The 72089-nt window shown below is 37.5% G+C and overlaps 3 protein-coding genes and 1 long non-coding RNA gene across 4 annotated transcripts; 2 read left to right on the forward strand and 2 right to left on the reverse strand.

The window, feature by feature from the left end:
- Window positions 1-3107: 3107 nt before the first annotated feature.
- LOC139127205 (uncharacterized) lies at window positions 3108-23529 on the forward strand. The gene is made up of 26 exons (XM_070693121.1): window positions 3108-3357; window positions 3913-4080; window positions 4898-5107; window positions 5374-5601; window positions 6288-6380; window positions 6603-6820; window positions 7818-7934; window positions 8498-8633; window positions 9682-9891; window positions 10962-11174; window positions 11668-11856; window positions 12146-12376; window positions 12651-12670; window positions 13381-13584; window positions 14125-14193; window positions 16308-16422; window positions 16811-16927; window positions 17714-17898; window positions 18740-18789; window positions 19167-19296; window positions 19611-19708; window positions 20422-20521; window positions 22056-22206; window positions 22328-22394; window positions 22826-22896; window positions 23477-23529. Exons 1-26 carry the CDS (start codon window positions 3108-3110, stop codon window positions 23527-23529), a joined length of 3693 nt encoding a protein of 1230 aa, XP_070549222.1.
- A 618-nt stretch (window positions 23530-24147) lies between these two features.
- LOC139129495 (uncharacterized) lies at window positions 24148-26329 on the forward strand. The gene is made up of 4 exons (XR_011551597.1): window positions 24148-24234; window positions 24948-25074; window positions 25910-25951; window positions 26185-26329. It is a non-coding gene; the product is annotated as an uncharacterized lncRNA (long non-coding RNA).
- Window positions 26330-29762: 3433 nt separating this feature from the next.
- On the reverse strand, window positions 29763-34786 carry LOC139129496 (uncharacterized). The gene is made up of 4 exons (XM_070695129.1): window positions 34118-34786; window positions 33004-33195; window positions 32410-32553; window positions 29763-32005 (listed from the first exon to the last, which is right to left on the reverse strand). Exons 1-4 carry the CDS (start codon window positions 34512-34514, stop codon window positions 31983-31985), a joined length of 756 nt encoding a protein of 251 aa, XP_070551230.1. The 5' UTR covers window positions 34515-34786; the 3' UTR covers window positions 29763-31982.
- Window positions 34787-37479: 2693 nt separating this feature from the next.
- Window positions 37480-40723, reverse strand: LOC139127218 (uncharacterized). The gene is made up of 3 exons (XM_070693128.1): window positions 40338-40723; window positions 38537-39781; window positions 37480-37838 (listed from the first exon to the last, which is right to left on the reverse strand). Exons 1-3 carry the CDS (start codon window positions 40447-40449, stop codon window positions 37480-37482), a joined length of 1716 nt encoding a protein of 571 aa, XP_070549229.1. The 5' UTR covers window positions 40450-40723.
- Window positions 40724-72089: the final 31366 nt, after the last annotated feature.

Below are 72089 nucleotides of genomic sequence, written 5' to 3' on the forward strand. Positions count from 1 at the left end.
TATGTATGTATGTATGTATGTATGTATGTATGTATGTATGTATGTATGTATGTATGTATGTATGTATGTATGTATGTATGTATGTATGTATGTATGTATGTATGTATGTATGTATGTATGTATGTATGTATGAACAGACAGACAGCAGATAGACAGACGGACGGATAGATGGATGTAAGGTACATGTTCATGCAAAACAAGTACAAAACCATATAATGAAACTATTTCAAACAGACATGTACCTATATATTTATGCAATATATCACGGCATATCGTAACGCATTTTATCTCAAGATAGAACTGAGTATGGTAAAAGGTCATGTGTACTTTGTTAAGTGCATGACTTTAATTTGAATACTTATTTGTACACAACATATATAAACATATACGATGCCCCTATGCTGGTCGTCATGGAAACGTAATTTGTCTCTTACGTCGATGTTTTTATTTGCAGAGAAATCACTGGAAATGACAATTCCCTCACACGCCTCGGGGCTTATTACTTCTAGTTTCTTTCCTCCCTCTTGACGTATCCCAAGTGCAATCAAAGTGTCAGTTTAAAACCGCTCGTGAATAAATAACACAGCGCAGGCCCATCGGGGACCAATTTGGACCCAACATGTATGCAAAATTGAACGCCTATGGACGTATGGGATATTGGTGTTGTGGTTTATTAAAATCAGCCATGCGTGGGCGTAGCCACACTCCCCGTGAATGTCAGTCGATTACTTGCTGTGTTTAATCTACGGCAGTTTAGTATGGGTCGTTAGGCCGTCAACTCGCCGGAGGATACGGTTATCGCGTACGCTGTGGTTAGCATTATTTTTTTTCATCGTACTGAACGCGCATACCAAATATCTGCTGACATTTTCCTTCTTTTACTAACAGTATTGTTTGGGAGAGGTCTAGAGTAGCATTGTGTTGTGGCGATGTGTGTATGAACTGCGTGGGCTAAATACGACACAGTACAGTTCACCGATAAGGGAAAGCAACGCAACAAATTGTTCCTTTCAATTGTGACTCGGCAAACTATAATAGCATGCCTGGTAGTTGGGCAGAGATTATATCCTTGCCTTTTCCATAAGTATTTCTGACAGGTGCATTTTACTTGTGACGAGCTCTAATTTTGTTATTGGAGAAGTGGAGAAACACACGTCCTGCCACGTGTAATGTATTTCTTCACTGAAAACATTTCGTTCACCTTGCTTAAGGTACATCGCGCCCCGGGGCCGGGACATATTTATGGACTCTCAAACTTCTGTAATTCTTTTCTGATCTACAACTTGTGGAAGTTCATTTAAAAGCTTTTGGAGAAAGAAAAACTTCCACCCTCTTAGTTTTGCGATAAACAATTTTTTTTGTTTACCCATAGTAAAGTTAATACAAGGATGGCGGCCATTTTGAGTTTCAAATATCGCAAAATGTTTGGTAATTTGTTTCGCTTGTTCCAAACTTTCACGGTGACCCCTGATTTCTACTGTTGATTTCGTAAGAGAATGGTAGACAGTTTCATCGAGGAAAGTTTGAGAAAAAAGTTTAAGTCTTTCACTTTCGAGGCGCATACTACATTAAATCAAGAGAAAAAATAGCGCCGAATGAAAAGAAAGTGCGTTTCCGGCGACCCGGCCGACCATTCAATTTTTTTCGCATTTTAGAACAAATTCGAGTACATTACCTAATATTATAATATTTTACAGGTCTCAGTCAACAAACTGAAATACTTTTGTTTAAATATCCTACCTACCCAATTTCCGAAAGCATTTTACCGAAAAAACACATATATTTTGGTCTATATAATATTATCACGCGTTTTCCCCTTGAGACGGACAAATACACACGGAAATTTGAATTCATGCACTTCACCGGTGACGTTTGTGTAGGTTAGAAGTCAACGGTAAAGGTATTTCTTGGTTTTCACGAGACAGAGAACGTGAACGCTCAATTTGATTTTCCAGTTACAAAAACGATTTCATAAATGATGGATATGGCAAAGTAGCAAAAAATAGTAAATGTTTTTACAAAATACCTCGCCGCAGTGCAGGAAAGTTAACGCGTCAAAAATGCAGTTCACTGAAGCGAACAGTGCAATATTTTACTTTGCAAAAGCGTCTTCTTTCGGGCTTCTTGACCATGTGTGCTAGTGCATCAGTTTTCGCAAATCGGGGTACGGGCACTATGATTGTCATTTTGCGGAAGAGAACGAGTTGTTTCTGCGTCGACGTCGATTCTCTACGACGTGCGTGAAGTACACTCAGTGTACATAAATCCAGATTATTGATGATCTTTTCCATAGTTGTACCATGCACAGTTGACCTTTCCTAGCTTTATTTATGGACCTGGTTGGCACATTCTTGCAATATTGACCACCAGAGTAAATAATTAGTGTTGGAGTGTGCAAAAGCTATCGTTTAATGACTTCTTCGACACACCATTTCCGTTCCCGCTCTCCTTCCGCTTCACAATAAACACAAGCGATATAATTATTTTAAAATTACACACACGGTCAGGTCATAAATTGTGTGAGCAGGACCCAAAACCATCATTTTTCTCGTTTTTTTTTCTTATGGCAGCGGTGTCAAGAGAGACGTTCAAGGAACAATCGTATTTTCCCTTCCATGATTTTATAATACACGCCTTATCACCACCAGCAAATATCGCGAGAGAGGAATGCAAATTAATTTTTTCCTTCCAACTAACCTAATAACTCATGACGAAGCATCAAGCGCGTTTTTTTCTAAATAATGCCTGGGGACTTTAAAAAGATATTCACTTGCAAAAAATGTCTTCCTTTACCTGAAAGACTCTCATTTATCTCTAATATCTGTGTGATGGATGGATGGATGGATGGATGGATTAAGATGTGGTTTTAAAGTTGGATCCCCGGAAGGTTAGATGGCCAGAAAAAAAAAGTATTTTTGCAGCCTGTGTAGATGATTATAATATTACAGAAGCTGCCATCTTTATATTGTTATTGCTCTCATGTAATTAATCATAATTTACTATATCTGAAAGCAAATATCGACATCCATATGTACATGGTTACTTTGTATAAACTATATTCGCGGTATTCATATGATTACACGTTTCTTTTACCTTTCTGTGGATAGATGGCGGCCAGTATTCTGGACAAGTTTGTAGAAAGGGATAACTCAATGCTGGACCCCGCCATGGTGGATGTAGAACTCGATTATGTGAGCAAAGAGGAGTGCGCCTATGCATGCCTTCAGCGCGATTCGCTGCCTTGCGCGTCGTTCAGTTACGTTGACGACGGGCTGTGCCGACTTTACGAAGTGCTGGCGGAAGACGACGAAGTCTCACTGCAGGTCAACGAGCAGTCGACACACTACGACCGAAAAGGTATCAGAGTTTTGCTCCTTAAGTATTTGAACTTATTCATTTTATCATAATTTTTTTCAAACGGATCGCATAGGACGGTTTAACTTAATGTTGTAGTGAAAAAATGTCCTTACGTACCTGATAATGCTTTTCATTGAAAGGATGCGATCATTATTGGACCAGTATTGATGTCATAGTCGCAGCTGTCTAAACATCGGCGATAGATTCAATAATGTGCAAGTCACGGACTGCATGCAGATGTGGGTCACCAGCTGTAATTACGTTTTAGCTCGAAATGAAAGCATTCCGTTCTCTATAGGCATGCAAACTCGAAAGTCTTCGAGGTTCTGCATACAATCATCACGTACGGTCTGGGCAAGTTTTTTTGTAACGAGGGTAGAAAAATCAATTCGAAAAAAAAATCAATTCGAAAATGTTTCAATATGCATTGAGACATCTGAAAAAGAATGAGCATTTGAAAAGATGACGAAAACAAAAGACTCGATAAAGACGACTTTCTTCATTGATCAATAAACTAGAATGACACCCAATTCATATCTTTCCAAAATGTTACAGTTGACTGCACTGGTGGTATTCGAAGAGGAGCAAAGTGCTACTTCGTCTTGTCACGTGGCATGCCGAAATTAGATGCCGAGGTGGCTTGTCTCCAAGACTACGACGCAGAGCTTGTTAACCTCCACGAAGTAGAAGAGTTTGACTGGCTGGCCACCCAGCTCGATGGTGGTAAGTCTAGCACGCAGTTCTGGGGCTTATCATCGTTTCAATCGTATTCAAGGCCATTTACTTGGTGTGACTTTGAAAATCGAGCGTCAATGTCAACACCCCTGAGACAAGTTCACACATTAAGTGGCCACCACAACATGCGATCGATGTTACCTGGGATGTTATCGTGGCATCTACGTCACTGAATAAAGTTCAAGGGCTTCCGTTGTAAGCATAACTATAGCACTAGATTTGCTCTTCTTGAAAAGGGTCGAAGGGTTTATTTAGAGTCGAAGGCCTTTAATGAGATCGACTCGATCACTTCTAGTACGTATATGTTTTAGAAACCATAAAATTCAACCATTATAAAATATTTATTATATTGAGAGAGAGGGGGGGTGTGTGTGTGTGTGTCTGTGTTTGTATCCTTGTCTGTGTACAGAATATGTATGCTTTATAATGATGAATGCCAGTAGCCAGTAGCTGCAGGTGTATTTGCCGGACTTTTGGATCCAATATTAAACGCCAAAGGATATTATCCACCTATATCCGTCAAAATTTATCTATTATGCCTGGACAGTAAAAAATCGATAGCATATGCAATACTCTCGATATAATTTAATAATCATCAAGTTCCCATGATGATTTCTCTCATCGCAGGACAGAAACAAAGGCTATTAAGAAGGTTCTTATAAAAATCTTAGAAGTTTAAGCACATCAACTTGTCATGCGTTAAAATATTGAAATCTTTGCAAAACAAGTCTCTCATTTCATGCAATCGTCTCTAAATTATTATATCGGCTGTAATGCGCTAAACGTATTTTGATTATTCTTGTAGATAAGAAGTACTGGGTTGCACTTAAAGACACGTCAGGTCGAGGCAAATATTTCTGGGCAGACATGGAACCTTTAAGTTATACCGACAGATGGACTCCCGGTGACCCGGATGCACAAACCGGAAACTGTGTCACTCTAGCCTCGTCCACGAGCAAGCTGACCAGTGAGGACTGCAGTGCAAGCTATGGCGCTGTTTGCGAGCGAATAGAACGTAAGTAGACGATACGAAGCAGCATTGGTTTTATACCCTTTCTTTTTTTCTATCTAAATGATATGCACTCTTCTTTCTGAAAGAAAGGTCACATTTTTGTATTAAATTCAGGGTACTTAAAGCAATACCCGAGGTGCAACTAACTTTAGAGGTTCCATCGAACGCACAAAATACTTCCTTTTGGAGATCTAAATCATCTTGCAGGATAATCCATTATAATAGATAAAATAAGAAGACAATGTATTTTCTTGCTTTTTGCTCAACAGATGTTGAAGCGCCATTTACTACGACGCAAAATACTTACATCGAATTCACCGCTGACGTCACTCATTTTGTCGGCACTGAAGAGGAATGTAGGCCTCGCTGTCTGAACGAAGTCAGCTTCTTCTGTAGATCGTTTCTCTTCGACGGAAATATTTGTGAACTCTCAAACTTGACAGCAGTAACGTCAACACCGAGTTTCCATTTCAAGAAAACCTACAGTGAGAGGATAGGTGAGTCATCCATGCCATCCAACCCCTCTCTGTGTCTCTCTGTGTCTGTGTCTCTCCCTATGTTACTGTCCTCTCCACGTCCAACCCCCCTTCTCTCTCTCTCTCTCTCTCTCTCTCTCTCTCTCTCTCTCTCTCTCTCTCTCTCTCTCTCTCTCTCAAAGTATCCTGTCACGTGTAACTAAATAGTAATCCATGTACTGTTTGCGTGCAGCCATAAATGCCTCTCAACTCGAGATGGGGCTATGGAGTTCTGAACATGCAAAAGAAAAGAAGAAATTGTTTGAAATGGTAAGAAACAGAAACTGGTGTCGATAAAGTGAACTGCTGGTATAGCTTATCCATCCCCCCCCCCAACCATCGATACTTTAGATTTTGAAACACACACATTCTATATTACTCTGGCCAGCTGACCGAAGTTGCTAAGTGGGGAAACTCTTGTCTGTCTGTGCTAGAGGTATAAAACATTGTGATCTCAATGCCTTATTTATTGTCGCAGGGTTTCTTAGGGTACAAGAAAGCTGGTTAGGGAAGGCGTAATCAATTTGTTAACTTGTGTGAAATATTAACAAAGATGTATATAAAAGAATCCTATACACTGCAAAATTTTGTTGTATTAGGCCAGACAAAACCTACCGGCCTTGCTTCCATTATCATAACTTGACTGTCGATTTTCTTGTTGCCTTCAGTGTGCCCGATGTCGTGCTCCAACGGTGGTACCATGGACCTGTTGTCTTGCCGATGTTTGTGTCCTGTTGGATGGGGCGGAGTAACCTGCGAAAGTAAGCACATTTTGTTGCTAAAATGCATGAAAAGAGTCAAATTCCGAATGAAATCTATGCCTAGGGCGAAACACAAGACGTTACAGTTACATGAGCGCCTGAGATCTCCAAATGTAAGGGGCATTAATGAGGTCAATTAAATGTGGAGCGGAGAGAGGAAGCTACACACTGTCAAAATAAAAAGGTAAATCCCGCAAAATTTGTGGTAATACTTCCAAACAGGGAGCAATGCGTGTTTCTCACCACTTGGGATGGAAAACCATGGCATACCCGACGGACGCATCACTCAGTCTTCAATTGCCGACGGCAACGCCGAGAACCAAGGACAATATGGCCGCCTGAATGACCGAAGGACGCCCTCCGAGGGCTGGCTTGGCGACCAGGCCGAGAATTCGACATGGCTGCAAGTTGACCTTGGTGAACTGTCTGTTGTTACTGGCGTAAGTTGTATTTCAGTTCATGTAATATGATTGTTCGGTGATCTCGCATACTCTGCATGGGATTCATTCAGATGGACGAGATGAGGTTACAGGGCATTTTCAAATATTTGATTTTGCAAGACATGTACACATCAAAATATATAATCAGCTAGTTCCACAAATATTTTACAGGTAGTTGCGCTGAGCCAATGACCGAGATCATTTACAAACAGATTTACCCTTGTCGGTGATTCGACAAAACCATCTAGCTTAATGATCAACAAAGTGTTTAGAAAATGAACGAACATTCCGTTGAATCGATACTTTTGTGCCATTTTCCAAGACTACGTGATTGTGTTGGCATGTCTTCCACAGTCTCGGTAAACTACAGAGAGTACTTTGTTTAACGTTTCAGCGACACCATCATGTGGGCCATAGTTATTGATCTGATGCAGTTGTCAGGGTCTCGACAAAAGATTATGGCCGGTTCTTAACAGTATTTGTACACCATACCGCAATGAAAGCAAGGGATAGGGAACAATAAATTTGTTGAATGAATCGCTACTGAATTTAAGGCTCTATAACTCTTTCTCAATCAAATATTACATATGGGACTCGTTATAGGAGCAATCTTACATTACATACGGGTACTGTCAAAAGAGCATATGTCTAACATATTGTCCCGCTCTAAAAACTAAATAATAAATTTCACAATTTTACGTTTTCGAATCACTGGTTGTTCAACGTTTTTGGCTGGTAATTATTTCCAGCTATTCGATACCACGACGGACGTATTATTGAAGTATCTTGTTATAGGACTACGTGTGTGGCATACACTATAAGTGTTCACGTCCTTGAAAAATGCAGAGCGACGTATTTGATTAATTGATGAACAAAACTTTCACCAACAAAACCGAGACGCAGAATTTATAAAACAAAAAGTCTTCGGCTCAGGATGTGCTGCTTTTGTCTGTGATTTGATGTCTGGAGAACTTTGAATTTTTGTCGTTCTTACCAGATTGGCACACAAAGCAGAGGCGATACCTCGACCGAGAAACGTAGCACGTCATACCAAGTCCAATACAGCTACGATGGAAGTAATTTTATCACATATGCCGAAGATGGGTCAGAAATGGTAAGATATTTGATAACGTTTCCTGCATCCTAGTTTTTAATTCGAAAATTTGCAAGCTGCAGTATTCCCCTTAATTCAGACGGTATCTCTACGACGCTACAACGAGCTTTTTGTTTGAGATAATTTTACCCGTGGTATGGAAAGAACAAAGACACGTTGCATTTGAATGTTAAATGCCGCACACCGCGAAATGGTCCTAACTATAGTCCGGAGTTGTGTCCATGGAAAAGTCACTAAGGTAAATTATAATGTCTGATATCTTATAAACCATATCACAATGATCTATACGGCGCTGTGACATTAATACGAAAAGGCAGGAAATTATGTCTTATTTTACAGGCGTACAATGTACCATTCATGATCGACATTTTGTAAGCATTGCTTACAAGCAAAACAACAATTCAATTCGTTTTATATCTGTGGTGTCAGGGTACACACCGTTAAGTAAAATATGAAATAATTGTACAAAGTTGAAAGGCTAACTATTATTCAAGTATTCGAAAGTTTTGCATCCATTTTACCATACGACGTATGTTAAATAAATATCATTTTATTTTAATCAGGAGTTCATAGGCAACTATGCAGACAACATCCTGGTCGTTCACGAACTCTCCACAGTATTCGTTTCTCGCTTCGTGCGGATAGTTATTACCGGTGGTGACCCAGCATTGCGATTGGAAATATACGGCTGTCCATCAAGTAAGTATTGAGTAGTATACTGTAAAACGTTGCAAGTTGTAATAAGATCCCAATGCTAAAAACGAAATTGAATTAGTTGTATTTGATCATGAATGCGACTCAGATATATCCAACGAGAACATGTCAACCGAAGTATACTGTGATGGGGTTTGTTTGACAATTAATGGATCTTCAAATAATTTGTATTCACCCTTTTTATTGAGATATGAATTCACCGAACGTAAAATTTTCTAATGTCTTACAATGAATCAAACAATAAAAAACAATAATCAAAACAATCAAAATGTTCCAATTTGCCACATGTTTTTAAACAAACTTTATTGGTCTAAACTTGCGGTATAATTTCTGTCGTTTGGCGTTTACTCAGCCAAAACTACAAACTGGCTAGAGGAAGACGTCGCAAGTACGAAATGCTTGTGGAATGTAAAATAATTGCAAATCTGCCTCTTGCACATATCGGTTCCAGTGCTTCATATACAAAATTAAACTACCCATTTTGACACTTTATTGCTAACCTATTTCAATTCAAGTTACCCAGATAATTGCTTCGAATGTGACTTGCATTATCACTGTCAAGTGAAGTCGGTAAAATTCAGCATGTTTTTCAACGTCTTTGCGATACGTGCAAGTAAAGATCTTGTTTACGTGTCGTTTCGGGGTCGACGTATGGTCAAGGATATTTAATTACGTCGTGTTACACATGCTTTGGGGCTTTACTGTATTAGATCAACTTGATTGCGATGGATGTTTCTAGCGAGAAAAGGGTAAATCCTAAAATAGCTAGCGCTTAAGTTAGCAAGAACATCTTTATCTACGATTTGTTTTACTTAATGATTGCTTACCGTAATAAATGAAAATCTCCCGTGAAAAAATAGATCTGTCACCGCATCACCCTTAATCCTACCTGACAATTCTAAATCCAACGGATCACTTTCAATGGTATTGATCATCATAGATGAAAATTTAAATATTGCCTTGATTGTTATAAAGTATTTCGTAGAATGAGGTCCGAACTGTATTTATTCGCTATATTTTTCATCGTTGGCAGATAATCTAGCGAAGGGTAAATCTGCTACTCAGTCCGCCGGATCTAACGCTGCTGGGATCGCATCGAAAGCCGTTGACGATGCACTGCCTTTCAGTGGTTTGTCCGATGTCTGTGCGACGACGGGAACCGACGCAAACCCTTGGTGGATCGTTGATATTGGAGAACGGTACGAGCTGATAGCAGTGGCCGTCGTCAAATCGTTAGATCTAGGTATTAAAGACATCTATAAATTTGATATATGTAGCTACATCATCCGTCATCTGTTTAAACGTAACTATCTGAAGATGCCTATAAAGGTTCTAGATCGTAACATGGTTGGCGGGTAGCTAGGAGATTCTTTAGACCTTATTGAAAATCGATGTGAACAAATATTGTAGTTCCAAGACAGTTTTAAAAGACTGCTTCGAGGTCTTACACGCCTCGAAAATTAAATTTTCGATTTTCACAAAATTTAGCCGATGTAAACTATAGTTACTTAATGAGATTCAAAAGTAGCAATCGCAGTTAGTAGACCAAAAAAGTATTCAAAGTGTGAGAGTGAGATTATCTGTCACTGAGGCACATTTGCCTTAATTTCTTCCTTAACCCTTTGAAAGCTGTAATTTTTCCCACCTAAATTTTAGTGCAACATTTTAACAATTGTCATGAATTTTTCTGTAATTGTTTTAGTAATTTTGGAGCAAAAGGACACAACTTTTCAACAATTTTTCTACAATTTTTTAACAAAATTTTGGGAAAAGTGAAAGAAATTGTCTTGATCTAAAAAAAATTGTCGGTACTATATTTTATGAAGTCAACAAAAGTTGACTTTGGCACTCAAAGGGTTAATAAAATAACCCATTTCAAATCATTTGCGTTTGTTCGTAATTACTAAATATTTTTGTTAACGTCCTGAGCTATCAACCATCAAGACTAGTATGACTTAGCACCTCAAAGGATTTGAACCGAAGTTTAACATCTGATTATTGTGATGATGTGCAAAATTTGAGCTGCACACTTTTCTCCAGCTTTCAGTAATTTCAAACCTATTACTCGTTGAATGTTTGAAATCAAGTACTTTACTGTCCTTAAAAAAACTTATTCATGTCCTATCGACCAGAGCAGGTTTATGATAAGCAAAGGTTAACACCAAAACTATGTGAAATTGTTCGAGGAGGCTTGATAAGCCTTTCTGAAAAGGTATAACCTTTAGTCTTTTATTCCTCAGATGTTCACTCCAAATTCCTTGCCAAAACTGCATGAGATCACACAATTAAAATAAGATATCTTTCCCCATACAGGAGTCACGTCTCTGGTTGGGACAGAAATTCGTATTGGCTTGAACAGTGTGTCAACTTTCACTGAGAATCAACTCTGTGGCACCATTGCATCCCATGACATGGCCGGCGGAAGTGACGTTTTAAAACACTGTGGTGACGTCATAGAGGGTCAGTACGTCAGTCTTCAGCTCACTTCCGGTACGCCGCTTTCTGTGTGTGAGGTGTTAGTATATGGTAAGTACTTGAAATGTATCATGTTGTATTACAACAGATCTCTTCAATAAAACATTCACTCAGAGATCATCGTACCGAGCTCAAACCATTTGGTGAAAGGGTATTTCTACTCCTCCGAGCCCATGGATTGAATTGCCGGCTGATATCAGTTTAGCCAAAAAACATCTACATGTTCAAGACAAAGTTAAAGACACACTTCTTTGAGAGAGTCTATCTGTAACATTTTCTTTGATATCCTTTCAGCCGAAAACATACATGTTTATGACAAAAGTTAAAAGATAGACTTTTTAGGAGGGTTTCTCTGTAACATATTTGTTAAGCCCAAGCGAACATATTCGGTTGGATACAAGGCGCGATATGAAATATTTATTCTCTCGTACCCTACACGCTTGAACAAGTATCTACGAATACAACAGCCCCCTCCCTTCAAAAATCGCAGTGTACTGTTTAAAAGAAGTAAGTTTCTAAACAATTGCAATATTTCCTTTTCTAGCAAACACCCATCCTTGCGGACCAGCCGGGATATCCCATAATAGTCGATGTTACGCGTTCTACGAAAATGCCGAAGAAGTAAGAAGTTTCGCCGAAGCGATGACCTTCTGTTACGCAGAACGATGGGGTTCACTACTCGACATCCAGAGTTTAGATGAATTTGAGTGGATTTCTTACAATACAGGAAAAGGTAGTTTCAAGAGCTATCAGTCTTTAGAAAAAGTTGTTTTGATGAGGCGGGGTGGTTTGTTGAAATATTTGTATGACCTCGTGACCCCACAGCCGACCTCCTTGCTCTGCAATTAGTCAAAGTGAAGGATATAGATCAACAAAACTCGGTTGCATCATTTATCTTTCTTTAATCAGCAATAATGCGTGTATCTTTCATCAACAAACACTAATACTACCCCAGGGTATTTGTACTGCGTGATTGGCTAATCATTCGCCTTCAGTAAAATATTCTTTTTTCACTTCGCCAGGAAATTCATCATACCTGATTGGATTAAATTATCACGAGACTTCATTGTCATTTTTGTGGACTGATGGATCTGAATTAATCTATCACGACAAATGGGATGATGCCAATCAGCCGCTTAACTCAGCTTCTAAGAAATGTGTCGTCATGACAACAAAAAGCGACGGATCGGCTGTATACACAACGTTTGATTGCTTTGAACGAGAACGCTTCGTGTGCGAATATGCACCTGGGGGTAAGTGGTTGAGTTTTGTTTGGAGAAACAGCCAGAGGGTAAAAGAGTTTGATCTGTTTTGCATTTGCCCAGCCGAGCAATATACTTATTTGGGTTGTGCATTTTCAGTAAAGCGGCCATTCTAATTCAAAGAACAGTTATAGCCTCAAGTTTACTGTTTATTTTGAAAATCAATGTTCCGAAGTCACATTGATTTTTTTAAGTTTTTGTGCATAATTTATTTAAGATTTTTATTCTCTAATTACACACTGTATATTATTCCTTCGTCTTTCAGAGTATAACCCGATAACACAGGTCAGTGTACAATGCATTATATGGTAATGAGTGAGTGAATGAATGGACGAGAGAAGGAATAAATGATAGAATAACATGAATGAATAAATGAATTAATATTTATGAATATACAGAATCAATGGGTGTGTTAGATTTTTGACTACATGCACTGCAGAAATAAAGATGCAATGTTGTTTGATAACTATACACGACCACAGCTGTATTCTTAAGGATTGATTAGTTGAATGATGCATGTCGCCACGAAATTCACGTCAAACATATCGAAATCATGATAACAGCAAAATATATTGTTACAGGTAGATGGGATATAAACTGTAAGGATGTAAACTCCAAACGTTATTGTATTACAATTTTGATTACGATTTGATTACGCTTTGGATATTCCATCTTAGTCTGTTCGTCTCTACCTGTCTGCTTCTGTCTATCTTGTTGTCATTCTCTGTCCATCTGTTACTATCTTGACTTTAACTGCCTGCCTGTATGTCTCTGCTTGAATGCCCATTATTGTCTATCTTTCTGCCCCTGTTCCTGTCTTACTGCCTCAATCTGTCCGTCTTTCCGTCCGTCCGTCCGGTCCGCCTGTCTGTCTCTGTCCATCCATCCATCTATCCATCCATCTATCTATCTATCTATCTATCTATCTATCTATCTATCTATCTATCTATCTATCTATCTATCTATCTATCTATCTATCTATTTATCGTTAACAGATGACACCGCTCATGACCATAAAAGAATCGCTTATTGCACTCGGTAATTCGTTGGGTATCGACAGCTGTAGGTACGCACTGCAATTAGTCGAGAGCAAATTTAACCATCCTAGTCAAGTGCTCACAGTCGAGGACCTGTTAGAAGTTCTAGAAATAATTCATATAGTGATGGACTTTGCAGCGAAGGATGAAAACAGTACAAAAGTAAGGCCACACCCTCTAACCTATGGTTCTTCATCCGTTTGTAGCATCGAAATGGTATGCTCGTGTTGAGCAAGAATTTCCCAAGTCGTCAATTAACCGCCTCTATGTGTTTAGCCGCACGGGACGCAAGTTGTATAAGTTCCTATAAAATAAATTAGAAAAAAAAACAAATAGTCCTGCACCTTTATCTTGTAAAGATATTAGTTTATTACATTATACTTGTCTAGCAAATTCTGTGTTTATACGTTTCGATGAGTTTGCTGTCTCGTCAACTTAAACGGATTATGGCTCAACTGTCGAAAATAAAACAAATCTGGCAAGAAACGCTAAATAAGGAGTTAGTTTTTAACGGAAACAAGCATATAGGGCAGACACCCAGACAATTATCACGGTTGGAAGAAGAGATTTGTTGGATTTGATAAATGCATGTATAGGTAACAATAATACCATGTGATAAAAGCCATGATCAGCTAGCGCATTCGATCACACAGGACAGTCGTGTTTATCATACCTTTATCGTTCTTTCCTTCTTCAAAACAGAATGTCATGTCCATTGTGAATAACATCCTCGGGACGGAAAATCTCCAGGTCTGCAGATACGCCATGGAGGTGAGTAAAGGATTTTCAGAGACCGATGCATCGACTTGGATGACCAGAAACATCTCGCCTTTGTCTGTATGAGTTCATAAAGAGGAAAATATTTAAATTTTTAACAGCTCTTTTAGAACCTCGTAAATTATGAAGTTAATTGAATGTAGTGACAAAGACACTGTGCTAAAGCGAAAATAACTGCAGATGAAAGGATAGATTATCTGAAGATAGGTGATTAAGAAAGCTATTTGCACAATAGGGATATTCTCAAGTTTTCCATGAAGGACGTGTGGGCATTTTTATATCTCGTATCAGCGGCACTGAAGAGGGCGAGTGTTTTGTTAGTGTGGAAATCTTTTTTCGTGTATTCAGTTGATAGGTCGGAATAAAGCTGAATAGGTCGTAAGGCATAGAATTCGGCGACTTTGGTGTTGTGCCGATAGGTGGTGATCATACGGCAAAGAAAAAGCGTTTATGAGCTTTTGTAAATTGTTGTAGGGGAAATCGTGACCTGTAGTCATTTTCTCCACCAACATTTACATTTCTCAACAATACTGTAAAATGTATAATTCAGTGGAAGGATACCTCTTACTACAACTTTAATAAATCGGTTTCTTGGATGCCCAAAGCAAGGTAGGAAGGGGAGGGATAAAGACAAACTGAGAGAGAAGCACGTTTGAGAGAGAGAGAGAGAGAGAGAGAGGAGAGAGAGAGAGAGAGAGAGAGAGAGAGAGATATGCGTGTCTAAAAGAGTTAACATACTGCCGTCGCAACACATTAAACGCTAAAAGATGTGGAGGTAGTCCTTCCATGAATTACGACTAGCTCCGAAGGCTTTCCCCTTTGCGCCCTTAGTCGATACGGAACAGGTCAATGCACTGTTGTTTGGGGGAAACTCTAGTCGCTTGCGACCAAATTACAGTTTACTGCTTTAGATGCATAGGGATCATTTTGATGGTTTGGTTTAATAGACTGCGCAAGAAATTACCTTTACCTTTCCAGAATACTACTACGACGGGGTTTACGTCGTATGTGCAAGTTTTTTGCGATGAAAGTGACTCTGAAGTAGCCATTATCTAGTTTCCAGTTGACAGAACACGTCAGCTTGTTGTACCCGAAATGAGTTTGGTTATAAGACAGCTCAGAGTCGAATGAACTATTTGCGTCGGTTTGTGTATTTATTGACAACGTCAATCCATGATCGGCATACCCCTACGGCGCTCCAACTAATGAAAATATAGTTTCAGCGTATAGGTACAAACTGACATAATAAAAGCGTTTGATTTAAACATTTCAATTATTGCCACTGATTGAAATTGTGATTTTTTCGGGCACCCTGCGGTCAAGATTTTGGAAGGGTTTACTTTCAATATCAGTGCCTGTGGTTATTGATCATGGCTCTGGCAAAACATTGACGTATCGCGCGCTAGCTAATAATTTTGATCGTTGGAGTGTCAGTCACTCGCTCCGAGTACCGTTCCTTTTTGTTTTTCGTACAAACAGAATTCCTGTGTGAGTCAAACGAATTTAATTACGGAGTTTGATGACCGAGGGTTTGTATATGAGTATGTGTTGGTAGATGGATGAGTGCGTCAATAGGTGAATGGGTAGTTAGGTAGGAAAGGCTGTCTTTGTGTTGGAAACGAATATAGCTATAGTGAAAAGCAAACATATATGCGTATTTCGATGGTATCATTGCTTTGTAGAAAACGTAGGTCAATCAGGAATAATTTTTGTTAGCTTACTAATTCGTGAACTCTGTGACCGTTTAGCAGAATTTGGCAAATTCTTTGCATTGAAAACAAGGAAATGAAACGAGGTTACTTTTGGAGGGATTGAGACACGATGTTAGATTACCGGAAACGTGGGTTTTTTCCCCTTTGTCAATGTTCTTGGTATGTTTCACATCACAAAATACATTCAGTGGTTGACAAGTCCATGTATCTGATCAAAAATCAAGAATGCAGACGACGTTATACCTTACTATAAAAGCCTAGAGGCTTGTTATGTTTCTATTTTGTTCTTTAGCATCGTATCGACAATTAATTTCCACAAAAGAGAAGGATTTTGTAGTGTTGTCAGCTTGCTGTTCTTATTAATATGACTATGCATTTTGCATTATCTTATGACAGATTCATCCGAATTTGATCTCAGATTTCCTATCTCTCATGGAAAATTTTGCGGAACTTGTCGCCGAGTACCAACAGACAGAGCCACATGCAATGGAATACATTTATCCGAACATAGGTAAGCGAAAACAAGTACCACACGTCGATTGCAATAATTTATAGGAGATATATCATTCAATAAAGTTCTTATCTTCCAGATATTCAAATGAAAACCATGCATTCTAAACCACTGAAAATAAAGTGTTGAATTTGATGCCCATCGGCGTAAATCTCAGACTATATGTTTCCAATTGGCGGGCTGCTTTAGCAAACTATCTGAACACTATATAAGTACTTTAAGTATCCTCGTGTAGAATGACAGACAGCAACACACACTCTAATTGTTTCTTTGACAGTGAACTTTCAGGACTTGTTCTCAACGTTAAATTAGACGCAGATGGTACTTGGTACGCAAAAACAGGATTTTACACCTTCCTAGTAACACCTTTACTCTCTTTCGCCTTCAGTCATGTACGCATACAAATTGCCGAGTTCACACGAAGGCAATGTTTCGTGCAGTTTCGATATCCTAGGTCGAGACATCCATATTCACGTACCGCATGGCGCTTTCCAGTCACTAGACGGTAGGTGAATATTGTATGTTTGTGAGATTGCTTAGTTAGATGTACAGACTAGTGGATTGTTGGATGATTTGATAGCTATTTTAATTGATGGGTGTTGGACGGATTAATGGGTGGTCTGATGTGTATGGATGGACACTTGAATATATAAACGGATGACTAGACAGATAGACTGACAGATTGATGGATAGATTGTGAATGGATGGGTTGAAGTAAGAGTATCTGCATTATAGGTGTTGAGTTTATTCGCTGCTTGATGCATCTGATATGTGTGGCTGGCTCATATGAGTTTATGTAGAGGGGAATTATGTGTGAACGTGTATGTATTTCTAGTGTTATAACATTACAAGTGTGCCGTAATGTACACATGTTAACAATTTTTCGTGTTAGCTGCGTGGATCTTAAGCGCTGCGACAACTAAATTAAACATTAGCATGATTACCGTTTGCTGACTTTGGTCGTATGTATACTGCAGCAAAATTACACCCTAAGGTGTATTGCATATCATACCAACAGAAATGCCATTTTTCTTGTCAATGTTTTCGCAAGTGTGTATGTTTGGACTCTTTAATTGATTGTTTACATATTTTCTTCATTGTGATGGTATGTCTTTCCATTTGGTATATTTTTGTCTGTCAGTCTTTTTTTTTCATTGTGGACAATAGAGAAAGACTTTTTTGTATAATCCATGTACGAGTTTGATGTTCCATTTAACTTTTTTATACGTGCAAAACAAATGATAAATAAATCAAAGCAAAAGATTTGTTTTGTCATTTACTCCTTCCACAGCTACATTCAACGCCATTGCGTACCCTACGCTGTCAGCCATCATGCCACCGGTCTCAGACCTTCCAACCAACGACGACCAAACTTACATCGGCAGCGATGTTCTGTCGGCGTCGCTACGTGCGCTCGACGGCCAAGTAGCCCTGTCCGACGAAAACCAATTAGTGATGACGTTTTCGCACAATAAGGTGAGCGTGTTCTCCCGGTTAATTTCATCACCGAGTCAAGACACACACTTCGGAGTTGTTACCGAATTAAGTGCAATTCTATTTCAGAATTTACGTAATTGCGGAAGGTTTATTTCCTGTGTGTATTTCCCATGAGAAATAATAGAAGTTGATACTTTTACGGTTTATATTAACTTAGTTGTATAACCACTCAGGCTAATAAACTCAGCTAGTTTCGAACGTTTTCCTTTTGCACTAATCAAGGTCGCCTTCCTGTCGACCCGGAGATCTGAAAGTAGAAAATTGACCTTTTTTTACAGATGGATAATACCGGTAATTTTCGGTAGATTAGAATCTACCCTGATATTTGACGATACGCCAGAGATTATATTAGTGGTACGGTCAGTGTTCACATGGTTACGGGAAGAAAAAAGTGACACAATCAAACTGCCTTTTCTTAACGACCCAGAAAATGAATAAGCCCTTGTTGCTTGTGTTGTTGTTGTTGTTGTTGCTACTGTTGGTTGTTTTGGTGGTTACTTTAATTACTTGGAAAATACCAAATACGAATAAGAGAGTTTAGGTTTTCAAACCATACTTCTTATAGTTCTGTTAGAGAGTGAGGCCAGTAATAAAATGAATTAAATGCATAAAATAACATTTACGATGCTTAAGAATGCATGGCTCAGCACCATCTGTATACCATAATTTGTCTGACCTGAAACTAATAGTGTGTTATTACCTCACGCACGTAAAATCTTTTTGGATAATAATTATTTCACATCAATCTTTTCCCCGTTGTGGACATCTTTCAACACTACTCTTGCATGATCAGCGTTTATCCTCTGTCTCTTCCTTACAGACTGGTGACTACGCGGGGAAATGTTCCTTCTGGCGAATGGATGTCAACAGGTGATACATTCCCTTTATTCTGATCGGGCTAATGAGCAACATCTCCGAAGCTTTCGGCCAATTGGTCGGTTGAACTTTATTGTTATTGTTCTTTGTTGTTGAATCATTATAAACAGCTAATCAGGTGCACGAAAGTCCTAGTTTCAGCTGCCTTACTATAAGCTATTGTAATAATGAAAATCTACCGATCAGATATAACCTTCCGAGTCGCTGCACATTATCATGATTAGCAATTCTGACTTCATATAACAAAACATGTACATCATCATATTAGAATTTAGAATCGATGTTATATAATCATCCCTGTATAAGACAGAGACAAAAGGTTTACGAAAAGTGTCTTCTTTAACGGTAAGATGAATATTATTCACCTTCAGACAATATGGCGGTGTCTGGTCACATGACGGATGTGTCACCGTAGATGGCGCTTCAGATGAAAACATCACAAAGTGTCTGTGCAATCATATGACAAGCTTTGCTGTGTTGATGCAAGTGGTGGAGTTCCAGGTAATATACTGTCATCATTAGTTAGCTACGAGACAAAATCTAAATATTGCCATACTATATCTGACCAGATTACCTAATTTTCGCACCAAGACCGAGTCTCGCAGAAACGCGACTGTACAACTTTTTTGGGGGAAATGACGGGATATTAGGTGTTATCAGCTTAATTCGAGAAAGTCTTGTAATCTTAAGCAAGGCTTCATGTGAATTAAAGAACGTAAAGACTTGGTGTCTCAAATTTTGATGAATTTAATAACGCCACAAATCCACTTAGCTTACTGAATACTAAGAAAGGCTAAATCTTTCTGTATTGTCAGAACGACCACATCTCCCTGCTGACCTATATTTCGTACATCGGTGGAGTGACGTCAATCATCTGTTTGATTCTCACACTTGCCTCCTATGGAATCCTCAAGTAAGTACCCATGATTCACTCTCTACACTGCTCTTAGGGAATCCGAAAGTTTACTTCTAACACGATTGTAACTAATTTGGGATAATTAGATGGTCATATTTTTCAAATTTCTCAAAAGTGTGAGGTGCCCTATGGCTGACTGTTGCAATATTACAAATTTTGTGTGAGGCCTAGCAGCTAGGCGATGTTGCCGTGAAGTGTGTGTGGGGGTTCGAATCCCATTTGGGTTATAGTAAAAAAATTATTTCATAAACACAAGTGTATATCTTGAAAAGAAAAGCAGATAAGGTTACATCTGTACATTGAACAGACATAACTTCACCATCCAATTATCCCAAATTAGTTCCAATCGTGTTTTCTATCACAATTACCATCCGAGCGTGACCCACAATGCTACTAGTAGAGTTAGGGACACCTTTAGCGGAAGTCGGAAAATATCTACAGCTAGCTTTTCCCAGAACCGGAGAACATTGAAGTCAAAGAAGTTTTTCGATATAATGTGAGGCCAATGATCTCCATTGCCCTTGGGTACTTGTTAGGGAATATTCAGCTGGATTCAATATAATAATAGCAGACAATATCACGTTGTTCCAATTTACGAAGTTGTCAACTTTTACACTCGCAAGTTTCTTACACTATTGGCATCCTCAAACGAAGTGTTATTACGTGACAGCTAGTCTCCCATGTTCTTGACGAAGATTTTCTCAATTCAGATTATACAGCTCTCAACGCATCATCATTCACGCCAATCTGGCCTTGGCGTTGCTGGTGGCGCTCTCTATGACTCTGTTCGGTCTTGAAGAACACGGGCCGGTAAGTGCCTGTCTTCATTTTCAAATGGTTCTGGGCAGCATTCACTCTATATGAACTGAAATATTGCTGCAGCATGTGATTCCATAACCGCATTCGTGGAAAGTAAAACTAATCGACGTCCGAAAATTCTCTCGTCCATACAGTAGTTAGGTTTATAAAGAATGTACACCGTGTGTTCACATGTGATTTCTTGCTGTAGAAATAGAGTCAGCGGAAAGATGTATTACTTTGGAGATGCGAAAGAAGAAAGTCGTTGAAACTTTGGGGCACCTTTTTCTTAAAATTGATGGCTACAATATAGTGTAGAGTCAGGCATACTTATGCCGGCGCACTTCATGGATTGGGAACTGCTAAACAGTCCTTTCTCCCCTTGATAAAAAAAGAGTTTTACCCTGAAAACTAATCTACTGTTGTTTTAGACCTTTCAGCAGTTAGACTGAAAGACCCTAGAGCCAATAAACATTAGTCACTCTCGCAAATCCCGGCTAAATTTCAAAATCATTTTCTTTTCAATTTACTCAATTTTATAACTATACCAGTTGACTTCTGTGGCATCTAGAAGTCAAGAAGGAAAGTAAAAACCGCAAAGAAGGTGGTTGGGGTCGGATTTTAAAATCCTAGCACTTTTGCTTCGTAAATTTGCAAGTCATCGTGAACAACATCCGGGAATTATCGGTTTTTCAAGAGTCCACGAAACACTTTCTAAAGGGAGAAAAAGAGCATTTTACGCTTTCGAATCATAAATTATGAGTTTTACAAATTGTCTTGGTCTGTATCGCTTGTTTTCTTTGTTCATTTGGCTGTCCTTCGACTCGGAATGAAATCGTCATTTTCTCTCTGCATCACCGATAGAAATTGTTGATATTTTCTTTGACTTTATAGTCTCTATTAAAGCAAACCGGCAATTAATATTATGGAAAGAGCCGAACCACGAAGAGGACTCATGTTACATTTTGTCTTAAACGATTTAAGTCAAAACTCGATCGTATATATAGACGACTTTTTCGCACCACTACGACCCGCTGAGATCATAAAATCATATTGACTGGCATGCTGTATTGATGTAGGTTCCGGTCCGTCTGTTACCACTGTCCCTTCAACGCAACGCTGCTTACGAAAGCCTCCATTGAGATTAAATCTTTGATACTGCCTTTTCAATTCAATTTTATAAAAAGTATCAAGGTTTTGGAGTAAAAGGACTTTTGAAGCATGTGAATAATATCAACTTCAGCAGACATTTTCAGAAAAGCGGCTGTGGGTATATGAATTGCGATGATAAGAATATTATGACATTTACAAATCGCTTTGTTAATACATATCTGACATTATGACAACACTAAGAACACATCATAATGCTTATATATAAACAGATATCTTTACATATATACACATAGACCTAAAGTACATGTGTTATTCTATTATTTTATTCCATACATTAAAATAAATACATCTAAATATAAATATATGAATATTTCATCATGAATAATTAATCTTTACTGTGTCATATATAGTCATCATTATCATCTCTGTGCAGGGACTGTGCAAGACCGTGGCCATCATTATCCATTACTCTTGGATGGCGGTGTTTGTGTGGATGATGGTTGAAGGAATTCTTCTGTACGTGAAAACCAACGCAGCATTCAGTAAAGGCGTGAGGACATCAATCTTTACAACCATCGGCTGGGGTGAATATTTTTTTCACTTTTATGTACTGCTTTAAGTCTGACGTAAACATTGTTGTTGTTTGGTTGAACTCTGAACTCTGAACTTCATCAAGTTCCCTCACATGCCTTTTTTCAATTTCAGGGGTACCTTTAATCGTTGTCGGAGTTACACTGGCTGTCCAATACGACGTCTATGAAGACAAGAAAACGTAAATATTTTACACTGTCCTCGATACATGCCCAAACACGTGCCACGGTAACTCTGTTAGTAAACTGGCAGGTACAAAATACCATGTCTGTGTCGCAATGTATTTTTATCTGATACCATACATTTAGAGTGAAACTCTGCTGTTCACGTTTTTGACAGATGTGTAAGTTTTTTCATTTCGTTAATACATAATGCTATGAAGATGTGCAGTTACAGGGAAACAAAGTCAAGTAACTTGCAGTGAAATTGAATGTATGTACGTGTAATACGGAGAGTTTTCGAAAGCATGAACAGTCTTGTAATGTGACGAGATGATTTATGATTATCGCCAGTGCATGCCTGCTCTTTTAATATTTTTGTTTGTAACCTGTAGTCGTTCCTTTATACTTCATAGTAAAAATTTGATCATTTCTGTATTCTATATCTTCACAGATGTTGGTTGTCGATAGGATCTGGTTCAATTTGGGCGTTTGTCGGACCAGCTCTCTTTGTTATCGTGGCAAGTATCAAACTAGAACCTTGGTTTTCGCCTGTATTCCTATTCGCCTGCCCCCTTTTCCAAGAACTTTATATAAAATACATGAGAAACTCTGCTGCGATAGATTATAACCAGTTTTTGCCGGGGGGTGCAAAAAAATTAACATCGCTATGCAAGGTATTTGTTATGTAGGAATTAACTCGAGGTGCTTATAAGTATATACTGTTGGCATGTTAGTGCGGCAGTCACTACAAATTTTATGTATTAGATTAATTAAGAATTACTTTTATGTATTAGGCGTATGAGGAACCAGTAGTTCCCTGGTTATTGTATGGCCAAAACAAAGTTCATTGTGCTTAAAAATACACTTGCACATCGTGGAAGGGATCTGCGAGACATATTGTGGCGATCAAGGCTTGCTCTTGTGCGATTTTTGTCGGTACATTTAATCCTTGCGAACAAAATAGGTTTTTATCGTCTGATGAAAATTGAAGTTAACTTTTCCCAGCGTTCACAAAAGAATGGGCGCCATTCTGATTTCAAATACCCCTTATATTGAGATCACTTGCTTCTCGTTCCTAAATGTTTGATGAATGCTCCCAAAGTTGGTGTGTTTATCAATGAAGATAAAGATTCACAGTTGGCTCGAGTAGAGTGAGGAACATTTCCTGTCGAGATGCGTATTAGTAAACCTGCTACAAGGTCATTGTATCTTGATTTGCACAACCCGATCTGATATTTTCAGACAAGTACTCCGGGTAGATATGTTCTGATTCTCAATCTTGTATTACCTTTTTGGTCTACCATTTCTGGGGGCTCATTTTGAAACTCGTGGAGTAAATAAACTTTTCACGATCGTAGTTTTGTTAACTAGGGATGAAAGCCATTTTGAATAATATACAAATTTAAGATAGTTTGTTTCTGTATTACCTAAATTTGCAAGGTGACCCCTAACTTTTATTCTAAGAGAGAGAATGGTATAAAGATGCGTTGAGGAAATTTATGGGCAAAGTTTAAGTCTTTCGATTTCTAGGCGAGTACTGCATTAATCTGGATAATGAGCTCAGCTCCTCGCTCTACAATGCAGAGATGTTTATTGAATGCCTAGTCACCAAACGGAACCTCATAAACGCTTCAAACCTATTTTCGGATAAGTCGAACTGTATTCGACCTTTCGTCTTCAAGTTGTCACAAACAGCACCGACAAGATATACGGATATAACAGAACGACACTCCTTGTCTGTGTTTTAATTGACTCTGTTCTTTGCTTTCTGCAGTTAAATAGCTGTGTAATGGTGATGGTCTTACGAATTCTGATGACTTTGAAGACAAATGTCGACAAAACGGAGATCCAACGACTTAAGTACGTCGTAAATACGATTTAAGTATGGCTTTACTGTGTCTTGCTCAACCAAATTGCTTCCTTCCCTGGTGACTTTAAATCTCGTACAAATAAATTTAGACCCTGCTTAATAAGGGGTAAACTCGGACAACAAACGAGAGGCGACATGTGATTCTTGGTCGCGCACTCGTATACCATAGTTTCATTACCTCATCTGTTGGGACGCAGTACCTTTGGGATAGATTTTCAAATCTCTTAAAATCTATCAAGTATATCCATCTCAGCTTGTGTGTACTCGTTTGTATACGTACGTCCATATTAAATCAGTGATAGCAACCAGTTGTTGTTTTTGACCTCATATTTTTGTGAAAGCGCATTCGTGGCTTGCAGTAAAACTTGGCTACCGTAGATAATTAGAAATGAAAGGTTACAGTAAACATAGATGAAGATATGCAAGGACTTGCCAAACTTATGTCTATATGACTCAGTCCGAAGCGCCTCTCTGTCTGTGTGTCAGTGCGTCTATCTGTGTCTGTATGTTTGTATACGTCTTTCTGCATCTGAGCTGTGTCTGTGTCTGTTTCTCTGTCTCTCTCTCTCTCTCTCTCTCTCTGTCTGTCTGTCTGTCTCTCTCTCTCTCTGTCTCTCTGTCTCTCTCTTGAGTGAGTGAGACAATTTACTGACAGAAAACAGCTGTCATCTTACCGTAGTTCTTCAAACACTGTCATTTTTAGGGCAGGCGTCCGGGCAGTATTGGTACTGCAGCCATTGCTTGGGCTGACGTGGTTATTTGGTCTGTTTGCTGTCAATTCGGAGACGCTGATTTTCCAATACTTGTTTGTCACTTTAAACTCGGTTCAGGTGAGCACAAACTTCAGCATCCGTACCACGGAGATAGCACAAATTATCTTTTTGTCGATTGTGAGTAGATAAAGTTTTCATCACCGACAATGATGACCTGCCGTACTATGACCACACAAAGCCGCTATTGAAGCTTATCGTTGTTTTATCGGAGCTGTGATGTCATCATTCAGTTTGCCGTGAAACTTTACATTATACACGGTGGCAAATACCAGCTTGTCCTGAAAACGCTATCATTGATTTATGCAAACGGCTGTGTGTGTCAGTCTAATGCTCATTGCAGAGTAATGACGTGCATGGGCTGTGTACATGTCTTCCTGCACAGAACACGATGGGAACTATTTTGGATAATTGGATGGTGAGTAATGCCGATTTCATCTAAAAATGTGATCATATCTGCTTTTCTTTTTACATTACTCAAAATTATTGCAACATTCAACTATCTTGCACCGAACACTTTTGAGAAATTCAAAATATTAAAATCCAATTATCCCAATTAGTTCCAATCGTGTTACAGATTAAAGCGGCAATGTCAATCCGTGGTTCTCGCATTAGTGGTTTTTGATATCGACTGTTTATGTAATTTTTGTCATTTGTTCTCCTTTGGAATTTGTGCACATTTAGTCAATTAGCTCAGAGAAAACGCTGATAAAGAAACTTCCCCTTTATCAGAACTGAGTACAAAGCAAAATAAACCCTGTACATTGGCAGAGAAGACGATTGAGTTTATGTTCAGTTTGTTAAATTTTGCCCCAAATCGATCATTTCAGTAACATTATGATATTGACACGTGCAGTAATTTTACTTTACATTTTTTACCGCCTTCACTCAGCAGGGAGTTCTAATATTCGTTTTCCAATGCGTAACAAACGATGAGGTAAGAAATTTCACTTTTTGTAAAACTATGTAAAAATTATATATAAATATATATATAAATATATATATATATATATATATATATATATATATATATATATATATATTCCCGCATCATTATGAATGGCTATTTAGAATTCAACATTTGTACATGGGGGGGGGGGGCAGTGCGTTTATTCTATCTACATCTGAATTTGAATTCACAAATGACCCAGCGAAATCTCTCTTTTAAAGGTGAAAAAAGCATTCATTTTAAAAAGAAAGAGACTGACGTCATCCCTGGGAGTGTCATCGTCGTATGCGAGGTCCATCTCGGTGACAGAATCCAGCGTCATTGACAAGGCGAAAAATCGTGAGGGAACTGCGTCACGTGTCAATAGTAAGTACGCCACCAACGTTCAGGAGATGAGGGGAGAATTTGTTATTTATTTTTAAAATTAACTGATTCACTATGGAGAGTAACTTTTATTATGTGGATGGAGTCTCAGTTAAAGTGAGGTGTTTTATAATATAAATTTATGAATTATTTCTGTTTGTTTCAAGTTTAACTTTGTGAAGTGTTTCTGTATGTTTCACCACTGTTTTTGCTTCCCTAGTTTAAATGTAGCACCCGCTATCATGTTGATATCCCTGTACACTATCCAGACATTTTAATGTGAAAATTTGCACTATTCTTGGACAATGATTACACACCATGATTTGATTTGCATACTCAAACAATTGTTATTAATACCCTCATTCACGAATAAATCAATCAATTAAGGAAATGACAAGTAAGTTTAATTTTAGGGTGATTGGTATGATTCTTCACTGTTATAACTCTTTGTTATATTTGCACATTTCCGTATTCTAACAGGTGCTAGCTCTTGCAGTAAGAAGGCCTGGCTGTGAGAAGAGCGGAAGTTGAGGGAGTACATCGTACAAGCGGTGCAGTTTGAGATCATGGATCAAAAACGAGACAAAATCATTTGAAAAAAAAATCAGCAAAGGCACTTCTACCGTCCACTCCAATGTGTAATTCGCTAGCTGTAAGCTGCGAGTTTTAAAATGTACATACAAATGCACGAGAAGCCGTTACGTACGGCCTGTTTTGTTCCGTTTCGTACAATGGTAGGAGATAACAGCTTATCCCAAATTAGAGAAGTATTCCACAACGGCATATCATGCTCCCACTCTTTCAAGGCGTATACAGACCGACTGGCAGGATGTAAGATATATAGCACACATTTTTATTAAACAATTATTCATACAACTGCTTATGTCACTACGAATATGCCTCTCTTCATCTTCAGATTACAAAACCGAATATTAGTTAAATTTTTACATCAGCAAAAGGAAAATGTCCTATTATCTGATTGTATGCATCTTTAATAAAGTACACTAGAAATAACAAGATGGCTGATTTACCTTTTGAAGCACTGTATGTAAGCTCAATAGAAAGCATGTTTACTGATTACTGATCTTTATGATTTCGTTTTAATTCTGACCGCCTACAGCATCCGTCCATATTTATTCATATGTTTTGTTCCGTAAATGTTGTCTCGACATTTTGACTGTTTGCTTATATACTTGCTATCCTCAGAATTGTGTCGACCAAATGAACATATTTACAAAACTCTCAGTCACAAAATATAAAACTTCATTGTGTAAATTTCAAGATATTTTATTATACGTGGTATTCCTGTTATTGCAAATATACTTTATGGCTAATAAACATGAGTAAATATTATTTAATTTTCGAAAGTGAAAAAGTAGTAGATGATTTACTCGTAACAGTCACCTTCTTCTGGTGAAGGCTATATTTACAATGCATGCTTACGTCATACAAATCGTGCAGTTGTCCTGCTTAAGGATCATTTCTATTTTTAAAAGCAGACTTGACAGCCAAAACTTTGAAGATACATCTCGCCACCAATATATTGGACTTAAACTTTTGGTCAAACTTTTCTCTTTTCAATCATTCTCTTTCAAAATCAAGAGTAAAATTGAGGGGTCACAGTGCAAATTGTGGTAATAGAGAAACAAATATTAAATATTTGCCGGTATTTAAAATTCAAAATGGCCACCATCCCTATTTACCTCCATGAAGGAAAATAAACATTTCCAATCTTCACAAACTAGGCCGTGAGAAATTTATTTACTTCATTGGCTTCAAAATAAGGCCCTCACAAGTAGTAGGCGAAAAGAATATTATAAAAGTTTGAGAATCCGAATATGTATCCCCGAAACGCTCTCTACCTTAATACCATACATTCTATGCCTTTATTGCCTCTCTCCTATTGTTCAGGGAGTACTGATATAAACCCGTATTTTAATATATTACTGAATACTCGCTCTACGCACTGCGCGACCACTCGAGCACTCGAGTCCACTGCCTTGAATGCTGGTGCAATTTCAACTTTGACCCTATTTTGGCGGGCCTTAACACACGAAAAGACACTCATTTTACATAATTCAGCTATGCTTTACATCTACTTTCATACTGAATTAACGTCTTTCAAATTGAGACCAACCGTGTCGATATCTTAAAGGGGAAGTTCACCAAGGATGATTTTTACATATATGGTAGCTCTGTGGTCATTTACCCAGGAAAAACTATTTTCACCATTTATAACTTGCAAGATTTTTTACAAAAAATGATAAAATAGTACAGGAAGTTGCCCATGTAATTTGAATCATGGGAAAAAAGCTCCAAGCTTGGAGCTTGCATAATGTGATATGGAAGGGACCATTTTCCATGGGTATGGCCCCCACATTGTCCACTCACAGTAACACAGTAGTAAACAGCAACACAAAATCTGACAGTGGAAAGTTTATTATAAGTGATTCATTGTTTATGCAAGGATACTTAGTATAAACAAAAAATTATGTAAATACGCACAGCCTGGTTTAGCATGGGTGATGGACAATGCTATACCCATGGGAAAATGGTCCCTTCCACATCACATTATGCAAGCTCCAAGCTTGGCGCTTTTTCCCATGATTCAAATTACATGGGCAACTTCCTGTACTATTTCTATCGTTTTTTGATAAAATCTTGCAAGTTATAAATGGCGAAAATAGCTTTCCGGGGTAAGTGACCACAAAGCTAGCACATATGTAAAAACCATCCTTGGTGAACTTCCCCTTTAATATTTAAATTGTTAACTTTGAAAGTGTACCGCAACCCTCCCGTGAAGTGGAATAACCAAACAGCGGAATGATATGATGCAGTTGCTATCACTCCTCCTCAACCAACTTTTTATGAGTACAGAGAGGAGTAAGCAATGTTGACTCCTATCGATTTCGTCGCTGATTCGGAACGTAACCATCAAAACAACAGTAATAGCCAAGTATGAATGTATGATAAAGGGGTTATTACATAAAGTTTGGTCTATATCGCTTCGTATGCGCGTGATGTGTCCGCATCTTGACTCCTTAGTGCACAATTCGAGCTCGTCAAAATATGGACACATCACTCAATTTAAACGATCGTATCGACTAAACATCTTGCAATAACCCTAAATATTATGTATTATGTAAGCATTCAGGAACTCGCGTTCGTGTTTGCTTTCCAGCTGCTACTTCTCACAAGATTAACATACATAGGCTAATAAAAACTACAATTTTGACAGCATATAGTTACATAATAAGATTACCTAAGTCAATGTTGACCAGCCAAGTCTAACAGAGAACAAACATTAAAACAATTACTAAATTGAAATTGTAACTGCATTTCGAAAAGCGCTAACATCAGGACAACTTCTAGTGATTTTATTATATCATTACTACTTAGACAAATTTTAATTCAAGTGTCGGTTAGGAACTACCGTAAGGTTATATATCATGCATATTTTTATTACTTTACTGAAAGGATATCTCATGTACAGGTTGTATATGAAGCTTCAGTAGTGTTGCATACAAAGAGTTGAAATATTAAAGAGTTTGAAATATTAAAATGAAAAGTCACAGCTCGTACTTTTTGATGACTTTAAAAAGATAATAAAATGTACAGAATGTACATTAAACACAAATGTTCTGTAGACAACACATGTGAATTTAATGACAGAAAAGCAAAGAGGGCGCTCTTCACTTTGCCGTGAGGGCTTCTGTTACCAGCCTATTTTCAATAATGTGACTGTACTAGCAAACTATATTAACAAAAAAGTACACGCACTACTCTAAGTAATACAGTCCGTTAAGTAGGACTTTTCGTTAAAGTGTTCTGCTAACTAAGTGTGTGATCTCGTTTTATATGCGTATTATTTTGTGTAAACTTTGGAAAAATTCAAATATTGAGAGTGTATTATATCAATTGTAGCGAAATAACACACTACCTCACTTTCAGTGACGCGAAAAGTACATATAATTTATAGATTGTTTGATTCATACATTCTCTGCTCATTCAACGTTCATGATCATTGAATTTTGCTCTAGGAATTGTTACAGTACAACACAAGCAACTTGAAGCAACCGATGGCAAATCGCTAACATAAGGTCCAACGGTATATAGTGTTAAAATTCATTGACGTGTAAAACTTAATATTTTACAACAGTGGTTGCAAAAAGTATCGTGACCTCAGAGAATTAGCTTTCCTTCCGCTAAATTTTGTCTCTTAACCGATAATGCACCATGAACAACGCAGACAATTCCTTCTAGTATTCACACTGTATCATACAGAGAGGTCACTATACTTGCCAATTCTGTACGTTTGCAGTAACAGACGCAGATCATTTCATGTTGAGATCCACTACTGATACACACGGGAACACCTTCGTTTACTCTAACAACGACTTCGTTGCCGTCTGTATCCGTCGACTATGTTAAAAGAATTGAGTAGTAACAAGATGATTACCATGCAAACATGAATATCCTATTATCCCCTGTACAACTCGTTTAAAATTCTGTACACAACACCAGATAATATTCACGATATTGATACATTCATTATAATTGACAATTCTTTTAGAATTACATGAGGTACTGCTCAGTACTATTCTGAAATAATATATTACACAACACCAGATAATATTCACGATATTGACACATTCACTATAATTGACAATTATTTTAGAATTACATGAGGTACTGCTCAATACTATTCTGAAATATAATATCACACAACACCAGATAATATTCACGATATTGATACATTCACTATAATTGACAATTATTTTAGAATTACATGAGGTACTGCTCAGTACTATTCTGAAATATAATATCACACAACAACAGATATATTCACGATATTGATACATTCACTATAATTGACAATTATTTTAGAATTACATGAGGTACTGCTCAGTACTATTCTGAAATATAATATTACACAACACCGGATAATATTCACGATATGATACATTCACTATAATTGACAATTATTTTAGAATTACATGAGGTACTGCTCAGTACTATTCTGAAATATAATATCACACAACAACAGATAATATTCACGATATTGATACATTCACTATAATTGACAATTATTTTAGAATTACATGAGGTACTGGCTCAGTACTATTCTGAAATATAATATTACACAACACCGGATAATATTCACGATATTGATACATTCACTATAATTGACAATTATTTTAGAATTACATGCGGTACTGCTCAGTACTATTCTGAAATATAATATTACCAACACCAGAGAATATTCACAATATTGATATGTTTCATTATAATTGTCAATATTGTAGAATTACATCAGGTACTGCTCAGCGCTATTCTGAAATCTAATATTACACGTAAAATTTCTTTTTTAAATATTTTTTCCACAACTGTATTTCTTACTTGCTGCAAAATACATGGAACAGACAATAAAATGTCCAGCAGGATAATAATATTTGGTGATTTCTTCCTGATTCTGGTCTTTTATTGAATTTGGAGCACCTTCAGCAGAAATGGCTGTATCAAAGGTGTTCAATTGTCAAACGTTCTCCGATCATCTCCCCACCACGATTTATTATCTTTTCAGAGTATCTTAAGATGATGAGTACTAAGTCATTTTCTCTTATGTGTTGATGCCTCCTATGGATTCCGGGTGTCGTTACAGATCAGTTTCAAGTACATCTTAATAAATAAAAGAAAAAAGTGAATTATAACAATAGTGATTTCCTGTTGTTACTACTACTACTACTACTACTACTACTACTACTACTACTACTACTACTACTACTACAAAAACTCTATAATACAATATAGTCCTTGAAATGCCACGAAGTGTGTTCACCATGTAACATTTTTATCATTATGCCAAAGAAACTTTTTTGAGTAGTAATGCATGTTAAAACTCTTAAGCAATTCTACAGTTGCCTATATTCAATTCAATGGATTTTGATTCTTTACTATCAGCCATGCAATATTTTCGTACATTCTTTTATGTCGGACTTCAAAATCGAGTAATTAGACAAAGAATCCATGTAAAAGTTATTATCCTCGCTCCTTTGAACATCATAACACAATCTTTAACTTACCGTTGCTTCTTTGGGAAGGTCTCTTACTCCTACTCTGGTAACCTCTTTTGACGACCTCAAGAAGTTCAGGTGGCATTTTCTTCGTGACACAACTTTCTTCTGTTTGCTGCTGTTGCAACTGGTTCTTTTGGCAGGCCTTGTCATCTGAATTTAAACAAAGTGCTGTACAAATTAGACCAAGAAATATATATATATATATTTATATATATATACATATATACATATATATATATTATATATATATATATATATATAGTATATATATATATATATATAATATACACAAATTTATAACTTATGTTTCGTGCATCCTGTGTTTGTGTAGTAACTTTATTTCAATGAATACAGTAACCTTAATCCCACTCTTGAAGAACAATAATGTCTCTGAAATTTTCAGTGTAGATCTCCTAAAATTATATCTTATTATTGAATTCACACACTAAGCGCTTAACTACAATATTTAGCACTTCTGTAAAATACAAGAAGGTTATTCTGAGTGCGATGAGTACTGTAATGTAATCTGTGACATCATCAGTAAAAGTAATAATTTACATTGTATGTATTGTTTTCTTTAGTATTTTATTGGTAGCTTACTTGTTGTTTTGGTCTTGTTTGAGTCCACAGTTCCATTTCTAGATACTCGGCCTACATTTAAAGAAGCACCATCTGAGGGTTTTGTACGGTTTAATATGGTCGCAGCCGAAGCGATTTCATCATCATCAGTATTCATTTTTCCACAGGAAAAAAAAATTATCAACCTTTTTACATCACCAAGTCCGTGTATACCTGTAAATAAGTGTCGAATTGAACAAAAACCCATTAGTAATATGGTGTTTGATCATCCAATATTTTTTCACATGTTTGTATGCACTGCATAAATTGTCAAACCAAGTAATACAATTCAGTAATAAACTTAAATCCGGGTGTTATTATATGTTTTTTCAATGTCGCGAGTACGTATTGAATACAGTAATGTTAATTCCATCGTATTACCGGTTACTTCCTTTAATCTGGTTTCGTTTTTCACTACATACAGAATTGGCAAATAGGTTAATACTGTAAACAACATAGATGAAATCAATCATTCCATCTGGGACATACAAACAAATCAGCAAGGTTGCAGAGGACATACCGATGAAGAAACCTACAATATTAATAGCAAAACCTTTCTAGCTATCATACATTTTAACCAGGAAACTTTTAATGGCAAGAACAAAACTTTTTTTCATTGAAAATGAGAGCAAGCTGTGCCAACGAGCCAAATATACATTTCTGTGACGTGCATTTGCCAATCATGTCAAAGGAGCTGGAAAGCTTTGCATTATCAAGTTAAGCAAAATTGTATGTTAGAATGATAAACTAAACTATAGAATTACCGGAATACTATTATGCCTCAAATAAATAAATTTAAGTGCCAATGCTTCGATGGCGAAAATATATACATTTATCTAAGTGATGGTCGGTAGGTATTATATATATGTTTTATTGCTGTTTTTGTCATCGCAGTTACGATTGGTGTTTTTTTTAAATTTATGGTTGCACTTTGTTACAATCATGATTGGTGTTGCATCAAAGGAGATTATTGTATATAGAAGTTTCAAATTTATTCAGTAATTATGCATAAAACTTTAAAAATAAACACTAATTTTTCATCAACTTTAACAGTTGCCGTTATTTCTTGGGAAGAAATTACAGAATAGTGGCTTACCTTTTTTGACAACTGAGGTTACGTCACTGGTGTCTTCATTCTTACATCCCGACCTTCCTCTTTTTGATTTTTCTGTGATCTTCTCTGATATTGAAATTTCATTTCCATTAATCTCTGACTTAAGTCTTTGTTCAGCTGCTCTACCATCGCCGCTTTTGTGTTTTAATGAAGAACTTCTAGATTTGTCTCTGTAGGTTCTTTTATCTTTGTCAAGACTTTGACATTGTTTTATGCCTCCCCTATGAGCTTCAAGAAGTTGGTCTTTCAAACTCTTTATTTCATGTTCAGCTAGTTTCAGCTGTCCATTAAGTTGGTTGATTTCTTTTGCTTGGCGGTTACATGTTTCTTCCGCCCGAGCTTCAAAAAGTTGATCTTGATAACTCTTCGTTTCTTGCATAGATAGGTTTAGCTGCTTCTTAAGTTGGTCGATTACTTGAGCTTGGCGGTTACATATTTCTTCCGCTCGAGCTTCAAGAAGTTGGTCTTTCAAACTCTTTATTCATGTTCAGCTAGTTTCAGCTGTTCATTAAGTTGGTTGATTTCTTTAGCTTGGCGGTTACATGTTTCTTCCGCCCGAGCTTCAAAAAGTTGATCTTGATAACTCTTCGTTTCTTGCATAGATAGGTTTAGCTGCTTCTAAGTTGGTCGATTACTTGAGCTTGGCGGTTACATATTTCTTCCACCCGAGCTTCAAGAAGTTGGTCTTTCAAACTCTTATTTCATGTTTCAGCTAGTTTCAGCTGATCATTAAGCTGGTTGATTTCTTTAGCTTGGCGGTTACATGTTTCTTCCGCCCGAGCTTCAAGAAGTTGATCTTGCAAACTCTTCGTCTCATGCATAGCTAGTTTCAGCTGTTTCTCAAGCTGGTTGATTTCTTGAACTTGGAGGTTACATGTTTCTTGTAACTTGCTTAATTTGTGATCCTTTCTTTTCAATCCCTGTGCTATTTTTTCATATTCATTTATTGTCTGCCCACGGACTTTTATCCAATGCAACATTTTGTCATTCACCTTATCCTTTGTCTCAACGACCTGCTGGTATAAGTCCACTACCGTGAACTTTTCTTGATTTGCTTCATCTCTCTGCCTCCTTAAGCTTGACATTTCAGATTGTAATAATTTCCACAGATATTTGACACCAATTTCATAGTTGGGCTCAACTAGAATTAAACTTCTGATAAGCAGACTTTGAGGTTCATCTTTCGATGGTTTAAAAGAACGCATTCTCGTCTTGTCATCCAGAATATCATGTGCTGCAATGCCTGGCGTCTCAATTGTCTCCTGTGATGCTATGCTGTGCTCGCGTAACTTTATATCTGACTCGTGTATAGTCTCATGTGCTGCTATTTCTGGCTTGTGTACTAGCTCTTGACCCTCTACGCCTGGTTCCTGTGCCAATACCTGTTCTGCTGAGTCATACTTTGGTATATCCTCCTGACCAGTGATGTTTTGTTCTTCTGAAATCTCCTGTACTATAACACCGGGCTTCTCTACCATTACATTTGACTTGTTTACAATCTTGGGTGTCGCTATATTTTGCCTGCGTGCCATTTGCTGTTTTTCCATGTATTGCTCATGTATGACTTTATCCCCTGTGATATCTGATTCTTGTACGAGCTTCTCTGCTGTTACGGCTGGCTTGTACGCCATCTTCTCTGTTGCAATACAATGTTCGTTTACAGTTTTTTGTGCTTGTGCGACTGTTTTGTGTTCTGTATCCTCTAAACCTGTGTATGGCTTGTGTACCATCTCCTGTCCTGCAACTAGTTGTTTTTGTGCCGCCACCTCTGCTGCTAGGTCTGTCTTCTGTACCAACGACTGTTCTTCTATGCCTGGTTCATGTACCATTTTCTGTTCTGGTATGCCCTGCTTTTGTGCTACATCCTGATCTGTTGTGTTTGGTTCTTGTAAATTCTTTTTTGCTGTAATGCCTGGCTTCTCAACCGTCTCCTGTGTTGCTGGACTTGGTTGTTGTATGATACCCTTAGTTGGTGTACCTTGTTCATGTACTATATTCTGTGATGTTATGCCAGGGTTTTGTACCAACTCCAACTCTGATATGTCTGGTTCATGTGCCATTTCCTGTTCTGCTATGCCCTGGTTCTTTACTATTCTGCGTTCTGCTATGTTTAGTTCTTGTAACATCTCCTGAGTTGCTATGTCTAGCACGTGTTCTTCTACTTGTACTGCTATGTCTCGCTTATGTACAGTCTCCTCTTTTTCTTCATCTGCTATGTCTATGTGTACTATCTTCTGTGCTGCTATGTCTGGCTTGTGCACCAACTCCACTTCTGGTTTGCATAATCCATGTGCCATATTATGTTTTCGGATGTCCCGCTTCTGTAAATCCTCCAGTTCTGTCATGCGTGGTTCTAGTAAAATCTCTTGTGCTCTGAGGCCTAGCTTCTATCCGTCTGGGGTGACATTTTGTCTGGTTTGTGTTCCGTCTTCTGTGTTGTCAATATTACCGTGTATACCATCTTCTGTGCTGCTCTGCCTAGTCTGTTTCCACTTGTCTTTGCTTGTATGACTGTTTCATTTTCTGTGTCCTTTAAGTCAATGTCTAGTTTATGTACTATCTCCTGTGATGATACCACTTGCTTATCTGTCGACTCTTGTGCTTCTACGCCTGGCTGTTGAACCATCTCTTCTGCTACTATATCCGACTTGCATGTCAACTTTTGTTCTGCTATGGTGGTCCATGAACCATTTTCTGTTCTGCCTTGCCTTGCTTCTGTACCACACCCTGATCTGTCATGTTTGGGTCTTGCAAATCTGTTGTGCAATAATTTCTGACTTCTTAATCTTCTCCTGTTTTGCCATGTCTTCTCTTTGTAACCATGCCCTGTGCTTGTATACCTCGTTCACTGTACCATCTTCTGCGTTATGTCGGGCTTTTGTATCAATCTACATTCTAATATGCCTTGTCCACGTGCCATATCTGTTCAGTTATGTCCAGCTCCTGTAAATCCTCATGACCTGTCATGTGTGGTTCTTGGAATTTATTTTGTGATGGAATGGCTAGTATCTCTTCCTTCTTGTGTTTAATTTCGTCTGACTTGTGCACCATTCGCTGTTTTGCCATATTTGGTTCGTTTTTCATTTCCTTTGCTTTTAATGTTTGCCTATGCACCATCTTCTGTGCTACTATGCAATGTTCTCTTTCATTTTTCGTTGCTTCAGTGACTGGTCGTTTTTTAAATCCGTTTAAATCAATGTCTCGCTTGTGTACCATCTGCTGTGCCACCATGTCTGTCTTGTGTACTATCTGATGTTCTGCAATGTCTGGTTCGTGAACAATTTCTTGGGCTGCTGTGAGTGTTACATGTTCTGTGTCCTGTAAATCCATATCTGGCTTGTGCGTTATCTCCTGTGTTGATACCACTTGCTTATGTGCCATCTCCGTGTTACTGTGTCTAGCTCGTGCCCAAGCTCCTCTGCAGATATGTCTATTTTGTGTACCATCTCCTGTGCTGCTATGTCTGATTCGCGTGCCATATCAAGTTCTGCAATTACGTCTGGTTTGCATGCCATCACCTCAGATACTGGGCCCACTTCATGTAACCTTTCCTGCCGAACTATAGCTGGCTCATATTCATTATCAACTGCTGGCGAGACAAATTTATGTACCATCCCTGTATCTACTCTGTCTGGGTAGCATTCTTCATTTGACGGCGCTATTTCCCTTGACACATTACAAGCTGACATCTCCATATCCAAACCTGTTGAAGAAAATACTAATATGAATGAATTAAATATATCAATTTAGACAGTGATATTTACTAACATTCTAGTACTTGACGAGCATATATAGGATTTTTTATTGGCGAGAAAAATTGCTGCATAATTGAAATTTATGACATATTTTGGCTGTCTGTGTCACTGTGTAAGATAATTCCCAGAGCAGGTAATTAAAATCATAGAAATGTCAGTACCATTTCCACTGATTTTCAAACCGAATACTGTTGTGCTGTTTGCTTTACATGAATTGAAATAGTCAAGAATTGAAGAGAAATGCGATCAACTGGTTAAGAAACCGAAATTTTACTTTTAAGTATATTGGAAAAGCTAAAGTTAAAGTATAGTTTCTGGAACTTGCCAATATTTGATTGCCATTAGGCTGTCTTTAATACTTGTGAATAAGAAATAGTAAAAAACTTTGAGAGATCTGCCAAGGTACGTAGATAATAATTGCTATGCATCATGTAATTATAGTTTTCTCATTATTATCATGTTCCGTTTGTTTACAAAAAACAAAGTATCAAAACTGAATAACACTAATGGAATGTATGTGATATTCACATATGATGAGGAATTATTGAAAAACATGATACTGCACAGATATGTTATGCAGGAAAACACAAAGGGACACAAATATCATGAAGATAAAAAGTTCTAAAATAGAGTGAGACACTCTTACCTTCATTACCCACTGGAATATCAGAGAACATGTTAGCCAAAGTAGCATAGCTCCTCTCCACTAGTTGACTCTTTAACAATTCGCTCTTCAGGTTCTCTGCATGTTCAAATGCTACTTGACTTTCTGTTAGTTTACACTTAATCATTTCGCACCAACGCTCGTCATTTCTCACCAGGCAGCTATCTCCATATGATGGAAAATATTTCGATATGAATTCGCCCAATTGAGTCTGTCCGTCAAGAAGGACTGGCACACCCATTGTCACGGCTTCGAAACCGACTAAGCCATAGCCGTGGAACTCAGGTATTATGCACAAATGACACTGGCGTAGTTCAGTAGATAATTGAGAAGCTGACGAGCACATTTTCACAATAACTTGTAAAGTACTGCCTTGAATCCTCTCTGAGATTTCTTTGTTCAGTGTATGAGCATTTTCTTGTGAAACATCAAGTATTACCCAATATACCTGACGATTTAAGAATGTACGAAAACTTGATGAAACATTTTCTATGTACTGAAGTATTTTTTGATACCATCTCAACATGTCTCCAGGTGTAGCCACTTCGGTATTAAAGGATAATATTCGTGATATGGTTGAAATGCAGGGTCGCCTCACTTCTTCATTGAATGGATCGCCAACCTTTGGTGTGATTTCAATGTGACGTGGCTGTCTGTTGCAAGCTCTGTACAAGCCCTCAAAGTAACTGTGCGTACGAGGACCGATGGAAATGATCGCGTCAGCCTTTATGGCTACTCTCTGCATTTTACTCTCATTCTTGTCTTCGAAAAGTACTGGTCTAGAAAAGACATAAGGAACAGCTAAGTTGATGTCATACAATTGTGCATCAGGGAACAAAGAGTCACGTATTTCAGTTGCAGCATCACTTGTTGTTGGACCATATCCAACCACATACCGTATATTCTTGAGATCCTTCAAGTGCGGATAGTACGCTTTGTGGTAAAGCAACCACTTCAAACCGATTGGATCATCTTTTGGGTTGATAAGCTCGTGTCTTCTTCCTGGTATTAGCGTGACGCCGCATTCTTCTGCATCTTTTCTTTCAACTTCGCTTACATTGACATCAAGAATGGTTGCAAATAGTTTCAAATTATTCCCTTTTCGTTGATATATATCTTTTACAAGGGCTTTCTGAAGGCACGCAATACCACACTTTGTACTACTCCAAATTTCCAATACAAAGAGAACTCCTGTCGGCTGTTGCATGTTACATCTTAAAGTTGCATCTAAAAATAGATAATGATCCATTGAGACAAATATAGGTTATTCTATACATACACACACATACATACATACATACATACATACATACATACATACATACATACATACATACATACATACATACATACATACATATACAACATACATACATACACACACACCACACACACATACATACATACATATATACATACATACATACATACATACATACATACATACATACATACATACATACATACATACATACATACATACATACATACATACAATACATGCATGCATTTCATCATGACATTACAATGAAAATTATGTTTATTGTATATATATGATAAACTACCAAAATTTGCTACAATGAACTTAAACACAGTTATCTCTTGGTGCAACACTGACTTGAAGACACATTGACACTTATGTCATAAGATGTTATGGGCCGATCATATTCTGCATCAGGTTCTTTCCACAAAATTTGTTTTGTTATCTTGCAGCTCTTTCAATAGAGCTTACCATTATATTCTACTTTTACCGCAATGTGTTTTCCGTAACATCTTTAATTACCTTTTGCTTGGCTAGTGATGCTTGAGCGTGGCTTTGGAGGCCCTGGGTTGCTTTCAACATCCCCTGCAATCACTAGAAGACCCAAGAGACATAGTCTAATTGTCAATGACATATGGCAGTTCAGTTGAGTATGGTAACGGCGGCCATCTTAGTCGATTTTATGTGACGTGCTGGATCTCCACCACCGAATATGCCAATTGTAGCTCTGTACTGAGTAAGACTAACAGCCATGTCACAGGTCAGTGCTTGAGTAGACACTTAGCTACACCTTTGTGTGAAGCTTTGAGAAACATTAACCAAGTGCGGATTTTTCCGAACGATTTTCAATAGCCTAGGCTCCTGCGAATGTACTTATCAGCAGCCTTGTAAGACGTACAATTGAAGTTCTAGAATGTAAAGACACCTTCTATGTATATATCTAGTATACAATTTGTTTATAAGCTGAAAGGATTGCAAATTCCAAAAACGCTTCAATATCTACATAGTAAGTCCGAAAACGTATATGTAAACGTAAAGCAGTCGTCATGTGAAGCATTCACTGGTAAACATTCGACTTGCTATTGTTTTCAATAAGTTTATATCCCTGGTCAGTGATTTATCCTGCCTGCAAGGTGCCCGTAATATTACAATAGACGACTTTACGTATTAACCACCACAGACGACCACTATAAACTTTTACTGTTATAAACCTTAAAAAGGCCGACTTTTCGTAACGATATATGGGTAACAATATTTGTATATGACATAAGCAAATATTAAAAAAACCAGTAAGAAAAACTAACTTAGTTTTAGGTTCCTGACTCAAAATAGTATTCGCTCCTTGATTACGAGAATCACATAATCTGTCCCCCTTATGCACTTGTTCAACGTTATTAAAAGCGCGTTAATGAACCATCTCGTAATTCGTAATGCATTTAGGTGCTAGAAATCAGGTTACATCGGCTTGATTATTAAAAACAGTTCAACACCCAAGGTTCAATCGGTGCCGTGCAACGGGAGCGTCAGTATCGTTAAATTTCAGATGTTACGATAAGCGCTGACCTACGAAGTTCATTCCCGAAAGGTGCGGTTCTGAAGTGGAGTGAAGTTTGCATTTATAAAGACAGAATGACCCGATGACCCTTCAGTTGGATCATCAATCGATCAAGATATTTTATGAGAAGTGTCATCAGTCATCACTTCCCGATAAGGGTCTGTAGGAGTGCGATAGTGCGGGGAACTAATGGATTTCGTTCCCATCGACTGTCTGCCCGTCCAACTGTCCACGCAGATATCTCAGATACACATGAGCCAATTCCTTTCAAACTAAGTACAAGGACAAACATCATGGCATACATATGCACATTCATTTTTTTTATGTGGCATGCAATAATTAGTGATTATTTGCATAATCAGTAAATATTGAAAAGAGCTCTGTATCTAGACAGAATTGGCAAAATTTGATGAAACTTTGTACAGATGTTGATCACATAGATTTATAATAGTGCGCAGGACATTAGTCAGTTTTGTGTTAATGAATTACTATTTCGCATATTAATTTGATTCTTCATTATTCAGGTAATATGTCAAGAAATACCGACTCATATTTAATGAAATTGGTACAGATCTTGATAGACCGGAGCTGTAAAAGTGTGCAAAGACATTTAGCTGTATCATGTCAATTTATTGCAAATTTGCATATTGATGAATTTTCGTGATAAGGATGTCGAGAAATGCTGCAACTTTCATAATTAATGTGATATCTCCGAAATACTGAGAATCAAATTTGATGAAATCTGACGCACATGTTTATCTCTAAACACTGTAATAGTGTGCGAAGAAATTTAACAGAGTCATGTCAACTAATTGCCAATTTCACATCTTTGATGAACTTTCTTAATCCGTGTGAATATGTTAAAAGCATTACAGCAAATTTGATGATGACATGAGTGTAATGTAGGTCATTCTCCCTCATCCATAACCTGAGTTTAATTAGTCCAGAACATTCTGAAAGTCGTGTGTTTCAGGTCATTCTACTACACGACCTTGAATTTGTAGTAGGTCATTGTTACTACAAGTGAAAATATTTTACAAAAGTAGTCAGAATATCAAAAGAAATTTTAGATTGTTTCTATATTCCCTGGATAGATCGTTTTAGTATAAATATGGGATGGTACAAAGTTTTGTTATACTGTCAGAGATCACGTCAGTGTTTACATTAAGCCTTTACACTGGATTTGCTCTGGAACTGCACGTTTCTGACCAAACTCAAGCCTGCAAGCAAAAGGATTTCCTCACTCACCAGTGTCTGTCTGACTCAATTCTCTGAGACTTGGAGTTTTTTGCCGTACCACCTGAGGTAAGTATTTGTTCTGCGTGTTTTATTCAATTCACAAGAAAAAATTTAGTTATTAGTTTTAATAAATCTCTTTTAAAGAAAATTGCTGACTTCACTGCCTTTTTCTCTGTCGTAGCAATGAGGTAAAGATCGCACAGTGTTGTAATAGCATGAGGAGATTTTAGTGTATCATGTCAAATAATTGCTTATTTCACATTCAATTAATTTTCATAATTACGGTGATATGTTCAAAATTCTGCATCAAATTTGATGCAAAGAGGAATAGATATTGATCTCATAGTGTTGTGATAGCGAGCTAAACCATGTAGCACCATAATGACACATAATTGCTAATCTGCATGTTAATCAATTTTCGCAATTAGGGTGATTGTCTAGAAAGTCTTTATCAATTTGACGAAAGTTCGTACAGATATTAGCTAACTCCTAATTTGTATACATAGTGAGTTTTCGTAGTTAGAGTGATATATCAAGACATACTCCAGCACATTTAATAAAGCTTGGAACAGATCTTGAACCCACAGTGCTGTATACAATGCAATGACATTTAGCGGTATTGTTTCAAATGATTGCTGATTTGTATATTTGATGAATTTTTGTATTTAGGGTAAATGATCAGAAGCATTCTATCGAATTTATGAAATGTGGTACAGATGAGTATCTCACAGTTATAATTGGATGCAAAAACATTTAGCAACATCCTCTCGGTTAATTACTTTATGACTTATTTAGCGACCTTTCAAAATTTAGGTGCACTAAATCTGATGAAACTTGCTGCAGATGTGCATCATACTAAGATTTCACAGTCAAGAAAGGCATTCACCAGTATCAACGATTAATTATGGTAAATCTCCTCTGTAATGAACAAAGGGGCATTTGTGGTTCATCTCTGGCGTTCTGATTGTTAATGTCAAGAGGCACTTGCCTCAGACATGCCTGGACCTGTTTCTCGCCAAGTAGTTGAATTTGGACATCTCAAGAGCCAGCATATGACATACTTAATTTTATCCGGTTGGTTTGCGTACATGACCCTATGCCATTCATAATAATGTTTATTTGCTCACAGTACAATCCAATATGGGCATCAGTCACAGACAGGTTTTGCTATCCTCGTTTCTCTGTACATGTCCATCATACTGTCTTCAATTTAGGTACTTTCACTGAAAAATTCCCATTTACAAGCGGGGACGATGTAATTAACATTGACTTGTCTTTAGTGCTTTGGCTTCATATTACTTCGACAGATACTGAAATAAAGCTGTGTTCTATTCTAAAACATGAATATGACAGACAGGTTTTAGGAGTAATCGGATACATTTGCATGTAAATTGCAAATAACAACGACCTTGAAGGTTTGTGTTGTCCCTGACATTGCAAACACTTTTGGTTTATTTACTTATTTTACATACATTCAAAATGTAAGGTCTGTCCTTTGATTTAAGATTCAAGCAACAATAAAAACAAAACAAACAGAAGTGAACTTGTTGACCTTTGGAGAGGTGTTCTCTGTTTACATTGCAGCTACATTTTTGAACCGATTCCGAGTTGAAGGTTCGTAAGCGCCTCGAAATTGAAATTTTCCATTTGGGAAACTTTGATCAGCCACTTCCAAGTAAAAAACGGGAGTCACCGTGAAAGTAGTTATTACATATGTACCACAGTTTATTCGCATCGAAGCGCGCGCATACTACCGGTATTTGCAATGCAGTGCAATACCAAAAACATTATGCCATTCCTTTATGTTAATGACTATTTACCAATTTTGACCCGGAACTATTTTTGTTTGTAAACACAAAAAATGTCGTCTACAAGATTTCATTTCACTTTGGTTCGATGCTAGTTATAGTAAAATGCATGACATTACCGATTAAAATCTACGACAAAGAAAATTGTCTGTACTTATTATAGTATGAGGATGATTTTTATCATCCGGAAGAGCAGTTTGTTTGTCAGCGAAGCAAGAACATTGACAACTGGCGACGTCCGTTTCTAGTTCCATGGATACACGGCGGCCATCATACATCGAAACACACGTAACTGCTGACGCAGCGGAGCCAATTAAACAGTTAACATTTTCAGAGACGTTTTTGCCAGTAGTTTTCTCACCGGACATTCCCTGTTTAAAATAGAAAGTCACTTTTGCATGCAGTTTACTTTGTGCTTGTGTGTCCTACACGCTAATGATAACAGTGATCGCTGTGCACGGTAAACACTGAAATTTGATCGTTTGACAAGTTACGTTTGCCGTATCTTACTCTTAAATTTCCCGTAAAAATCTTCGAACTGTTATTTGTATCGATCATTTAGAAGAATTTCAAGCTCAAAATGTGAAAAAATCAAAGCGTTCCATGTTCAAAGTTCTCTTCGCTTGGCTATCTGTGGCAACGATGTATGTGTGAGCGAGCGATCGCAAGCAGCGTTCGAGCCCTCCGACGTTCCTCTAACGTCTCCTTGATAAACAAGTAGACAATAGTTTAGCCAATCAAAATAGAGGGTGTGACGGCGCTGACCAATGAAAAGTGAAAGCTGATTCGATGCCTCATTACAGTATGTCAATGTTATATAACTCCGCAGGGTCGCCCTGAAGCTTTGATAGACAAGTAGTACGCACGACTAATCGTCGATTCTCTCGATGAATGATGCAAATAAAAGATAGAACATATGTAATAATAACAGAACCCCATGGCCTGTGAGTGCAAGCGCGCCTTACTAGCGGTATTTGCACTCGTGCTGCGGTGTATTCGGCTGTCCTTTCACTCGCTTCGCTCGTGAAAGGACTGCCGCCGAATACACGGCAGCACTCGTGCAAATACCGCTAGTATGGCGCGCTTGCACTCACAGGCCATGGGGTTCTGTCATAGTACGCCAGAAAAAATTACCAAGTTTCAAAGTTTTAAATTCAAAATAACCTCTATCCCTATGTTGACTCTCTTGGAAAAATAAAAGTTTAATATCAAACCTTCACAAAATGTATTCTAAATATATTGGACATCTGTATATCTGTACTTGGGGCGCATTCTACCCAAATGTCATACACAATATTGACGTAATCTTGTATATTGTGTTAATGTTTACATTCAGAACAGAAAAAGCGACAAAGAAATAGAAAGGGGAAATAATACAACTACTTTAACTCCTAAGAAAGTGTCCAACTTTTTAATGATATGCTGCTTTTGTTGACTCAGAAGTGATGACTTCGCCGTGTTGTTTATTAGAAAAGAGACATTGTGTAGTTAACATTGGGAATTCTGCCACCTTGAATTTCTAATGTCGTATAATTATTATTGGTTCTTTAGAGTCTAAATTTCCATAACCTCTGATATGCTAATTTGATTTTGAAAGTGAATATTTAAAAGTTTCTTTTAGGTAAGTTTGAGGAAAATTTCAGTTCTTTCAATTTAATTCGCATACTACATACAATATACAGAAGGACTTTAGATTTTTGACACTACGACTTTGACAAAGTTACATCAAGCTGTATTAAGATGGTTACTTGACAACCTTTATTGAGTTCTCTTCTGTCGCTGATAACACACATTTATCAAGATAAAGTGCTTATGCCTGCCTTGCATGTCTTTATGGGAATTTTTACAGATGCAACTTCGATAAGGTTGTCCTACTTCACGTCTATCTGTTCCCCAATGAGGGCTTATCGGCAGGCCCTCTATACTGACATCCGACTAACGCTTAAGGTATATCAGCAGCAAACTTTTGTTTGCATTAGTCATCGCCTAAAATGTACAAAGTCACCTCTCATTGCTAGGCATCGAGATATTTCTGTGTAAAAAACTCATCACACGAACTGAATCTAGCACACGGCTTGTTTGCTTCTAGGTAGCGACGTACTTTACTGTACTGTTTTGCACAAAGTAACCTCGTAAAAATTTCGGCATGTTGTGATTGTGTCGTTTGACCACTTTAACATTAAAATCTATGAAGAATTATGAGAAGCTATGTAAACGTAAACTGACCAGACTTTTGCCATGCTAGTCGGCAGAGTTTTTTAACTTTGAAAAAATCATTTTAGTGAGGATCAAGTGTTGTTTTGTCTTCCCGAAGCATGATAGTATGGGGGAGAAAAGACTAATTTTCATAACTTTCGTGTGCAAGAGAGACTGTAAGAGCGGCGTACAGCCACAAATGAAGGGGAAAATAGTTGGCGAATCAAAGTGAGGATTACTGCAATTACAGAAAGCTCCGGACATTTGAGCAATTTACCTTGTGTTAAAGCCCTTGATAAAATTAAAACTGACAAATTGAAGCCAATAGTTCAAAGGTTTGTAAACAGAAAAACTGGGACATGTGCAACTAACTACCTACGAGATACAATCCTACCTGAGAACACGGAGTGAAATAAAACAGGACCATGGAGAAATGTTGTAAAATCCGATCTTACAAAAATATGTAAACTCTTCATTGGCCCTAGAACAAAGGCAAATTGATCTTTAAAAGATGTTCCTTTGACTTTTTTATTTGATCAAGACGGAAAATACTTATAAGTTCAAGTCTCGCTCTTCAAGGGGTAGCCACAAATATTGCCAAACTTCGAGTCTGAAAACATATGTCTGAGGTGTATTCTGCCTTAATTTAATTGACATAGTTTACGTAAATTTTTAACATGTAAAATTGACAGATTCCGAACAGGAAAAACAGATAGAAAGAAGTAGAATGCAGAGAAAAGGGCAGCATTTGAAAAGAGCGCACCCTGTAACAAATATTCTATCTCCTTAGACAAACTGATTTTATGACACTTTTTATGATACACTGCTTGTATATAGTAATTTTCAAACTTGTGAAATAAGTATTGTTTTGCCATTTATTGTATAAGAAATATCGGATTTTTAATTTCATATTCAGCTGCCAAGGTTCAGCAGCCTACGAATTCAGTAGCCAAGGTTCACAGTGGTGCAGTGCGCCGAAAGCGTTGTTATCATTAAGCTTCGGTGTTGTGACACGCGCAGACGTGCAAAGTTCGTTCCCGAAGTTTGCGGTTCTGAAGTGGATCTGCTAGTCGAAAGTTTGTATTGTACGGACAACATGACTCGATGACCCTTCAATTGGATCATCAATCAATCAACACATATCGTAAGAAGTGGTCAACAATTCCGATAAGGGTCTGCAGAAATGAGTAGGGACTATTTTTCTTTAGCAATTTGGTGTCATAATGCTTTGACAGACACCGAATGAAAGACATGTTCTGTTCTGTTCTGTTCTGAAAACATGAACAACACAAACAGCATTTACTCTGCAATTCACTTCCACTCCCTACACATAACATTGTAAGCTGTGATTGATGACGATTTTAAATAAATTGTCAATTTTAGCCAATGTGTGTACAATGAGAAAAATCTCTTACTACATTTACATGTAAATTTTAAACAACAGTCAACTAGAAGTTTTGTGTTTTCCTGACCGTGCAAAAACTGCTGGTTATTCGCTCATTTCACTAAACATCAAGAAGGAAATAGAAAGAGTGCAGTATTCGGAAAATGCTGCTGGGGTACAATATTCTGAAAGACAGTTTACAACGCCTTCGCAGATATGCTGCTTGAGTTGATTCAATTTCAGGCTTTCGATGTAAGTGAAGATTTTGCAGATCTGTTTACAAGAAAACCAAGGTTTTATGTCTCCTCATGTGATAGTCTGTAAGAGGATTCTGAAGGTGTCACAGCTTTGTTTTTCATTGAAATTGTAATCTAGTAAGTAAATTTCCTGGCAAGACAATCTGACGCCTCATCAATGCCTTTATAATAGGTAGTCGGCCACGTCGGATTTCAAATATAGGAAAATTATTGTTTCTTAAGTAAGTATCGAACTTTTCTCGGTGACTTCTGATATGCTAATTTCATTTTGAAAGTCATAATTTAAAGTTACTTTTCGAAAAATTTGAGCAAATTCCAGTTCTTTCATTTTCGAGGCACGTTATCCGCAAAGTATAAACGGTACACAGGACACTCTTGGCAACGTTCCATCCACGGGTGAATTTGATGGTTTCTTGACATCCTTTATTGAAGTACTCTTAGTCACTGATAACACAAATCTGTGCCTGCCTTGCATGCCTTCATTGGTATTTTCACTGACGAAAATTCGGTAAGTGTTCAAGTTGCCCTACTTCACGTCGATCTGTTTCACAAAAAGGCTTATCGATGGGCTGCTATACTGTCATCCCATTGACACTCAAATTCATGTCAGTGAAAAGCTTTTGTTAACACTAGACATCGCCTGATTAAAGTTTTTACAAAGTCACGCCTGGGTCACTGCTAAGTTATTTGTGTCTACACAGTTCAAAACTCATCAACACGAACTGAACATACAATGCAACATGTTTGCTTCTCGAACTACTTGTTCTGGTTTGCATAGCTTCGTAAAATTATCATATGCTGTAATTGTGATCCTAATCAAATGAATAAACTTTAAGATTTAAGTCTCCTCATGTGGTTAACATAAGAAGTCGGCCGATTTGCATTTCAAATATGGGAAATTATAGTAACTGTTAATTTGTTCGTCTCTAGTATCGAAATTTGCATGATGACATTCGATATGCTGATTTGATTTTGAAATTGAATAGTTTAAAGTTTCTCTTTGGTAAGTTTGAGCTAAATTCCAGTTCATTCATTTTCGAGGCACGTCCTACACAAAGTATAAACGGAATAGGCTCAAGGACCTTTAGGTTTTCCACACGACACCTTTGGCAAAGTTCCATCCACAGGTGAATTTATATGGTTTCTTGACAACTTACATTAAAGTTCTCTTTAGTCGCCGATAACACAAATTTATGAAGATGGAGTACTTATGCCTACCATGCATGTCTTCATTTGTATTTTTCTGACAAAAGTTCAGAAAGGTTGTCCCACTTACCATTTATTATATCAGAAATATCGGATTTTTAATTTATTATTATGTAGTTGACATACGTAACTATATTATACGTTGAATATTAAATATCGGAAATTTTCATGTAAATTATTTCTGTACTATCAAAATTTGCAAGACGACTTCTGATATTTTGATTTCGGAAAATAATGGTGAACGTTTTTGAATGAAAATTAGCGAACATTTCAGTTTCAGTTTCCTCAGGCTAAAGCGTAAACAGAAAGGGTTTAAGGATGTTTACCTTTTTAACACCACACCAACGGCAACGAGAGTTTCACAATAATTTTAACATAAATAGTTGGCAGGAATTTTCCCGTTTCGAAAAAATCAATTTGGTGATTATCGGGCATTTTTTCTTATGTGGTTCTGTGTTTCTAATAGCATGGTAGATTGGTGGTGAAAACAAACGAAAATAGCCACAAATAAAGTAAAGAACACAATATCAAAATTGGGTTCACAACAAAGACAATCTCATTTAAGGTGAAAGTATCAGGCGGGTCATCAGAGGAAGGTAATAACATTTCGGGTTCACCCTTTATCAGCGCTAAAACTCCTTGAAATTTGGAAACATAAGGACTAAAACACCATCAAACGCAGAGAACGATCAAACGCATTAAATGTGCATTCACTCCAGCTGTTGCTAGAGTTCCAAGTTTAAAATTGTTAATACAATGAATAATCCTTGTAGAATTAGCATGTCGTATGCAATACGTATGTGATCTCGTTGTTGAGATATAGTTCAAGTCCAGACTACTTAACTTTCATTTTATCTGCAACATAGACATTACACCTACGCGCTATTTGAACATTTGAAAGATAAGGCATTTCAGTAAACACTTGAAAATAATTGTATACTCGAGAGAAACAAATACTTTAGTTTACATCAGTCCTGTTTGCTGTTAACCCCTTCAAACTCAATGTTGCTCAAAAGCTGTCTGCAAACACCATGACTCACCACAAAGATAATATAAAGAATAATTTATGTGTCGTACTCTGTTACTCTGAGTGTCAGTATGTTTCGACGATTTGTCAAGACCGGCCCATTTGATTGAAATCCATCTTTGTACAAGGTTTGTATTTCGTTATGGCGTGAAAATGCTTGCGAATATTTCCTGCGATAATATCGCATACATCTACTATGCATTCATGTTGTGACGTTTTCAATTATTCTCCTCTGTTTCTCTATGGGGTGAGTGTGCGTGTTTTTGTTTTGTTTTTTTTTTTGTCTGTTTTTTGTTTTTACTTTCAAAGGTAGGGTAAAACTCAGTTCAGGTCTAGTATATTAATTGAAATTTATCTATGAACTTAAACGATCATAAATTGCTTAAAAATTTACATAGTCTCAACAAAATGATTATGAACATATCATAGCATACTAAAATCCCAAATGTTTTCTATACCAGATTCTATCCCAGATCAGATATTATTGCTTTCTGACAAACTGTAAAGATGAATCAATGACTTAATGTGTTTAATTAAATCTCAGAAAACGTTACTCTTGGTGGCACTCCGCATTTGTAAAGCGAATTATGTCACCATCAGAAATTGACAGTGCGGAACAAAATAGTACCTTGAATAATTTGTATCTTCATATTTTTAGTTTCATCTATCATTTTGTACGCTCTGTGCAGCACTGCTTTCGCAATATTCGGATCTACTATACTGTATTAGTACAATACAGGGATTTTACTCTTAATTGCAAGTTTGTTAAATTTGAACGAAAAAGGACAACCGAAGACACGACATACCAACGGAAAAATATATTGTAGCACCCTCGCGGACACAATTGTTCCCCTTCGTATATGACAAGGTGTTCGGAAGCTAATGTTGCCCGAGTAGATATGAAACAAAGGATTGACTGTTTTTCGCCATCGTTATTTGAACATTGCGTTAGGCGATGTATTTAATTTGTTTCGCTCACCTTGTCTCCGCATATAGTGCCTTACTCGTCGCGTACCATCAATGTTCATCTTGAACGAATATGCAGTTTTATTTTGTTTTTATTAACGAAAATATGCGTTTCTATCGCCCGTTAAACGAGCATATTTATGTTGCCTGCCTGAAGCATATGCTGCCTGAACTGCAACACATGTTCGGTATCAGTGTTATCCCCTAGGTTATGTATTTTGACAGCTTCCAAGTTGATGGCGCCACTTTTGCGTTTGAAAACCAGAAACGAAAAGCTCGGCACGAATTACTTGAATAACAATTTAACATTATGAGGAGACCAATCACCGTTATTCTATTACCAGCAAACGGATGCAACTTTTACCATGATAACCCTTCTACGAGTCAACTTTTGTCGTACAATGATAAATGGGTGACAAACGTTGTGATAGCCGTGGATAGATATTCCTACAATACTAATGCTGTAGGTTAAAAAAAACTGTTTAAAAATTATAAATAATACTGTGATTTAATTATAATTATAAAGAATACTGTGATTTATAAAATGGGTTTGCAGTGAATGTTCCTCAATTACGACGACTACGGTATCTATTCTGTTTGTACATTTGTTCGACGTTATTCATGAATTATGAATTTATCTGTAACTCCTTTGACCTTGAGGCGGTATAAATCAGCTTGCATCGATTGGCATTTCAGAGCAACTCAAACACGAATTCAGCAGCCAAGGTTCACGGTGGTGCAGTGCCCGAGAGCGTTGGTATCATTAAGCGTCGAGTTTTGTGATACGCACAGACGTGCGAAGTTCGTTCCTGAAGTTTGAGGTTCTGAAGTGGTTCTGCAAGTCGAGGTTTTGTATTTGTAAGGACAACATGACGCGATGACCCTTCAATTGGATCATCAATCAATCAACACATTTCGTGAGAAGTGTCAACAATTCCCGATAAGGGTCTGCAGAAATGAGTAGGGACTATTTTTCTTTAGCAATTTGGTGTCATAATGCTTTGACAGACACCGAATGAAAGACATGTTCTGTTCTGTTCTGAAACATGAACAACACAAACAGCATTTACTCTGCAATTCACTTCCACTCCCTACACATAACATTGTAAGCTGTGATTGATGACGATTTTAAATAAATTGTCAATTTTAGCCAATGTGTGTACAATGAGAAAAATCTCTTACTACATTTACATGTAATTTTAAACAACAGTCAACTAGAAGTTTTGTGTTTCCTGACCGTGCAAAAACTGCTGGTTTATTCGCTCATTTCACTAAACATCAAGAAGGAAATAGAAAGAGTGCAGTATTCGGAAAATGCTGCTGGGGAACAAATATTCTGAAAGACAGTTTACAACGCCTTTGCAGATATGCTGCTTAAGTTGATTCAATTTCAGGCTTTCGAAGTAAGTGAAGATTTTGCAGATCTGTTTACAAGAAAAGCAATGTTTTTATGTCTCCTCATGTGCTAGTCTGTAAGAGGATTATGAAGGTGTCAAAGCCTTTGTTTTTCATTGAAATTGTAATCTAGTAAGTAAATTTCCTGGCAAGACAACCTGACGCCTCACCAATGCCTTTATAATAGGTAGTCTTTATTGGTATTTTACTGACGAAAGTTTGGTAAAGTTGTCCCACTTCACCACGGTCGATTTGTTTTGCAAAGAGGCTTATCGGTAAGCCTGAAATAATGTCATGTGACTAACGCTCAAGGTTATCAGTGAAAAGCTTTTGTTTGCATGAGACATCCACTGATAAATTTGTACACAATAACCCCTGGATCATTGCTAGGCCTGGAAGTTACTTCTACGTACACGACTAAAAGTTCACCAACACGAACTGAACCTAGCATCAGTAGTGCCATGTTTGCTTCTCGGTAGCGACCTACTTGTACTGTTCTGCACAACCTCGTAAAATGTGTCATACGTTGTGCTGAGATCGTAATCAACTGACCATCTTAAGATTAAAATCTACGAATAGTTACGCGTATACGGCAACATGGTAAGGAAATTTTCAACACTTTTATAATTCCACATGGCTAGTCGGCGGGTATATTTCCTACTTGGAAGAAATCATTTTTTCGCAAGCATGGTAGATTTGTGGGGGAAATAAGTGGAAACAATCCGTAAATTACGTGAACAATTGCTACTAAAATCGGGTACATCCCAAACAGTCACACTTAAGACTAAGCCAGCTGCGAGTCACAGCTAGATATTGACGTGACTTGTCCTCGTTCATGTAAGTCATGTTCCTTTGATTCTAACGGCTACATTGTCGTCTTCCATACGATTCTAAGAGCTGGATTACACGACGTTTGCACCAACCATGGATGTGAAAAAGAGACCAGCGGTTCTGGACAGAATTACTATAATGAAATGGAGCTCATAACCTTGAAGACTCTGACTTTTAGCTGAAACCACTGATAATATTAAAATCACTGATTAAGTAAAACTTTACATACATCCTGTTACCTTGATGACAAGAATGGAAAAAGCATCATTTCCACAGAGGAATATTTTGAAATCCGAGGTGACGATAATATTTATACCCATGCAAATGTAAAAGTTGTTCTTTCAAAGATCTATCCTTGAATTTGATGCTTTGATTAAATACTATTATCGAGATTAACGACCATATTACCGTAAGAACTATTATCGGATCGTTGCATAAGTTGAGCGACCATAATTGGTCCACTTAGATCAAGCGCACAACCTTTCCACAAAGAATTTCTTTCTCAATCGTAATCCAATTTTAAAATGTATTCGCAAGACTTGGGGTCAAAATACTATTGGCATCAATTCTCAGGCTCACCTTCACTGCTATGTACGAAGGGTAGACACCACTATTACTAAGTTGGAAAGTGTTTATCCGTTGTGCTTTCAATGGAGTGGTTTGAAAGAAGCATCATTTCTTTAATAAACAGTGATTCAACCTTTGTTCTACTATCTACGTATTCTGGATGTTCATAAGCTCTACAAGCTGCTAGTCTGTACTTTCATGTTTGATTTACTCCATCAAAATGATCTCCAACACTGATCAGATTATTTTCAAATTGTAGACAATTGCTACAATACCGCAAAAGTTGGGCATGAATTTAGTATTGCCTAGAACGTATGCATCTGCAGGTCAACTAAAAGCGCGTATATGAACTATGAACTTAGTACTTGTAATTCGTAATTCTATTTAGGTGGCAGAAATCAGGATACATCGCCTTGGCGATTCAAAGCCACTCAAGCGCGGAATTCAACATATGAGTGCAATTGGTGCAGGAGTCGTGCACCTGGAACATCAGTATCGCACAGAATTGCGAAGTTAGTTCCCTAAGGGCGTGGTTCTGAAGTGGTGCTATTGGTCGAGTTTGGCATTTGTAAATACGACATGACCCCATGACCTGTCGTTTATATCATAAATCGATCAACACATTTCCAGATCAAAATCTGCTGAAGCTATGGTAGGTTTATTTTCTTTAGTGAATTTGTATCATGTGGACGGATACCGAATTAACGACACATTCTATTCTAAACAAATAATGACACGGACAACTATTACGTAGTAAGTCGCTTTCACTACGTATATATGAAATTATCAAAGACGATTTCCAATAAATTGTCAATTTAGATTAATGCGTGTGATATCAGAAAAGTCCCTTAATTCATTTGCATGTAAATTTCAAACAACAACCAACTCGACTTTCTGTGTTTCTCGTGACTGAGCAAACACCTTCGGTTTATTTTTGCCAATTTGCAAACAAAGCAGTTGTTTATACATTGAAGCCGAAAGTGAAGGGTCCCTAATTAGTTTGAAGTTCAAACAACAAAAGACGAAAAACATGGTATTGTCCTTTGGAAAGGTGGTTTTTATTTTCTTTTTACTTTGCAGCTACAACCCCCCCCCCCCCCCTCTAGGGTCAGAAGTTGACCTTAGGTTTGCAGGCGCCTGAAGACTTTAACAGTTACTGTTTTTTCTGACTTTCCGTGTGGGAACTTTAATCAGTCCCTTTCGAAATAAAAAATCAGGGGTCAGCGTGTACAGTTTTTGACGAAGGAAACACATTTCCAAAGTTTTGAAACTCTTGAAATTCAAAATTACTGCCATACCTGTGTTGACTCTATATGGAAAAGAGCAATTTTAATTCTGTAAAAACAAGCCGGTGAATACTTTAGTTACACATCCACAAGACGAAGACCAAAAGTTTTTAAATGTTTGAGGGTCTGAGTATCTGTTCCCGGGGCAAATTGTCCATTAATTTCATCGCAAATGTTGATGTGATTTTATAGGTGTGTTCCTGTTAACGCATTCAAAATAGAAAAAACAGCGAGAAAAAATAGAAATAGAGCAGCAAAGGGAAAATGCGCCTCGGGAACCAATTTCTGACTCATGTGAACGTTTACAACGCTTTGTCTGATATGCTGCTTGTATTCACTTATTTGAAGCCTGTGAATTAAGTGACGATCTCGCCGTCCTGTTTTTAAGAAAAGTGAATTTTTCATTTCTCCTCATGTAGTTACCATAGGGAAGTCGACCACGTTGGATTTAAAATATAGCCTAAGGAAAATTATAGTTAATTTGTCAATCTCTAGTATCGAGATTTGCATAACGAGATTTGCTATGCTAATATGATTTTGAAAGCGAACAGACAATTACTTTTAGGTAAGTTTGAGCAAAATTCAAGTCTTTCATTTTCGAGGCGCGTTCTACATAAAGTATACACAGAAGGGGCTCAAGGGCCTTTAGATTTTCGACACAACACCTTTGGCAAAGTTCCATTCAAAGGTAAATTTAGACAGTTCCTTGACAACCTTTATTGAAGATCTCTTTAGTCTCTGAACTCCAAATTATCAAGACAAAGTGCTTATTTCTGCATCGCATATCTTCATTGGTATTTTTACTGACGAAAGTTCGGTGAGTTTCAAGTTCTCCCATTTCACGTTAATCTGTTTCACAAGAAAAGTTCATCGATGATCTTGCCATACTGTCACCCGACTAACGCTGAAGGTTATATCGATGAAAAGCTTTTATTTGCATTAGATATCGCCTGATAAAAGTTCACAAAGTCACCCCTGGATGATTGCTAGGCACGGAAGTTATTTTGCCAACACAACACGAACTGAACCTACATGTTGCATGCAGCTTGTTTGCTTCCAGGTAACGACCTACTTTACTGTACTTGTTTGCACAATCTCGTAAAATTGCCATATGTCGTGACTGTGATCGTAATCGACGACTGAAAATTTAAATATTAAATTTACGAACGGTCATGCGTATACGGCAACTTGTTAAGTAAACTTTAAAAAGTTTGAAAATTGTTGGTCGGTAGGGTTTTCCTCATTGATAGAGATAACGATTTCACTAACATGGTAAATTTGTGGTAAGAAAGACGCGGAAACAGTCCGTAAATTACGTGTACACATTGATACCAATTTTGGTACAGCTCACTTAAGATGAAACAAGCTGGGCAGTCAGGGCGAGATATTGGCGTATATGACTTCTCCTCGTTTATATATATATAAAGTTTCCTATGATTCCAAGGGCTACATTGTCGTCTTCCATACGGTTCTAATCTGATATTTGCACCAACCGTGGATGTAAAAAAAGAGACCAACGGCTCTGGACAGAATTACTACAATAAAACGGAGCTCAAAACCATGAGCACTCTGACCTTTAGTTGAAACCACTGATAAAATTAAACCACTGATTAAATAATGTTTTGAACAAAAAACTGGGACATATGCAATGACCTATACCCTGTTATCTTGATGACGAGAATGGTAAAAGCACCATTTCCATAGAGGAATGTTATAAAATCTGAGGTGATTAAATATTTATACGCTTCTGTAACCCTGCTGCATATGCAAAAATTGTTCTTACAAAGATCTTCCCTTGGATTTTATGTTTTGATGAAATGTTATTATCGAAATCAACGACTATACATATATTACCGTACAGCTATATCGTGCGATATCGCGGACCTTTTATCGATTTGTCGCATAAGTTGAGCAACCATTATTAGGCCACTTAGATCAAACGCATAACGTAACCAAAAAAAATATTTCTCAAAAGTGAGATAAGTTGACGTGAAATTATTACTGCAATGCAAATGCTTTGATAGCTATTGAAGAATGTTTGCAATGTCATGCAAGGGTTCGAACATTAAATATTCGGAGATGATCAATGCGTTTAAAATCAGATAAAACACTTATTTAGCAAACAATTGCTAAACGTTGCATCCGTGCTAATATTTATAAAAGAATACACGCTCTCCAAGAGGTTAATGGAAAATTGTGTCAATTCAGACACAATTGTAAACGTTCGACAAAATATAAAGAGTGTCAAATTTTCGAACAAGAAAAAAGAGAATGGGTTTGATGACAACTCGTTCCAAAGTCCTCGTGATCAATCTCTAACAACATAAAGGCGTCGGATAATTGACATAATGGGTGCAGTTTAGTGACAAAAAATATTGGGGCATAAACATCTTGTCACTAAGTAACTTAATAATGTTTTCTCCTAACGGATTTCTTTTGTTGTATTTACATTTGTGAACACAGTATTTATACATTTTGTCAATTACTACTTCACGGCCGATTATGGCTTATCCTAATACTTATAAGCATGGGCACATGGTAAAATTGACCAAAGTACTGAATCAGAAGTTTTCGCAAGTTACAACTTCAATAAACTTCAAACCCTTCCCTAATCAAGGCGCGAATCTGCTGTCGTTCTTGAGTAGAATTTGGCATGTGCATCCAGGTTACAAGGTCTAGCTGAAACAAACAGACTACGAATATCGTCAATTTTTTTTGTTCAAATAAAAAAATTGTAGACTTTTCTTCTGAAATTGTCCATTTCCCCCCCCCCCCTTTATCCAGGGACCCGGTGCACATGTTACCACCCGTATCTAATTTGGGGATAACCCCCTCCACCGGTGATCTACGCTGAATGAGAGCAACCATGTGCAAAAGTCATCAAATTATAACACTATATCCGCTAAATTAGATTAAAGATAATTTCAAAAGGAGGAGATGTGCTAGAGTCGGCGTCGCACATTTACTGACGTTACTGTTGAATTACGGCAAGTCTCCCCCACGTACGTTCATGGAGAGACTCTCATTTTACTAATTCTTTATCTGATCACATTACCGTAGTTTGCGCTTCGAAAATGAAAAGTAAACTTCCGCTCAAACTTTCCCAAAGCAAACTTTCAGCCATTCTCTTTCAAAATCAGTCATAAAAAATCAGGGGTCACCACGCAAATTTTCAAATTGATAAAAGAGAAACACCGATATTTCAAATTCAATATCGCTCACACCACCCTTCTATTATCTCTACAAGGGAATAATATACAATTTCCGACTTTCACAAAACTAAGCCTGTGAAAACTTTATGTATTCCAATGGCTTCAAAATGAGCCCCAACAAGTGGTAGGTCAGAAGAAATTACAAACGTCTGAGTGTCCGAATATCCCAGAGGCGCATTCTACGTATGACGTCCCTTACGTTAAGAAAACTCCTGCACCGCCAGGAAAAGTTCAAATACGTAGTAAAAATTACTGGCACAACACATGACATTGAATATTTTCACTGCAATCTCAAATGATTTAAATATGATTCTGAAGCTTCAACAGACGCTAATTCTTCAATCGTGCATTCTAAACATTTTACAATCTTAGAACTCAACACCATAGGCATGAGTTTATTGCCAAAATAATAAAGTAATTTCTTCGTTAAGGGAGGCTGCGCCTGGATGACAGATATTCGAACTCTCATTTTTTACAATTCTTTTGTGGTCTACCACTTGTGGGACTCATTTTAAAATTCTGAGAGTGGGAACAATGCTCACCTTCTTAACTATTTCGAAAAATCAATTCCTCCCGGTACAGTTAACACAGGGATCTTGGCCGTTTTGAATTCCAAATATTGGTAAATGACAGGTAATTTGTTTCTCCATAGCCTTACTTCGCACGGTGCGCCCTTAGTTTTATTCTTGATTGGGTAATGAAATGATTGAAAGTTTCATCCGCAAAGTTTGAGCAAAAGTTTAAGTCTTTCACTTTGTGGGTGTGTACTACCTTAAGGTAGAACGCACCTCGGGGACAGATATTTGGACTCTCAAACTTTTACAATTCTTTTCTAGTCTACCATTTGTAGGGGTTCATTTAAAGCTCTTGGGCTAAGAAAAGTTTTGACCATGGTCATAGTTTTACGAAAAGCGAAATTTTATTTTTCTCCATAGAGGTAACACAGGAATGGCTGCCATTTTGAATTCCATATATCAGTAAATCTTAGGTAATTTGTTTCACTAGTCACAAAGTTTGCCGGTGACTCCCGATTTTTTATTATTGATTAATAAAGACAGTAGTTTAACGATTCATTGAGGAAAGTTTGCGCAAAAATTTTAAACCTTTCACTTTCGAGGCGCATACTACCTTAAGACCTAGCGCATCCCTTGAATAGTCGATACGCCAAACTCAGTTTACACTCAATGGCACACCGGATCACTAATCATGCTAAGACTATCTGAAAATCGCCCGACAATTTAATAACGCTCAAAGTTACCATTCCGCACAGATCAACTCTTACCGAAAGAAACCTTTGAGCAACAGATGTCATACTTGCTTCTCGATGCTTATAAGTTTTGCTTTTGGAGAAGGAGGGAAACGCGCTACGACATGCTAGAAACTACTTAGAAGCGCCAGACTTGCCGTGTATACAGACGACCCTACCCTGACACATTGCTAGACACATTTTATTTATAATCTCTAGTAACTAACTAATCGACAATGTATCGTGAATTTTACCAAGCTTTCAACCACGTCCATGGTATTCAAACAGCTGCTGCTTCAAGGGTGCTGGAGGAAGTGCCACATCTTTGCTGTTAATCTTACCTTAATTCAGTGAGTGCCAACACTGAGAGTAATCAGAGCTTCAATTCTCCGTAATATCAGGCCTTGTGACAACAATGATATGATAGCAAGATAGAAATAAAAACGGAATATGGTCGTTCGATCGAAGGACACGATTTATCCAAGGAGTGCGTATGCCATTGCCATGACGTATATTCGTGATACCTGTCGTCCGTTCTGTATAAGCCTATCATATCGGTACCAATAAGGTCATGGTACTGGCACACTGCTATTAAATGGGCGTGGCCAAGGCAAAACAAAGAAAAACAGTCCTTTCTCGGCCCTCCCGAGAACTAAGTAACTAACCAACTAACTAACTAACTAACTAACTAACTTAATAACTAACTTACTAACGAACTATCTATCTATCTATCTATCTATCTATCTATCTATCTACCGACACACACGCACGCACACACACGTCTGTTCGAAACATTTTACCATAGACCAAGCATACATTTTCTCTGACCATATAGTCAAAGCTCTGTAAATTAATAACAACGAGCTTAGTCATTTTCACTTGCTACGTTTCACAGTAATCGCTGCGTGTAAACCAAATTTAACAACCGAAATGAATGTCATGTTAGATCATAAAACACATGAGATAAAAACTGCGTTGTCGCATAATTTATGTGTGACACCCAGGATGAAATGAAATTAATGATTTGGTTTGGCCTTTGTGTATATGCCGTTAGATCTTGGAAGGGTGGTCAGGATGCGGACGTGCGGTTTCGCCTTCCAAAACGAGACGAATTTTCTTGTTTGCTTTGTTTTGTTTTTATTTTTGTTTTGAATTTGCATACAATGCATATTATTATCCGAATGTACAAATCTTCTGCGGAGAAGATATCATAAAAAATCTCTGCATATTGTTCATCATTTCGACCACCCCTCCTACGATCTGAATGGTCCTCCCTTGGTTGCTAAGAGCCAGCCTCGCCGGATACAGAGACAATCGACCAGGGTCAACATATTTGTTTCTGTGCAGAGCGTTCGACCGAAATAGCCATGACAGTACGTATATGTACGTTGCGAGGGAAGCTTTTGCGAGTAGTCTTAAAAGTATCAGTGAGTAGGTGTCTGTTGAGGAGCTGTCACTTTTAGCCTCGTTTTTTATAACTCTCTTGTGCAGCTTATCCGATGCCGTTACACCTGGTTTCCGCACCCCTTTATGTACAATTTACAATGTCACGGTCATTTGTTGAGAGACCGTGACTTTGTACATCATTAGAGCGGTAGACACTGGAGTGAGGGTCTACGATAGAATAAACATTCAAGAATACACCTCGCGACAGATATTCGTAATGTAAAATATTTACCATGCGTTTTTGGTCGGAGGGCTCCTTTTGAAGCTGGTAAAGTTGCCAAGTTCCAGAAGCTTATTTTTGTGCATGTCGACAGTTTAATTTTTCGCTATAGATTTAACCACGGGGATGGCGGCCATTTTGAATGTTTAGAGTAAATATTGAATGCTTTGTTTTTTTAGTTCAAACAGAGATAAGAAGGAGACATATATATATATATATATATATATATATATATATATATATATATATATATATATTTTATATGTGTGTGTATTTATTTAGAAATAGAAATTTTTGTTTATTTAGAAATAGATTTCATTACTTTGTACTTGAAGTAATTTGTAATTGCTGTTTGATCAAGCTAGATTCCAATCTGATTAAAATCATATGCAGAGTCTATTTACGCTTACGCTACAGCATACTCTGCATCTGACTTTAATCAGATTGGCTAGATTCAAGACCCGAGCCTCTACGATCAAAGATAGAACATCTGACCTTAGAAGAGGTGGTCGAAATTCGAAGCAAAACATCTGCAAAGCAAAAGTTACTAAAATGCTTCATGCAAAAATGCTTATTTGTCTGGAGGGTATGTTATATGAAAGTCGGCCTAAAATGTCACTTTCAGGGAAAATGAAAAAAACAATATCAACTTTCAGTATACGTAAAGATAATTGAACTTCGGCATCATCTGACCACCCTTGCTGAGATCTTCAACCCCTCGCTAGAGTTTGAAAGAACGGTATAATGTCCCCGTTTTCGACTAAAATTCCCGAAATGGTTACAGGAGCTAGGATTCAACATAGTAACCCTAGATATCTAGTTATTGTTGTTGTTGTTGTTGTTGATGTTGTTGTTGTTGTTTACATTAGTCGTGTTATTGTTGTTGCTGACCAATAAATTCAGCGAAAAGATAATTGTTTGTGTTGTTGTGTTTCAAACGTAATGTAGATGTCCTAAGAAACATACAAAGACACAAACATTATTTGACATGATGCAACTTCCAAATGTACTAGGTCAAATAATGTTTGTGTCTTTGTATGTTTCTTAGGACACCTACATTACGTTTGCAACTACAACATCACAACAGTTACCTTCGTTGAATTTAATTGGTGCACAATATAAACACGACTAAAATAAACAACAACAACAATAACAACAACTAGATTTCTGGGTTTCCTATGGATTCACTGAAACTTGGTAGGCTCGTAAGTTCAATTCTGCAAAGGTCAAAACTTGTCTGTCACGCTGACTTGTCAGGGAAAAACCCGCCGATTGTGACCTGTGAGCAAGGCAATTGCTTTTACGCCAAAAATTAGGACATGCATAACTGACGATCTTTGCCCTTGAAATTCTTTGGTTTTCGTAGCGTGAAGTACGATGCACTCTCCACATATAGTGACAAAATGACGCTGTCTCGCCGCCAATCAAGAGGTCATTGCTGATAAAGTTGTTAGGAAACTATATTTTAGAACCGGGGCGCTCCTCGTCCTCCACACATACATATGTGTCCACATGATAATTTATGTTCTGGACTTGTTCGAGTACCACAAGATCCAAAACAAAGTCGCGGACCCTTATCAAGCGGTGCCTGGAGTTGATAACATAGCTCACGCCAACCGGAAGTCAAAGACTAGGGCTGTTTCAATACACTTTGTATATAAACTTTGAAGTAAACTCTTTCGCGAAACTTTGGTTCAATACTGTTAGCATCCATTCTCGCTCACCTTCACTGATGTACGAAAGACAGACACCACTATTACTCAGTTGGAAAGTGTTTTTCCGTCTCTGCTTTCAATGGAGTGGGTCTACCTAGCAGTCTCTATTTCCCGTGTTCTAACCTCGTCTTGGGGATCTCAGTAATCTACCGTTGTTTGTGTTTGACTGCATTCGCAAATATTGTGAGGAGGGGGCGCTGGAGGAATTCGGGGGAGATTTGAAATTAAGGGGGGCAGAAGAGTGGGGACTTGGAAATTTTTGAGTAAGGGGGGGGGGGCTGAAAATAGTTTGGCTCCCAGTTATTTTTATATTGTCAGATTCTATAGTTTGGTAGGTAATTCAATGGAAAATAAATGCTATGTTTATGTCATCCAATGGTTCAAATGTTCGTATAATTTAACAAAATATAGAGAATCATTTTGACGCATTTCATTACTTTTATTACGGAAAAATTGAAAAGGTATGAATGCCATTGAATTTTCGTAAGAAAAACAACAAGTAGGCCTTATACTTGGACAAAAACTGAAACTGCTGATATTTTTTCAATATTTCTATGTAATGTTTCTTGCTATCTCCCTACAGCATGCTGACACAAATAATATTCAGTTTGTCAAAAAAGCCTCTAAATGTAAAGGCCATAGGTGATAACTGAATTAGAGTCCACACTGAAAGTCATTTGTCAATTTGCAAATGCACGGTAAACGTCGGCTGTGTTGGCAAGCTGAATGATGGACAGTTAAACATGCTGTAGGCAGTAGAAAAAGAATACGGTTTAAATGTTGGCTACTCTAGCATTAAACAATAACAATAACAAAGTGATAATAATAATAATAAGAGATTGAGTGTTCCTAGGAGAGTCAGTCCAACTACAACTATTGAAGTCACTGGTGGAGGGCGGGAACGCGCCAAAACCATAATAGTGTGAAGTAAAAGAATAGACGGTTCAACCAGTCTCCAATCTTCAAAGAATCTTTATTTACCAACGTTTCGGTGACGCATAAGTCACCTTCTTCAGGGTAACACTGATAAAAAGAAAGCAATACATAACGATAAAATTCAACAATGCTAAAAACTGCAAAAGTTAAAATACAGTACAATGGGTGACTAAAAAGGATTGCAAAACATCGTGGAGTGAGTAAAAAATACAAATAAAATTTGGTTTGCGTAGAGAAATGCTAAAAACATAGTCTGAATGCTGAAAATCCGTACCAAAGAAAATATGAACATATCTACAGCATTCGTACTCACAAACCTACCCCTGTCTCTGCACATTTTAATCAACCACATCATAACCTGTCGCATTTCAAGCCAGTGGTCTATGTAAAATACACACTACCAGCACTCGACAAAGACGGCTTCATGAACTTAAATACATCACCCTTTTCAACACACTAACACCCCACGGTATTAACATTCGTGAAGGCTAGAGCCCAGTTTCCCATCTCCGGGACACCCTCGATGTTCTTTTGTTTACCTCTCTCCTGTTTTACTAAGGAGCCCTTTGCCCTACCCTTTCCGAACCTACAGTCCTAGGGGGTCCGCCATTCTCACTCATCATAACTTGTTATAATCCAGCTGGACAGGCTTTCACATGGGCCTTTTTACGCTCTCTTGAAGGTTAGTTATAACCCACACTTTACCTGTTTTACAATGTTTTGCAATCCTTTTTAGTCACCCATTGTACTGTATTTTAACTTTTTAGTTTTCAGCATTGTTGAATTTTATCGTTATGTATTGCTTTCTTTTTATCAGTTTTACCCTGAAGAAGGCGACTTATGCGTCAGCGAAACGTTGGTAAATAAAGATTCTTTGAAGATTGGAGACTGGTTGAACCGTCTATTCTTTTACTTCACACAATTATAAGAGACAGACACAGTGTTGGGAGGTCAGGGGCAACTACTTTAATACAAACTGAACTAAAATATTGTCAAAATTATCAAATACAGCTACTACCCTGCTACTACCTACGGGCAGTGTGACCGTCATTGCATACCAGCAGTGACAGAGATAGCTCTGACTCTTATCACTCTGGTTTCAGCATACCTAATTTGCATGCATAATCAGCAAATCCTTTCAAATGAACAGCGCCCTCATCTATACACTCACGACCGTTACAGACTTTTTCCTCTCCGTAAAATTAGCAGATTTTGGTCATTTCTGTGACTATTCGAAGAATCTGAAATACTACAAGTTTGTAAAATAGCGGTAAGTGCGATGTTCTAACCTGTTTATATTCATTTACCAACTTTTCACCAGAGATTACCTGTATACTGTCGAGCCCGCGTGTGTCATTGTGTGGATTTTCTCCGTTTTTCAACACTGCCCCGCGCGTTTGTGCAGCCCAATTTTACAACCTGCTTTGTTCAAAATGTAAGTTCAGTTATCCGTTTGTGGAATTTTGGCAGTATTTTGGTAGTTCAAGGCCGGCAAAACAGTAAAAATTGACATTTTCCGAGTGTATCACACACGGGGTTTTCACAACATGGTGTCCGCGTAAAACCCGGAAGTGCTGCTTTTTTCTGTACTGAGTACATGTACACACGTGTCAGTTTGTGGCCGTTACCACCACCAGTTTTTGCATAGGGCCTTGAAATAAGCGTGATATACCCGTATATTTAAACAATCTATGAAAGAAACCATTAATTTTGAAAAAAAAGTATGTTAACCAAGCACTGTTTGAGATTTTAATATTTATTTTCTCGTTTTTCTTTCAGAAGATGCTGTGTTGCCAATATTTGAGAGACTTTGCCATTCATCGACGTATTGTGCTCTTCTGAGTGTTGCATTGTAATTGGTTTGTGGAGAACATCCTGCCTGTGTTTTTACACTGGTTTGGTCATTTTTCACATTGCATAGGTCTGCAGTCAAGGGTGAGCCGAAACTGAGTCTGTTGACATTTTTGTTGTGGCATTTCAGTCTGGTGTTGTCATTAAAAAAGTAAAATTTACTTGGTTGTAGTCTGATTCATTCTCATTCTCTCTTTAAACTTTGAGGAATTCCATTGTACTCGGTAATTTAGCGATACACAGTAAATATTTCAGATTAAGGATCACTACTCCTCCTGTCTTTCCTACACATTAACTTTGGAGAAATGGTCAGGTCTCTTTCTAAAGTTGCACATCCTTCCAAGGATGTTTGTGGGCCATGTGCTAAGTGCAAGGTAGACAAAGTCAATAGATGGTATCACAATATAAATAAGGACAGCAATTTTAAAGTTTGGATTGAGACACAAAATATATCTGATAGAGACTGTGTCTGTTCAGCATGTCAGAAACAGTTGGAGAAAATGTTTACTGAGCAAAATGTGCAAACCAGTGTTACAGCACCTGAAATAGCTGAAAACAACTGTTTTGTTTGTAATTCAAATAAGAAGACAAGTGAATGTAAAATTACTGACAGGGAGTTATTTCTATCAGTGTTTGATATTTTGATATCCAAATGCCCAGCTGACATTCCAGAGCAAACACATCTGTGTGAACAGCATTACAGTCTTTATCGTAAAGCCAAGTATTGTCGAAACACTGTGCAATGTCTGACTGCAATAAGGTACTAACTTTGTCTAAACATCCCCCACAGCCAGATGTTCTAAATGAATACTTTAAAGAACAGGGTGAATATGCTGGCATTACTCTGTGCAGTGATAGTGAAATATGCCAGGCTTGTTATATGAGACTTTACCATACTCTAGACATTGTTTTGAAACAGAAAAGTGGTGCTGTGTCAACAGATGCAGATTTTAGAACTGTTTTAGGACAAATTGATGATACAATGGGGAATTTTACATCAGACGGTGATATTGACAGCATTTCTTTGTATAAAGTAGCATTATACTTCGGAGAAAAACTTTTACAAAGAGAACCTTTCTTACTTCAAGAAGTAAAAGATAAATATTGCCTTGAAGTGACACAGTTGCATTCATTGAAACAAGTGAATGAAAAACCACTTCTCTTCTACACTGGCAAAGCTACATCTTATTTCAAGAATGAATTCTCAAAACTTTTTGGTTACCATGTCCTTTTCTCTACTGTCAAAACAGGTTCTTCTATCAGTCGAACCTATGGTACCATGGTACTTAGATTTGGAGCAAATGTAACAAACATGTTACATAAACACTATTATTTACAAGCAGCTCAGATTAAGAGAATGGAAACCAATTTTGAAGAAATTAAACAAGTGTCAAAATCTGTTTCTGAAAGTAAGCTTGACTTATACACTGAACTTGCTCATATTTCCAATGTTCTCAGAGAGAGATTGGTAGAACAGTGTGACAAATTCATTGAAATGGGTAAAATGAATGGAGATCTTTCAGAATTGGAAATTGAGAAATTGGTCAAAGAAACAGACCCTATATTGTGGAATTTCATTTTTCTTTTGACTCAAAGTAACTCTGAGAGAGCTGAAATGATCAGAGAGTCTTTTAAGTGGTCTGAACACTATTTGGCCTTCAATAAAGAAGGGTCTGTCAACAAGCACAAAAAGATGTTGAAAATATTTTACAATATATGCCATTTGCTGTTTCTGTCCAATTCTGAATGTTCATATCCAATGCACCTCCTACTTGGTGACTGTGTTCAGACTCCTTCAGTGGGTCAACCAAACTTACATCTATATTGAACTCTTTTGGCATCATATGTTCCAAGAAAACAACAAGAGAACATATCAATCAAGTGGTTGGTGAAAAAATTGTTGAAAACTTCTCAAGTAGTTTCACTTGTGACTCCTTTGCAGTCACCTCCCTTGATAACATTGACATAGGCCAACCGTATGCTGCTGTTGGTCCTGGATTCAAAAACAGGGGAATACATGCGACATCATATCAATCTGTTGAACCCAAACCTGTGTCAATTAAAAACCAACAGGCTGATTTTGTGCCAGGTAGCACACGCCCTCGGCAATTTTCAGAATTAAAACTTATAAATGTTCATGTGATGAGAGTGCTTTGTTTAGATGCATTGCATCCTATTCATCTTCAGAATTAAGGGTGTGTGAAAGATCTATAGATGGAAAAGCTACAGATGAGACTTTTGCTGCTTTGGAAGATAGATTAGTTGTGGACATAAGGAAATTAATTGGAAATTTACTTTTCTGTGATCAGACATATGATTTTTTTGAGGAACAGTTGTCACTGAAAGAACAGGAATTTCTTCTATCAGGACAGTTTCCTGATTTCTATCAAAGGGGTCAAGATTTATCAAAATCAGAAACAAGGGGTGACTACACTGAACTGATATGCTTGTCATACTTACTGAAGTGTCCTGTTAGAGTATACTGTAGTGATGGAAGTTTGATCTGTGAATTTGGTGACAAGTATAGTGGTGTAGAACCTTTTTGTGTCACACGTTCAAACTATGGGTCTTTCAAGCTACTAATCTCAGCTGAGACACTAGCTGACAAATCTAACTTTTATGACCAAGCTTCACAAAATATTCTACGACCATGGTACACTATGAACATGCGATTACTTGACCCAGATGTAATCAACATGGGAATGGTAGACATTTTCAAAGTACCTCTCTTTCCATCAGATACATCTGCAACAGAACAAGCCGAGCCACCCACTAAAAAGAGAAAAGCTAAGTCATCTCTCCAGGAAATTAAATTAGCCACTGAAGAAGTGCAGCATTTTCTACCACCAATTCCTGTTCAGAATCCTAAAATGACAACACCTCTCCTTAAATTAGCAGACTTTGATCTTTCAAGTAATGAGCAAGAACATCTAACTAAACTGAAGAGTGATATTTTTGTGTATTGCATGCAGAAGCACACAATACAGGTTTTACAGTCTGATGTGTTGCTGGGAAATATAAGATCTTCCATGTCATCTTTGTCATCTCCATACACTGAACAGTCTAAAGTGGTGTTTTTAGGTGTTCTAAATGAACCATGTGACAGATTAGATACAGTTAAACATGTGGTAGAGAAACTGCACTCCATCTTTAAGATTGGCATCAGACTAAAATATCTTGTTGTTGTTGGCGATGGAAAGACATTTGATTTGCTGGTACAATTGAAAGGTGATTATCCAGATGAGCTTCAGTGGCTTATTCCATTTCCTGGGGATTGGCATATTTTGAAAAACACACAACCTGTGCTTTTCAAAATATACATGGAAGCTGGCTTGAAGGAAATTGCAAAGTGTCATTATAAGGAGGAAGGCCTTTTGACAAAATTAATCGAATGTCACAATTTTAAACGGTGCCACCAATTTCTGTTGCTTTCATGGGAAGCTCTATACAGATATCAAATACAACAATTCTTGCTATTTAAACAAGGGATAAATCAGAGCAGTGGAGAGGATATTGAGGAAGTTTTGAAGTCTGTACTGAAATCTATACAGGATTTGCAAAAATTCTCAAATGTACGTGAAGAAGACAAAATCACATCTCTTATGAGTGATTTAAAATGCAAATTAAGTGGCTTGGAAGAAGAATTCCTCATGTTTATTACTGATATGTGTGGAAAAGATGATACATTTAAATTTTGGACTGATTTTGTCCATCGTGATTGTTTTTCGTATATTGCTTTGTATTTGGCAGTTCGCAGTTCTAACTGGACTCTAAGGGTGGCATCCCTTAAGATGTTAGCCCCACTTTTCCATGCTTATGACAGGCCCACATATCTCCGGCTTGTTCCGAGGCACCTGATGGACCTGTTATGTATGCCAAATAGTGTACTCGGTCATTTAAGTGCTGGTGGTTTCACTGTTTCAGTCACAGGAATAAACTGGCGGGAAATTGCATTGGACGAAGCGCACGAGTCATTAATAAACTTGAGCGTTAAAACTGCCATCCATAAACCATCACCCGAACTGCTGGATAATTTAGCAATTTACCTACCGTACAGAGCATCATGTCAGTCCAATTTGTTGTCACAAACTGTCCCTGTAACAAACTCGGTAAATGGTGTGCCAACAAAGCATAGGGATGAGCAGAAAAGTGTAAAAGAATTCTGTGAATCAATTGCAAGATGTTACTATGAGAAAGTAAAAGAGAGTAATGTTTTTGATTATAACATTACAGAAAACAGAGGAATTATCAAGCTTTTTACAGACGAAGTTGCAACTGGGTCAGTCAGTGAAGATTTATTGCAATTCTATGATGTGGGCAAAAAAGCATGTGATAGTTACATTTCTGCTAGATTGCTCAAACTGCCAAGCACTGAAGCACCAGTCAGAAGGAAAAGGCTGAAAACATTCTCTACAGTTAAAATTGTGAAAAGAAAAGTCAGAAGCAGTGACCAGGATAAAAAAATTTTAGACTTGTGTTTAAGAAAGCAAATTGCTTTCTCAATTAAAACTGGGCAAGCAATAGATGGGTTCAAACAATTTGTACCATTACCCAGGGCAATATGTGGTGCAGATGGTAGTATGTATCACCAAGGTACAAAGTCCAACACTACAAAGGTACTTAAATCCAGATATCAAAAAGAAAATGTCATGGTAGATGCACTCCCAACAAACTGGAAGCCTGGTCTAGTTGTTCTTGAGGGCATGTTTATAATACAGACTGCCCCAATTAGGAGCCACCACAACTCATTTAAAGACTATTTTTAATATATAGTCAGACGATGGATCTCTCCAAATTTCAGGCATGCTACTACATGTGTTCACCTTCTATTTGATGATCCAAATTCTCTGTCACAATCAAATCCAAGTCCCAAAGTCCTAGAACAGTGCAGAAGGGATACAAACAAGAAGAAAAAGTGTCGTGTGTATGACTCACTGACACTGGAATCCCCCCTTCCCAAAGAACCATGGCAAACCTTTTTGGGTGAAAGAAAGAACAAAAGGCTTCTGATTCAATTGATGTGCACAGAAATTCCAAAACTGGTGAAGCCTTTGCTTGTATGTAACCAGGAATTGCTTGTTGCAGGGGGATTTGATGGCACTGACAAAGGCAAGGCATTTGTTATAAATGCCCAAATACAAGATGCTGTTCACAATCCTGTATTCAGTGGAAATCATGAGGAAACAGACACACGGATATGGCTACATGTTGTTAAATCATCACACAGTAATATCCTCATATTTTCCCCTGATACTGATGTGTACCACATTGGGCTCCCCTACCTTGAATCTGGAGAACTAAATCATGTTGATGAATGTGGTATCAATAAGGAAAAGGACATATACATTCAGATGAGTTCCCGAGGTCACATTTCCTATTTGCATCTTAATCAGTTAAGTGACTCAATATCACGAGATCCAGATGTCTGTGAAATTCCAGATGGACAACGAAACAAATGCTTCAGACAATTTTTATTGCAACAGGGTGCGATTACATTTCGTTTTTTGTTGGTTTAGGAAAGGCTGCTTTCCTAAACACCTTCTTTCAGTACTCCAGTTTCATTTCTGGCTTTGAAGGAAATTTGGCTGACATAGAGAGCTCCTCTGGTTTAATAGGGTTTTACAGACTTGTTGGATGTGCATACTATAAGAAATTTAACAGTGAATTTGTTGGTGAGAGTACAAGTCCTGTAGATCTATTCAAACATGTAAAATCAAATAATCCTAATGGTGATGCAGTTGACATACATCATAAATGGCTTCTCAAAATAAGGAACACCATTTTAGTAAGAACCAGAGGTGAGGAAGAATGCATACCAAATCCATCAGCACTCAAGTATCACTGGTTACGTGTTTGTTTCATATCTAATTTGTGGAATCAATCACACAAAGCACACATCCAGCTGCCTCCATATGATGATTATGGGTTTAA

Source organism: Ptychodera flava, chromosome 3, assembly GCF_041260155.1.
Source record: "Ptychodera flava strain L36383 chromosome 3, AS_Pfla_20210202, whole genome shotgun sequence".
NCBI classification, from domain to species: Eukaryota; Metazoa; Hemichordata; class Enteropneusta; family Ptychoderidae; genus Ptychodera; species Ptychodera flava.

What these genes read in the sequence shown, in the direction of transcription:
- LOC139127205 (XM_070693121.1), top strand. Translation starts at nt 3,108, where the DNA reads ATGGCGGCCAGTATTCTGGACAAGTTTGTAGAAAGGGATAACTCAATG. An exon ending in AATATACGGCTGTCCATCAA is followed by an intron (nt 8,634 to 9,681) that starts GTAAGTATTGAG and finishes CATCGTTGGCAG; the next exon opens with ATAATCTAGCGAAGGGTAAA. An exon ending in GCCTCCTATGGAATCCTCAA is followed by an intron (nt 19,709 to 20,421) that starts GTAAGTACCCAT and finishes TTCTCAATTCAG; the next exon opens with ATTATACAGCTCTCAACGCA.
- LOC139129496 (XM_070695129.1), bottom strand. Translation starts at nt 34,514, where the DNA reads ATGCAAGAAACGAAGAGTTATCAAGATCAACTTTTTGAAGCTCGGGCG. An exon ending in AACCTCAGTTGTCAAAAAAG is followed by an intron (nt 33,196 to 34,117) that starts GTAAGCCACTAT and finishes ACTTATTTACAG; the next exon opens with GTATACACGGACTTGGTGAT. An exon ending in AAACAAGACCAAAACAACAA is followed by an intron (nt 32,554 to 33,003) that starts GTAAGCTACCAA and finishes GTTTAAATTCAG; the next exon opens with ATGACAAGGCCTGCCAAAAG.
- LOC139127218 (XM_070693128.1), bottom strand. Translation starts at nt 40,449, where the DNA reads ATGTCATTGACAATTAGACTATGTCTCTTGGGTCTTCTAGTGATTGCA. An exon ending in CATCACTAGCCAAGCAAAAG is followed by an intron (nt 39,782 to 40,337) that starts GTAATTAAAGAT and finishes ATCTATTTTTAG; the next exon opens with ATGCAACTTTAAGATGTAAC. An exon ending in TATTCCAGTGGGTAATGAAG is followed by an intron (nt 37,839 to 38,536) that starts GTAAGAGTGTCT and finishes TTTCTTCAACAG; the next exon opens with GTTTGGATATGGAGATGTCA.